Genomic DNA, 71,427 nt, shown 5'->3' on the forward strand with positions numbered 1-71,427 from the left:
CACTTTGCCTCTCCTTGTTCCAAAATCACAGGATCTTAATTACTATATCTTACAATTGATATAAAGCAATATAAGATCTCTAGCTTCATTTTTCTTCAAGATCATCTTGACTATTATTGACTCTTTGAATTTACATATATATTTTAGAAAATTGCTTTTTCAAAGTTTTTTCCCCTAGATTTGTCCCCAAAGTTTTTTTTTAATTTTTGAAGTTGGAGAAAATCTAACTTACTTACTTTTACTCATTTGAAGAATTAATTTAGGGGGCAGCTTGTTCAGAAACCTTTCTATCTCTCCCACCACAAATTGCTTACGTTCCAATTTTATAGGCACTTATAATTCCCAGGGCACACTTTTCTCCAAATATCTTTTTGGGAATGATAACTATTATTTATGTGCTATAATTATTTTTATCCAATATCTTCCACAATCCTAGTCAGTACATATTATTATCCCATTTAATAGATTAGATAACTGAGCCCTGGCTGCTCTGGCTCAGTGGACTGAGTGGTAGCCTGTGAACCAAAGGGTCGCTGGTCCAATTCCCAGTCAGGGCACATGCTTTGGTTGTGGGCTGGGTCCCCAGTGTGGGGCACGCAAGAGGCAACCACACACTGATGTTTCTCTCTCCCTTTTTCTCCCTCACTTCCCCTCTCTAAAATTAAATAAATAAAATCTTTTTTTAAAAAAATACATGTCTGTCTGATTCCAAAGCCTGATTTTTTTCCCACTACTTACTCCTCTTCTAATGACATAATCCTTAATCACAAAATTTAAATTTAATGTGCTGGGGAGTTGATATTTACTTTTTAAAACCTAATGGATTATTAACTTTATAGCAAATAACATTTAACATCTGTAAATAGGGCTCAAGATAAACTTTAATTTTTAAGTACCATATCTACATTTTTTATTCTAAATTTTAAAATGTTGCTTGTGTTTGAATTATTTATTGCTGAGTGAGTAACAAATCGCCCCAGAATGAATTGGCATAAAAACAACTAGCATTTTATGGTATGTGTGAACGATGTGGTCGGGGCACAGCAGGAAGGGCTGGTCTCTGCTCCACAGTGTCTGGGGCCTCAGCTGGGAGACCGGGATGGCTGGAGGCTCCTTCATTTGCATGCCTGGTGCGTGATCCAGAATGACTGAAAGGCTGGGCTCAAGTCTGTCAGCCAGAGGGTCTACGTGGGGCCCTCCATGTGCCAGCTGTGGTCCAAGGGAGGGAGCATGTCAGAAGAGCAAACATTCCAAGAGAACAAGGAAAATGTTGCAGAGCATTTTCTGATCTGGTCTCAGAAATCACATAGGGGCACAGCCACCGTACTCTGTTGGTCAAGGCAGTCGCGAGCTAGCTCAGATTTAAGGGGTGGGGTGTGGAGCCTGCCTCTCAGTGGTAGGGGTGTCAGTGCTTTTGGGGCCATAACTGAAAACCACCAAAGAAAACAATCTTTAGTCATGTTTGATGTCTTCATCCTTGTTTCTCTCTTTACGGTTAGTACTGGATCTAAAAGCAACGCCTTCACAGTATCCAAGTTGTGCAGCAGAGATGTGACATTTCAACAGGAGTTCCCATCACCCTTCACATCAAGAGAATTTAGGCGTGGTATTAGACCTAAATTCTAAATCTTCCATTTCTCTCCATTTTTGCACTGTCATGTGATTGTCTCACATCACTGTTGAAGAGACTGGACTGTGTCACGTGGTACCCAAGAGATGTGACAGGGACTGTTTCCCCCATATATGTAATTTTCTTTTAAGTTATGATAATGAGTAATTTGTGGGGAGAAATTTAAATGAAGATAAGTGAACATTTTAACATTTTATTTGAATAGTAACAGTGCCTTTATTGGGCACTTGACTTCCATTTGTCAGCACTCTGCTTGGCACTTATGTTTGACCTTTTAACGCTCTATGCCAGGGGCATCAAACTCATTTTCACCGGGGGCCACATCAGCTTCACGGTTGCCTTCAAAGGGCTGAATATAATTTTAGGACTGTATACATGTAACTTCTCCTTAATGAGTAGGCAAGGAGCTCGGCTCTGCCACTGGGTAGAAACAAGGTGCCAGGCCAGATAAAACCAGGTGGAGGGCCGGGTGAGGCCCACAGGCCTTGTGTTTGCCACCTGTGTTCTATGCCCTTGTTGCTCTAAGTCTGGTCCTCGGGACTAACAGCATCCATACCACCTGGGAGCCTGCGAAAAATGTGGAATTTTGGGCTCCAGCCCAGGCCTCTTGAATCAGAACCTGCATTTTAACATGATCCCCAAACAATTTGTATGCACATTAAAGTTTTAGATATTCTGCATTATGAAGTCAACACTATTACTCTCTGCCTAAAGAAACTTGCTGAAGCGTGCACAGTTTGCAAGTTAGCAGAACCAGAATCCGAATCCAGGTCTGACTGGCTCCAAAAGCTACTTTCCTAACAAATACTCTGAAATGCCTCTTAGTAAATTTCATCATCACATTAACAAGGCTCTTGCTATGTGGACAACTGTCATTTGTTTAAAGGGATGTTGGGCAAGTCTTCTGTGATTCTGAAAAAGAGGTTTCTCCACCAAAGCAGCATTGGGCATCACGCGGCACATTTCTTAGCCCTATTTCCTCTGCTGGATTGAGAGTTCCTTAAGAGCTGGGACTATCATCCTGTTTGGTTTTAGCTCTCCAGAAATTAGCACAGAAGCTGGCACATAACATAGGATCTGTTTCTGACGCACTCATTAATGAATCAACAATGGACCTATTTGTTCAAGTGAGCGGTAGAGATTGTGGACTGTTCGCTGGGAGCTGACGTTATTTTGGAATAGAAGAAGGTGCTGGGGTTCTCTCTGAGGTTTGCTACAAGCTCAGGATTTCAGCTGCAGGAAACCAACAAAGGAGGCTGCACTTGGCTTGTCAGTGCAGCTTATCTCTCCCTCCAGGCAGCCCCCACCCCAGCCTAGCGAGGAAACTTCCTGAGAAAGGGCCTCCTCTCTTTCCCAGGTCTGGAGCACAGCTCCTTGAGGTTATATTATGTTGGCCAAAAAGTTTGTTCTTTTCCATAAACTGGCTCTAGTAGTGCTTAGGTGTTTTTCGCTGCTTTCAAAATAATTTTCTTAGATTGTATGGTGACAGCTGTCCAATTAGCATGCATTAAAAAAACATCAAAATTGGTGAATTTTTGTGTAGCCATTTTAATATTGAAGATGAAAGAAAATATACAACACTTTCAGCATATTATGCTTTATTGTTTCAAGAAAGGTAAAAATGCAACTGAAATGCAAAAAAGATTTTGTGCAGTACATGGAGACAGTGCTGTGACTGAATATATCAAAAGTGGTTTGCAAAGTCTCATGCTTGAGATTTCCTGTTTGATGGTGTTCCATGGTTGGGTAGACCACTTGAAGTTGATAGTGATCAAATCAAAACATTGATTGAGAACAATCAACATTATACCACACTGGAGATAGCCAACATACTCAATAAAAGTTATTGGTGAAAATGAAAATGTGTCTTTTATTTTACGGAAAAAACTAAATGGACTTTTTGGCCAACCCAATAGTTACCTACCATTTGATTTATGAAAAACAGGACCTGCGGAATGAAGGCAAGTTTGATCACAATCCCTTGATTTCTATAGTCCATCAATTTTGAAAACTCCTTTTTTTTTTTTTATCTACTACATCTCATCTCTTCTTATGGATAAATCTGGGAAGAGGGAAGTATGGACATCCAAGTGACTGGAGAAAACAGACACTGATTTTCTGGGGACACACTTCATTTATGCCTGCTGCTCTGGCATAGTTATTAACAATGTGCTCTTTTGCTGTCATCCCTGTTGGGATGATACACTACATGCTCACTCAGTCACTGGGGCCTAGTAATGGTCCTAAAGTCACCTTGGGAGCCAGAATGTGGCCAGTGCCTGACACAGCTATCTGCTTTCTGGACTGGTGATCATCCGTGGTTGATTGGTTCTTCAGGCCAACTGCTTCAGGAGGCTGTGGGGCTGGCTGCCCTGAAGGTGCCCAGGCACAACCTCCGTCCACTTGGTCAGAACCAGGAGCTTCCGTTCCCTCAGAACCTTAGTTTGATATGCTCTGCTGTAACTTAGCTCATCTGCAAGGCCCTGAGTAACCCTCTCTTCCCCAAAACGCACATCCTCCCAACCCTGGGCACCTAGAAACGGTAGTTTTCAGTTGCAAGGCCCCTAGCTTCCCACTGCCCTTCAGCAGTGGCCTGAATGCACACCACGGCACTATTATTAGGTGGTAGCATCAGAAACTAGAACAGCAATCCCTGACGGCCCTTTGATCCCCAGAGCGGAGGAGAGAATCGCCGGAAGGGACAGCCCAGCCTGAGGTTAGATAGTCCAGCTCGCTTTCCTCTGGGCTCCGGAGGACTGCAGACCAGCAGGAAGGAGCTGAGCTATTCATAGCCAAGGTGTGGGAGCCTGGCAGGAGCCACAGGCACTGCCCCAAGGGTCAGAGACAGGAATTAGCCACCCACTCTGGCTGCTTCCCCTCTCTCCCTTGGCTGCCCCTCACATGAGGAAATGACCACCACATGCCCCTCACCCTCAGACATGGACCACCCCTTAAGGCTCAGACATGGACCGCCCCTTTGGTCCCCTCAGCAGTAAACATGGCTCAGCCTCCTTCCTAGAGGTCTGTTTGTGGGTATAGTTTGAGTTTCAGGGCACTTGAGCAACCATGTCTTAGAACACTGTCACTCTGCAGATACCAAGAGTGAGCTCCAGAGAGGGGCAGTGATTTGTGCAGGTCCAACTGGATGTTGAGAGTCTGACGCAGAACTCTAACCAGGGTTACATGGGGATAAAAGTTGTAGGAATGCCCTGGCCAGTGGCTCATTTGGTTGGAGCACCATCTGTACACCAAAAAGATCTTGGTTCAATTTTCAGTCAGGGCACATACCTAGGTGTCCAGTTCGACCACCAGTTGGGGCATGTACTGGAGGCAATACATCAATGTTTCTCTCTCTCTCTCTCTCTCTCTCTCTCTCTCTCTCTCTCTCTCTTTCAAATGTTTGTCAGAAGACATAGGCTACCTGTGACAACAAAGTAGGATAAGATTACCAACTGTGCTTTTATAGAAAAGACTTTCTTTTGAGCTTATGCTGTTCTTATCTGGATGTAGTAAAAATAAACTTGTGTTTATTAAATGACTGTAATAGTATACGATAGTATACTGATGTGTGAAAAAAAAAGAACCAGTAGAGTGGAGAATACTCAAAAGTAAATTTAGACAACCTTCATTCATTTACTCATTCATTCACTAAATATTCAGAGTGTACATAAGGCACAGAATACAAAGGTTTCTGCTGTTGTGTTTCTCACAGTCACATGGGGATGACAAGTAACAGACAAGTAAACATACAACTGTAAAATGTGATTCACACCATGAATAAGCTTTTACCAGGGGATGCTATGAGAAAAAATAGAGGGGACTGGTATGGGAACTTATTTTCGATTAGGTGGTTAGGGAAGACCACAGGATGAGGAGCCAGTTTATAAAATGTAAGCAAGGAAGAGGAGGAATCATGCAAAGGGACAGCTTGGTAAAGACCTGAGGTTGGCAGAGACCTTGGGAATGTTTGTGGAACCAAAAACAGCCAGCATGGTGGAAAGACTGGGCAAGGAGGTGAGTCTAGAAAAGAGAGGTTAAAAGGCAAGTTGGGATCCAGCCCCTTCAGGTCACATTGGCCATGAGGAACAGTTTGGATTTTATTTTAGAGCAAAGTGAAGCTATTGAAGTGTTTTCAGCAAGGGAATGAGTTTAATTTTGAACACATCATCTCTGCCTCTCTTTGAAGAATGAAAAGGAGAAGCTCAAGAGTAGGCACAGGAGCCATTGATATTTCGGGTGAGAAATGCAGGAGCAATGGAGATGTAGAGAAGTAGTAGACTCAAGACCTCCCTAGGGAAGACTGTGTTCTACTTGTCAAGGAAACATACACATGGGACACAGATACACAAAAATATATGCAGGCATGCATGTGTACACACATGCATGCATGGACACGCACACACACATTCATGCACACACATGCACACACAAAAATGTGTTTGGTTATCTGGCAGATGTAAAGTTGTATGTTTCTTGGGGCACACATTTTTGGAGAAAAGAGCTGAGAACACTCCAGACCCTCTCACTCCCCTCTCCAGTTCTAATCCTTTGACTCTAGCATGGGGTCTCCAGCTGACTGCTGTGTTTCCCCTCTTAGGTCAATATATGCTCAGAGGAATCTCTCTGGTCCTGTCCTCACTGTCCCCAACCAATCCTTCCAGAGCTCCTTAGATTAGACATGAGCATCTCTGGAGAAAGCACACATCTGGGAAGCAGCTGCCTGGCCACTCTCACAAAATCATCTCCATCTAATTCAGTTGAAGTTGGAATGGAGAGGAGGAGTGGAAAACTAAGGGAAAACATGAAGCCTATCCAAGATGGGATCTGGGTAGAGTGTCAGGGGCACCACCCCAAATCTTTGGAGACATGCCTCCAGGGTGGCCATTAGGATTTCTACTGGCTTTTGTGCCTTCTTCTGATCCCTGCAAGACCAGATGTATCTCACAGCTGTGTACCATCTGCTACCCTCTAGCACAGAGAAAACTACAGTTTGAATGTTAAAGAAGTGAGGAGGAAGACAGACTCTTCCTCGGCTCTAGAGGGTGAGTTGTGCATATAAAGAGTCTCGACTTCCCATGAAGTAGCCCAATGGCCTGGCATTTGTCTGCAAAGTGAATGCCTCCCCCCAAACCATTCTGGCATGGAAAGAATTTTCAAAGAAAACTCAATGTTCTGAAGCTTCCAAAGTCCTTCCCTACTAAATGTTTCACAGACTAGCTTAGAAACTTCATCTTTCTTATTTACTCCACTCCCTGCTCCTCTCCCTCCCTCCACACCCCAAACACTTGCACCCTGAGTTCCCAACGTGGGTCATCATGAGTCTGACAGCATCTAGTCAAGCTGACATATAATCTTCCCCAAAGGAAAAGAGCTGTACTCCCATCCAGAAGATGATGTTATCAGCCGCTTCCCTCAGCTCAGAAGTTTGGTGCAGCCCAGACATATGGATCTTTTTAGAGACTCATGCAATTTGGCAGCCTTGTTTCACACCCTCCAAATCCTGCTGCTCTGACACTGCTTTGCTGGGAGTGCACCAGGAACGGGTCGGAGTGGGTCCGTGTGGGCTCTTTTCTTCTCTTCTTTCCTTGTCATGTCTCCTGGCAACTTTTTACTCAATCTGGAAAACAAAAATCATTTCTCTCCAGGCCCAGTCTTTGGCTGTAAACAGAGAGAAAGAAGGAGAGAGAGAGAGAGAGACAGAGAGACAGAGAGAGAGAGAGAGAGAGAGAGAGAGAGAGAGAGAGAGAGAGGTGAGAGAGAGACGTGAGTAAGAAGGAACACAGAACTATTCTGGTCAGTATTCCAAGACAAAGATGGGAGATCCTCAACCAACTGCACACTGTTGTCTTGCTCCTCCTTTTCCACCTCCAGCCATTCAAGGGGGAGCCACTGACAAGCCCAACATCTGTGTGAATCTGCTGCTGAATCTGTGCAGTGCACAGCCTGAATGCTATCTGCTGCAACCCTGTCTCCTCCTTCAGGTAATCCATCCTGAGCCTCTGCAGGATAAATTCAGTCTTGCTCTCTGAGCTCAGTAATGATAGGAAATGCTTCCGCTGAGACAAAAAAAGATGCCTCTGAAACATTGCAGGCTCACACTTGCCCCCCTTTCCCCAGTCAGGCACTCGGGAAGCCGGTATGTCTTAGAGGAAAGGAACTTTCTTGCTGCCTCTGGAGAAAGAATGACTGCTCAGAGACCAGACACCAGAGCTGCCAAGGGAAGTGTCTGGAACTCAGACATCCTATTGTCCTGGAACAAGGCCTCTGGTGACCCTTAATATGGGAGTCTACAAAATTTAAACCCTAAAGGGTGGTGCCACCTTGGATGAAGATGCTGAACTAGGAAGGGTTCAAAAAATTCATAGGCATTGGCTGTCCTTGAGCCATTCCCTCACCCCCAAGGCGGTCTCTCCCAGGCCATAGGTCCAAGTCAGAAGATAAGAAGTGGGAAACACAAAAAGCAAGGAACACTGTTTTTTCTTCCAGAACCAGGCCTGGACCAACCATGTTATTTTATTTTTGATGGTTTCAAGACAGAGAAGACCTCTATACAAAGCTCAAGAATCAATAGTTTGGGACAGATGTTTCCTTTCTAGCCACTTTTTCCTGCCCCAAGTTAAAAATAACTGTCTTCTTTGCTGTGACTTCCATAAAACGTATGCCATTAAAGGTCTACATTTGGATTTCCAGAGACAAAGACTGATAAGTTCCTGGATTTTATAGCCTTTTAGTCCATGAATTAGGTGCAGTATCAGGTACAAGATGACCCAGTCCCTTGAGGCAGATTCCTGGACCAGTGAGGGAAATTCCTTCCCTACACCTACCTTCAGGTAGCACCAAAGAAAGAATTTCAAAGTGAGGAAAGACAGTTTGTCAAGTAGATCTACTTTTGTTTCTCTGAGTAAATCCTTCATCTGGAAATTTTCTTGAATTAATTATTCCCCCAGCCCCAGGGCAAGCTGGGCCCCCTTTGATACTCTGGCTTTCATGGAAACATAAATGCTGTCTGGTAGTACTCATGAGCAATGGTGAGACAGGCCTGCACCATCAGGAAGATTTACTGAAAGCCTAGAGCAGACACCAGGGGAATGAGAAGGGACAATACCAGAACTACAGACACACTCCCATCCACAAACAATGGATTTCAGACCCATTCTCAGAGCTGATTCTCGAAGCTTAAGGGCTCTTAACCCAAGTTGCCCTCATTGCTGACTTCTTCATCTGTTAGCCAAGTTGTTCTCAGTTATCATACCACTGCTCCCACAGACAGCCCAGATTTTCACAAATAGAAAAAAAAGGAACTACAATAACGAATAATCATCACACCTTTTTCCTTTTAAAATAAAAACAGCATTATTTATTGGTTTTGTTTGTAAAAGTAACGCAGTTACTGTAAAAAAAATTGACATGCTGCATACAGAAATGAAGAAGGGAAATATACCTGTAACCACCCCCCAGAGATAACTGTGTGTGTGATGCTTGTTATCATGTCACACCCTGGCCTCTTCCCTCTCCCCACAACAAAACAGCATCACACTGTGCTGCCCTTTTCCCCTACTCATTTGTCATATCACCAGTTCTTTTTCTTCAAAGATTTTATTTATGTTGTTTTTAGAAAGAGGGGAAGGGAGGGAGAAAGAGAGGAAGAGAAACATTGATGTGAGAAAGAAACATTGACTGGTTGCCTCTCTTCCATGACCCATGCCCTGACCAAGGTCTGAACACACAACCCAGGCATGTACCCCAACCACAAACTGAGTCAGTGACCTTTCAATTTGGGGGATGACACCCAACCAATTGGGCCACACTGGTCAGGGCAATATCACAAGTTCTTAATAGCTGTGCACAGAAAAGTGGTGGACTGTGTGCAAGTCTAGCTGAAATACCATATCTTTCTGTCTCACTCAGACACTTGTTCCCTAGGATGCAAAACTGGGATGGTAGATCTGGGCCAATGCTTAAGGGGAAGGTTGAATGAGGCATTGCATTTTCTGCTTCTTTTCTGAACATCATTACATTTTTATCTTTAATAATATCCCAAGGGGCCTATGAAAGATGCCAGCAGATTATCTTGGGCGCCTGCACTGATGATCAGTCCAAGCTCACTCCCTTCTAAGAAACAGCCCCATCTGCCAAGGGCAAAATAGGGATGTTATCCTAGCATAAGAATAATAATCTCCAACACAGTTGGTATTGTTTTCAAATATATATATATATATATTTGAATATATATATATATATTTGAAAACTTTTGTAACTTAAATATTAGTGACAAATTATTCACAGACAACTACAGTCATGGATGAAAAAGAGAACAGACTAGATAAAATACAGGTTGAGATAAAAAGAATTTTATCAACAATTTGAAAACTTTGATAAACACATCATTTCCTAGAAAAATAACAAAGTTTACCCAAGAGTAAATTTTTTAAAACTGAGAAGTCTCAGAACAATTACAAAAATGAAAACAATCTTTTAAAATAGTCCCACATAAACACCACTTGCTAACAAAACTTTAAGGAAGTGATCATCCAAATCTTATAAAAACCCTTCCTAAGAATAGAATAAAAGTGAAATACTCTTCAAACAGTTTATAAGGACTTCATAACCCAATACCAAGATCAGATAATGACATGATGATGAAGGAAAAAATACAGTCCCATTTCATTTATGAATATAGAAGCAATAATCATAGCTAGAAGATTGTATTAACAAATTAAACCCTACAGTGTATAAAATGATAATAAATCATGACAAATTTAGGTTTAATGCAAAGTTGGTTTAATTTTAGCAAAATCGATCATTGCAATTCACTACACTACCATATTAAAAGTGAAAGACCATATATCATTTCAACAGATAGAGATAAGACCTTTAAAATTATATTTATTATTAAAGAAAGAAATCTGGTAAATTAGGAGTAGAAGAGAATCTCTTCAGGATGATAAAAAGCACATATAAAAATTAAGCAAATGTAGTCTTAAGTAGGGAAACATTAGAATATTAACCTTTAAAAACCTTTAAAATCTGGAATGAGGCAAGGATGTATAGATCACATCTTTTATCCTTGTAGTGGATGTTCTTGCCAGCACATTAACTTTAAAGCAATTATAATTCAAAGGGAAATGGACTAGAAAGAAAAAATAAAATCATCACTATTTGCAGTTGCTATGATATTTACATATAAAACCCCAAAGAATTTATAAATACTTAGAAATAATAAAATTCAACAAGGTAGCTCAATGAGATTAAATAAAACAATAACCTACACTGTCATACACCACCAACAAAAATAATTAAGAAGATATTACTTACAATAGCATTAGAGGACATTGATTACCTAGAAATAAATCTAACAAAAAATAAATAAATAAATAAAACCACTACAGGGACAGTCATAAACTGCAAAGAAGACCCAAACAGTAGAGACCTATGCCAAGTTGGTGAGTGAAAGACTCAGTTCTCTCCAAATTAATCTACAGAGAAATTTTTTTAAATTCTTTTTTAAAAAGATTTAATTAATTTATTTATTTTTGGAAAGAGGGGAAGGGAGGGAGAAAGAGAGGGAAACATCAATGTGTGGTCACCTCTTGCATGTCCCCTACTAGGGACCTGGTCCGCAACCCAGTCATGTGCCCTGGCTGGGAATTGAACCAGTGACCCTCTGGTTCGCAGGCTGGCACTCAGTCCACTGAGCCACACCAGTAAGGGCTACAGAGAAATTTTTGTAAATCAAAACACAAAAGGGTATTTTTGGGAGGAACCTGATAAGCAGATTCTAACACACATGAAGGAAGAAGAGCCAAGAATAGCCGAGCCACTTTCCTGAAGAAAATGAGAGCCTTCACTTGCCCTGCCCACATTGGGACTGATTTGAAGCTGCAGTAATTAAGACAATGATGAAAGCACTGGGGTACACATGGTGATCAATGGAATGAGAGCCCAGAAACAGTCACATATAGGTACGATGTGGCATGAGTCAACAATGGCATTTCAGATCAGTAGAGAAAAGACAGACTACTGATACACAGAGTCAGAAAAGTGGTTAAATCTGTATGAAAATGTATGAAACTGGATCAAGTCCAATTATAAATCTAGTGTCTCTCATTCTCAACCCCGAGCTTCTATACTCTTCTCTATCATGCTGGCTGTACTGTGTGTTTGCTCTATTATGTGAGAATATTCAATTCTGCTACAGAGGACAAGAAAAGTAAACAGGATAGATGAAATTCATCAGATATGCTAACTTTAGATTATAAATAAACAAGTCATATGTCAGACACGGGCAGAATTCAGATGTGCTAAAAATACGTCGTAAGTGTGTAATCTGTAAAACACAGAAGAATAGAGTAAATGGAATATATTGTGAAAAGAATGGAGTGAACAAGAGTGCTCCTTGCAGGTAGAAAAGGATGGAAAAATCAAGTTATAATGTACAGTGTGTGCCACCTTGGGGCTGACAGCCAGGTCCTCCTTAAGTTCTCTACTAATTGGTGATGCCATTCTGGCCTCTGTGCACTCTGTCCCAGAAATGCTACAAAAGGGAAGGATGCCCAGAACACTGATGAGCTATGTGAGCAGACCTGTGGCCAGGCCTACATGCCCTTGAGCGTCCCAACAGAGCAAGTTTACATTTGTTCCAAGCATCTTCCACCTACTGAACCTTTATTTAACCTCAACTCTGTCCTCATGACTACACTATTAGAGCATAACACAAGATTTAGATAGTGTGGTCCTTTCACCCTGCTTGCCTCCTTCCCAAGTAGGTTAACCTACCTAAATCTTTCCTCTTGATTCTGGCTGTGTGTTTTAAATAGACTCAAAAACTTTTGTGCCTTCACCAGTATGGTTTGATCTGGCCTTCTTGGTCTGCGGTCTCTCCAACTTGCTTATAGTGTACATAGAGGCTACCACTGCCTGGAGCTAATTTCCCACAAGACATTGGGGCTGGAAACCTACATGCCACATTTCCCAGACTCCCTTGTTAGCTGGTTTCTGGTTAAGTACTGGCAAGAGAGAGACACTGGAAGGCAGGAAGAGGAAAGAAGGGACTCACTTCTAACTTCAAGTTCTCTTTGCTTCTCTCTAGTGTCTGAACATCTCTGTAGCCAAAGACCCTCTCTGCCAAACTGGGATCCACACCCTGAGAGCTTTCAAAGACACAAAATAAGTTTACACCATGGGAAAAAAGTTTTGGTTCCAAGATGTAAACTTGAAATTTCAAAATGAACAAAAGTTTTATTAAATGCTTATAAATGGTAAACTTAGCCAACTTGTAAACTGCAACTCAACTTTTAACAGTTCTGTATAAGTGTAATAAAATTTGAATTACAAAAACAAAATGAAGAATATATCTTAAAACTAAAAAAAATTTTAAATAATTTCACTTAATTTTTTTACATCAAAGAAGTTATATTTAACATGGGATAAGGATCTGTTTTAACTTGATCCATATGATGTATGTGTATTTTTGGGCTGAGGTGGGGGGATGTTCAATGGTAAGGGTGGTCATGACCTGCAGATCCATAAAGAACCTGACAGAGCCCCTCACTCTATACATTTCTATTGCACCCTCCACTATGTGCAGTGTAGTTAATATCATATTCTGGCAACAGCTTATGTAATGAAGTAGGAAAGCAGAGACTCTGAGGATCAGCCAAGAAAGGCTAGAGCTTTGAAGAGACTTGCTAATTGAGCACTATATGGCCCATGAGGAAACATAGGGCTGGGGTCCCAGGATGGACTTATATCCAGTGGCCAAAAGCTGAGTTCATGGGTGGTTGTATTACTGGTGATGTTGGCTCTCAGTTACTGAGTTCAGCAAAGAAAGAATTCAGAGCCAAGAACTCTAGTGCAAGGGGAAGTTTATTCAGCATGCAAAATGAAAGTACACTTGAAGAGAAGATTTGAGCAGGCTGCTCAGAGAGAGAAAGTCACAGAGGCAGAAGAAGTGAGCCATCTGGGCTGTGTGGACTCAGGAAACAAGCTATAGAGGAAAAAAAAAAAGGTGGGGGCTAAGAGTTTAGGAGAAAGAAAACAAAGATATACACCTAAGGAAGAAAGGTGTGGGAGAGCTTCAGAGAGAGGCCATGCATTGGGTCCTTTGTCTCAAGAGTTTTTATCTGTTTTCTAAAGGCAGAAATTTTATGGAAGGATCTCAGTAGAATATTCATCAGCTTTCCAGGTGTATCCTTTCAGCGCAGTGGTCTCTACTGATTGTTCGGCACTAAGGTAGGGGGTCATTGGTCATTGCATCTGGTTCTGATGATAGCCATGCATTCATTTCATCTGATTTTGCTGTTTTTCTGGGGCTAGAGCTGAAATACAACCAAGACCTAGATGTTATCTCTAGTTTGCCCAAAACTCTGTCTCTGTGGTCAACAGACCTGAGGCTTTTTTGCTAGGACTCTTTGATGCTGATCAGAACCTCATTGTCTTGAGGGCTTAATGCTTAAAGGAGTGGTTGTGCAGGGGAGAAAGAGGCAGATGAGTCAGGGCAGATAAAGCCAGTTTGAATCAGCTGTCTGTCTCAGTTTCCCCATTTCACTTGCCAAGGAATTTTCCTGACTTCTTACTATCCTGTCTCAGTTGGAGATAGGTTGTGTATGCTTGGAGAGATGAGTCTCGGGGACTCTAGAAAATAGGCAGTATAGCCAGTTATCACCCAATGTCATAGTTCTGGTGCCATAGCACTGCAGGCCAGAAAAGAATAGCTCTAGGTCTTGAAGGAAGAGACCTGTAAGCTTCCCCATCCCCCCACTCCTGTTTTCCCTCCTTGATGTCTGACCTCCACTTTGTACCTAGCATGTCTTCTTTACATGCCAGGGCTTCTGAAACTTTAGTATGCATAAGAATCATGGAGCACCCCTATTAAAAGTGAAGATTCCCAGATCGTCCCCTTGATTCTGCAAACGCCATGCTTTGAGAAGCTCTGCTCGGTAGGACCCTTCTTTCTGTCCTCTGTTCCCAAAGCTAGTTAAGAAATTTGGGAGCTAGATACAAGTCCTTTCCTGCTTCAAATGGTCCAGCTGAGGGAGACAAATGGCATTTGAAGTAACCAGAAAAAAATCACGGAGAATGAAGGAAGAGCCACGTGGACCGAACAGGTTTTCAGTGCAAAGCAGACCCAGCTCCTGGTGGTGAGTTGAGTTGTGTGTATGTATTTGAGGGGGTGGGGAGCTAAATTGGGAGTCCCAAGGACAAAGGCCTGATTTAAAAATGTATTTTGCAGCTCTTTCTGCCCCTCGCTGCCGAGCCTCGAGATCACAATATGGTCAAATTGGAATCACCATTTGCACTTTGAAACAGATTCATACCATACCATTGTGTTTTATCAAATTCACATCTTAAGCCCGTGGTTTTATTGTGTAAAATTGTGTCCTTGTTTCCTATCTAAAGGAAAGCTGAGGAACAAGAGCAGAATAGAGAGTTTGGGGGGTTGTTTTTGGACCTGGACACCCTTCTCCTATGCAAACCAAGTAGGTCTGAGGAGGACCAGGAAAGTAAAAGTAAACCTACTTTCGGAATGCAAAAGGGTCTGCAGAGAAGTACATCGGAAAAGATCAGGGGGTGCTGGTCTGGCTTCCTTTCTCCCCCCTTGGGCTATGTGGTGCAGACACCATGAAAGAGATTGGACTGGGTGTTTATAATTCTGTGGTTCCACTCAGGATCTCAGCACATTTCTCCCAGACTTGCTGCTTATCTTGTCCCCTCCCTGCTGCCGTCATCGGCTCCTCCCGGCTCCTCCCGGCTCCTGTCTCCTCCAGTCTCTACTTCCCCAGTCCAATCTGTGATGAGGCTGCCTTCCCAGCTCGTTTTCTGCAGTTCAGCTTACCAACGCCTTGAACCACTAGTGAGAAATAGAGCTCCAGGATCAACCAGGTAGTAGAGGAGGGAGTCAGAGAAAGTTCTATTTCTGATGGGAAAGCAGAATGAAGTCCCTAGAGCCTGGGACCCAGGGCTGGGCGGAGGATGCCTGGAGAAAAGCATCCAGGTGCTAAAGGAGTCCTTTGTTTTCATGAAGATAGTGACACTTAGAATGTAACCATGTGGGAAAATAGGGCTGGTCTCAGGAAAAACCACTCAAACGAACACAAATAGACCTTGCAGGAAAAATTTGAAAAGAAAAATTGACAAGGATAGTGTGGATGGGAAAAAAGGCGTAATTACAGTCATTTATGTGTCCTTCTCACTCATTATGCTTCATTACCATACAGCGCTGTCTCCAGATGACTATCATTAAATGCATCCAACTGGACGTGTGTTTTCACCTGATTAGCAAAATGTTCACACTTGTAAACTCATGTCCTCACAGCAGATTCCTTCTGCAAGACTGTTCTCAGCTTAAAACTTTAAAATAAACATATATATAAATGGACCCTGCCCTGGCCACCCTCGGGGCTGACACGAAGGGGTTAAAAGTGAAGTGGCTGTTGCGCTTGAAAAAGTAATATGCGGCCTGTACATAAAGTTGAACAAGGCATCTGGGGCCCCCACAAACCACCACCTTTTTTGGCCTCCAAGGCGGCAACCCTAGCCTCCCTCCCAATGTCCTCCGCCTTTGGGACTAAGCAGGGAAGCTCACGTTAGTGGCAGCCAAGGAGAGGGGCCGGCCTTGCCAGGACTAAAGAGGGAGGGGAGGGGAAAAGCAAGAATCGCCCACCCCGATCCCAGGCGGAGGGGCGGGAGCAGCGGGTCCCCGACGGAGCAAGCAGTGTCTTGGGCTCTGTGCATCTCTCTGGAGCGGCGGGAAGGATGCTGGGCCGCAGGAACGCGCGCGCGGAACGCGGGATGCCGCGGGGCTGGACTGCGCTCTGCTTGCTGAGCCTGCTGCGTGAGTACCCGCCGCGCGCGCGCGGGCGCAGCTCGCCCGGCTGGGCCGGGAGGGTCGCGGCTCCTCCGGAGGCCGAGCGAGCTCTGCCAGCTTCACCGAGGAAAGGGACCCCTGCCTCAACCCACGCCCCCACGCCCATGCCTGCTCCAGGCTTTGGTGGGACGAGGGCCGTGTGAATGGCCCGACCCCCTCACCTGTGAATCGGCGGGGGTAGGAGGGAAAGAGAAGGCGACGGCGCGGCGAATGTGAACTAACCCAGGTGTTAACCCGCCGCTAGCCCTAGGCGTTCTGGAATCGGACAACGCGACTCGCTGGAGTTGTCTCTAATATAAAGCGCTTTGAAGGTGCCAGTGTCTCTTCGCGTTACCACAGGAGCGGAGCGCAGAGTTGGAGAGGGGAGGAGAGAAGCAGCAAAGTTTTGTGGCTGGTGGTTGACTCAGAAAACCGGGGCGTTGTGGGGAAGGGGGCCAGGCGTCCACAGACCACCCGGATGGGGGGAAGCCAGAGTTGGACATTTAAGGAAAGGGAGCAAAGCCAAACTGGGACGAGGCCCAGGAGGCAGGCTGAGTTAGGTGACCAGGGGAGTTCGGAATGGAGAACAATCCGTGCAAAAATCTTTGCATTTAGTATCGCAAAGCTAAGTCACTACTCGCTCTTCCAACACCCAAACCCCTTCCACTGGAGAGAAGGTGGTGGTGAATGGAGTTTGTTCTCTGCGCTGCTCCCTCTCCACCACAACTCCTCTGCCTGGCACCAACTCAAGAGTGTTAGGTTTGGGGGTTTTCTTTCCCTGTCACCTCCAAGTTCTAAAAGTAATAGACAGGTCAGAAGACTAGTGGATGCTCCTCCTCATCCACAATCATCTTAACTTCCTAAGTTCTTGCTCTCACTTTGGCTTAAGAAAAAAAAAAAGGCACTCAATAAATATTTATTCCCTATTGCTTTCATTTGGGACAAAATTCTCGAACTCATTTCATTGCACTTAGAAGGTTTTAAGCATTGTAAGTTGTTCTCTCTTTTGCTCAAGATTCTGCTTCCAGCCCTCTAGGGCTCCCAGTTCCCTTCTCTTACTGAAGGCCACCCAGCATGGGCCCGCAGAGGAGTCTGGGCCAGCCAGCTAGGCCTCTTTGCTCTCACCCTCCTCTGCTGTCCTTCTTTGGGTCCACCCAGTTGGAGAGCGACTCATTCCTGGCTGGGGGAAGCTCTAAGTTGGGCTCTGGCTTGACCTGTTTGGCAGGGAAAAAGCTATCACTGAGGTGTTGAAGCCCTGGAAATGGGGGAACAGCCCTGGGTGCTAGACTGCACCCTCATAAGAGGGGTGAGTTGATCAGAGGCTCTGATGTCGATCCGATGCTCCTCTCTGCTTTGACTACACAGCTTGGGATGGTGACCTGGTCCTGGGCCCAGCGAGGCCCACCCTTCCCTTATTTCCTCAGCTGGCTGGTCTCAGCCTCCCTGCAGCAGTGGGAGTGGGGGGAGCAACTTAACCTCTTCACAACCTCAGGTTGATGTGTTGAGAATTTCAGTATCTCAGCTGGGGGTGGGGGATGAGGGAGGGATGGATCCTTACTCTTAATCTTGCCAGACTGTGTGGTCCAGTTTGTCAGCTCTATGCCTTCCTTGAGAAGTTCCTAGGGTGTGTGTTTTTTCAATACCAGCAGTCTTTTTCTGTCCTGGGGTATATTGTGGAGTAAATGAAATGAGTGACTGTGTCTTGAAATGTTAACCAAGGGACATTACAGAAATTCCGCGCTGTTATTACTGTGAAATTTAGGGCAGAAAGGGGTTCTGTGGTTCTTCTTGTCACTTACCCCGACACAGAGCTTTGTTCTGGGAAGTTCTTTTTTTCTGTCCCTGTGAGAAGTTGGCATGAGGAGGGGCATAGCAGCCAACCAAAAGTAGACTTTTTTAGTTAGCAGTGGGTGGTGACCAGAGCCAGGGTGGCAATGAGAGGCCATCAAATGGGAAGAGGAGACTTTGAGGTCATTAAGGAACCTCGTATGTCATACTCAAGGTTTCCTCCAAGCCCTCCGTGGCCTGTCCTTCTGGTCTCCCCAGTGACACCCCCCCAACCCCACCCCTTCACATTCCTCTTCTTCCTTTTGGTCCTTTTGTGCATGCAGACCCCACACCCATATCCTGTCTGGGGCTCCATGTAAGAGGGGAAAAAGAAAAGGAAAGAGAATTTTATCAGATATTTTCCAGAGGACTCCACCCTTTGAATCTCTGCCACATGGCGACTGAGGAGGAGCAGCCTTGGGGACCTCTGACTAACACAGAGGCCCCCAGTCCTCTGGCTTGTAGGGCCAACCCTGTTGGCACAACCTTCACAAGCACAAGTCTTCTGCAGCATTCCCCTTTGACTGATAAAACGAGCCATGTGGCCTCTTTTTCTTACCTTGTTGGCTCCTCCTCCCAGGAGCCTCATTCACTTGTCCTCATCTTCATCCCCTGAGTCTTTGTCTTCAAACACTCAGGGCAGAGAGTGCCAAACTGCAGCAGATAAACTCCTGCACGGTCTTACAAAAACAAATAAATGGGAGGAACAAATTCCACTTCTTACGGTCTCACTGCCTGATTTCCTTTAGACCCTGGACAGACAATCCCGGGCTGACTTTCAGGACTGGATGGTGACCGAGCTCCACCCTCAGGGTGCCTGGGCCTCCCTCTCTCACTGACTTTGCTTGATCTAACTAAATGGCCCGGTGTGGGGAACTGAAAATGTGAAGGTATGGAAACAGAACAAAAACACCACCTTCTGGAAGAAAATGCTCAGAGTCGCCAGGATAGTATTTCCACATTTTCCTGGGCTTTGACTTTTCTAATGAGAACATTTTCTTCCCTCCTCAGCAAAGAAATAAAAACACATTATCTACGACTTTTAGTCCCAAGGGCCCCGACATTGCTGAAGAGAAGGATGCATGCATCTTGGGAGGAGGAGAGACAGATGAGTAGGGATGCATCCTGGAACCTCCAGCCAGAGAATGAGCCTGGGAATGAACCACTCCCCTTCAGGTGCAAATAAAGGAAAGCTTCTTCTGGCTTAATTAGAAAGTCTGCTCTTTGTTGATTTGGGGTGAGGGATCCCTAAAGAACCCATAACTGATGCCTCCCCAGGAGTAGCATCTCTAGGGAGACAGTTCCAATGTGTAAGAAAATTCCTTAAATAGTCTTTGGATGAGAAAACCTAGACCCTTGGACAAACTTTGGATGTGCCATTCAATAAGAGGTTGAATTGCCGAGCATGATAAAAGTGGAACTTGGTCTTTGATGGGCCCAGGAGGCCAAAGGCTGAAGGACTCCGGAGCCCAAGAAGATAGAGGAAGGGAGGTTCCTGGAACAGCAGAGGGACAGTGGTGAGTGGAAGGTGGAAAAGACCTGGCTAGGAGAAAGTCCTTATGGCATGGATGTTTAACACAGTAGTGTCTAGGATTCCAAAATTATGTCATCTTTTCTGGTCTGTGCTGTGTGATCTGGCTTCAGGCTCTCCAACCTTCAGTAAGCACATGCTAGCCCTGTGCTAGCAGTCCTCTGGAAGGATAAAGGAATGGGTGCTTGGCTAGCCCACAAGGAAGACCACGAGGAAGAACTGCTGCAGCCTGAGGATGGGGAGGCCCAGAGTTCCATCCAGGAGTCAGGGGCAACCAGGAAAGTGGAGGGAGAGGTGACTGGGAGAAATGCAGAACCCAGAGAAAACTCAGGATATTGGGGTTCCACAGTAAGTGGATGGGGTCCGAGACACACTATTTGAATAGTGAAGGGAAGTCTAAGTATACTGGGCACACTCAGGCCACAGACAGTTGGTTTACACTCACACTTCAGCTTAACCTCTGACACACAGGAAGGCATCAGGCCAGTTCTTTGTTCTGATTCAACCAGGCCCAAACTCCCGGTAACAAGGATGCTTCCCGGATGCTCCCAGGAAAGATGGCGGCTCACTGTCTCCCAGAGTAGTTCATTCCAATTTTAAAAAACTACCCCATTATTTTAAGCTTTTCTTTGTCCTGCAGTAAAATTAGCTTTCTTATAACTTCTAGTCATTAATTCCAATTCTATTCTTTCTATTAATTCACAGAATTGTTCTTATGTTTCTTCATGACAATCCTTAAGGAACTTTCTAGTCACTGCACTAGATTATAAACTCCTTGAGGATGGAATTTATTCACTTACTTAATCCTCACTCTAGGATATGTTTATTGATTTTAGAGAGAGAGGAAGAGAGGGGGGAGAGAGAGAGAGAGAGAGAGAGAGAAGGAGAATCATCTACATGAGAGAGAAGCATTGATCAGTTATCTTCTGTATGCACCCAAACCAGGGATTGAACCCACATCCTAGGGATGTGCACTGACTAGGAATCGAACCCTAACCTTTCAGTGTACCAGATGGCACTCCAACCAACTGAGCCACCTGGCCAGATTGAGGACAGGGATGTGTTTATATTCTAATGACACCCACACCTAATAATAGGAAGGCATCTTCTCTTAGTTTGTACTTCCCACAGCACTGAGCGTGGTCCTTTGCACATCACTGGTACTTATGATAATAAGAATGAATAAACAAGTGAAATGTACCTTGAACAAGTTATTTATTCTCTCTCCCCAAATTCTTCTTTTCTAGATCAGTGGTCAGCAATCTTTTATCATAAAGGGCCAGATAGTAAATATTTTAGACTCTCAAGGCATGGTGGTCTCTGATGCATATCCTGCTTTATTTTATGTTGCAACACTCTCGACATATAAAAGTCATTTTTATAGTTCACTGGCCCTACAATAAACAGCCTGCAGGTGGGATTTGGTTCGCCATCTGTAGCTGCCGACCCCTGATCTAGATGAAATAACACTAAGGCTCTTTACCATATGACTTGGTTCCTGGAGCTCTCCTAATTCTGGTTATCTTCCCATGGATGCTCCCTAATTTAATGTCCCTAAATGTCCTCCTAAAATACAGCCTCGAGTGGTGAGACCCCTCTACCTCGAGGTAGTTGGTATGAATACGCCTGAGGCAGCCACCACTCAGTCCAAGTGTTTATTCTGAACTCAGAGGACCGTGCTAAGCCCCCTGAGTAGAACAAATGAGTGGAAGAGATGGCCCTGGCACTGAAGAAATTTATAATGGAACTGAAGTGACAAGCTCTACACGCAGGAAACAGCATACATGATTTGTGCCAGATAAGTGATGCAGGGACACGTCTTAAGGTCTTGGGGAAGCAGACGGAAAGGGGCCTGCACTACAGATAACCGCTGTTTCTTGAGTGTTTACCAGACAAACTGCTTTACGCCCCTTATCTTTTTCATTCCTCAACACAACTGGGAAGTAGGGACTATTTTTATCCCTGTTTTACAGGTGAGGTTTAAACCGTGAAAGAGGACTCCCAAGGCCATGCTGCTAGAGCGTGGTGGGGAAGGAACCCTTCCCTCCATTGTGGCTAAATAGCGGGGCCTGAGCTCTTGTTTCCAGGCTCTGCCATCTCGTCAGCACAAGCCGGGGGTTCCAGAGAGGCCGAAATGTTTCTCCTTCCTAGTACTGCATCTTTATGGGCTAAGACACCTAGGAATTCCTCCAAGAAACTCCTCTTGGACTGAGTGCTAGAATTAGAAAGGATAGGTAGAATGGGGCTGACTGGCTAGGAGATCAAAAAACAACACCAGTAAAAAAAATAAAACTAAGGGTCTATGAAAAAAGCAAGACCAACTACAGGAACATGCAGTCTCTGAAAGTACAGAAATGGAGTTATTCAGGTAGCAGACCTTTCTGGATTGCTGAGGATTTGTAACCTCCCCCACCCCCACTTCAAAGAGTAACAGTGTCTTCAGTGTGCTAGCTGTAGGTAGGAATCTTATAAGAACCTATTTAATGAGCCTCTGCTTCCTTAAGTGTACCAAAAAAAAGGGACTTTAACCTTTGTGGCTCAGATGTTTCATGAAAATAATTTGGTCATTGTGACATCGAATACTTACTGAGGTGTGCATATTTGTTTACTCCTACCATAAATGATTCCAGACTTGCGTGGGTTTTCATACTCATGTATGTTTTTCATTTATTTCTGTTCCTTCGTTTTTAGCTGCTGCTTTTCCTTCTTGTTTGTTCCTAAGAGATTCTTTCTCATTTTTAGCTTCAGCTAGTATATCAGATAACCAAGCTTGATAGCACTATGTGTAACACAAGAATAATTGCTTCTGCGTAAGTACCTGCAAGTTAAATGGAAGATGTTTACCGCATAAATTGTGTGCATCTACTTTGGCTTCTTAGGCTCCTCATTTTGCTAACTTCCTGAGACCTTGTCTTCTCCCCTTGCTCCAAGTTCAAGAGTTGAGATCAAATTGGGTACCTAGGGTTAAATTGGGTTCTTAGGGAGCCACGGTTAATACAGATGCAATGAAAAGAAAACAAGAGAAGAGAGCCTTTCCTTCTGTTTTAAGTTGTACTGCCATGTGGTCTGCTGCGTTTACCATAAGGGCTGTGCCGTCGGTCTAGAATGGAATGGAGTTCAGGTGCCATCAGTCACGTTTTAGAATCTGACTGGGGGTCGCTGTTCCTGCCCTGCAGAGGCGGGGATCAGAAGGTCAGAAAAAGAAAGGTCAGGTTTGAACGTTTAATGCCATGGATGTGTGTGGGAAGTAGTATTAAAAAGACATCTGTGGCCCATCTTGATTCGTAATAAAGGTCATTTCTTCAAGACTCCAGTCTGTCCATGGGAATGAACTCTTTAAAGGGAACCCTAGAGGCTGTGAAACTAAGAGACTCCCTCACGGATAGTCCCTATACTGCAGCAACTAGGCCAGGACTGTCTCCCAGGGCCCTGTCATAGTGTCTTCTATCCCTGCACCAGCTTACACAAGCCCCACACTCAGCCTTGCCTTTCTGCCCTCCTCCTCTGTCCAGTTTCTCTAGCCTCAGAAGCTTCCTTATTCACCCTAAGCCCAGGGACATGGATCTGAGGTTGGGGTCCCCTTGTCATTTGCAGATGGACCCTGCTCCAAGTTCCTCAGTGCTTGGCTGGATGGTGGGTGGGAGGAGGCTGCTGCAGCTGGGAGCCCGACCCTGGTGGGTTGGTACCTGGCCTCGGCCCAGGGTTGCTTCACTCATCTGGCACAGGCACCTCTGTCCTCAGAACTAGCATCAGGTCTCTCTCCACATCTGGAAAAGTTCAAAACTCGTTGTCTGGGTGAAGGAGGCCCTGAGGGAGGGGGTTCAAAAGCATGACATCACATCAGCGAGGCCCAGCTTCCTCTGGGAAGCGAAAAGGGCTGGGCCAGGCTGGGCCAGATGGGATTCCCAGGAATTGATGTATTAAGGGAAAGAAGAGGAAAGGGTAGGCAGGAAGAGTGATGTCAAGAGGGAGTTCCAGTGGTACCTTGGAATGGTACCTTGAGACGATGACCCTTCAGTTCATTTCCTACCACCTGCCCCCTAAAGGGAATCCAAACCTTCAGACCAGATTGCTGAGAGGGCCCTATTTAAGGGCAGAAGACAGAATGTACTTCCCTATCTATCTTATTTTGTTAAATTTACCCCCTGCCTAAGGCAGACAGGAGTGCCTCCTTTTGTCTCCAGAGTGTCTACTGGTCCTTAGCAGTTTAACCTCCCCAAGCCTCTACTTAAGAGTCAGCTAAGCCTCTGTGGCCCTGCTGCCCCTCCCCCACGTTAACTGTGGCCTTTCCTCTCTGCCAGACCCTGGTGATTCAGGCTCTCAACTCTGACACGGAGATAGCAATACTACTTGTCCTCCTGCTCACCTGCTTCATAATACTGACATGGATTGTTGTCCTCACCCTTAATGTCAATCTTGCAGCAGGTTGGGGGGCATATATGGGACAGTGAGACTTGTTACCACCTAGGGGAGACATTCTTGGCCCAGGTTAACTGCTTTGAAACTGAAGACTCCCCTCTTGTTGCTGAGGGAAAGGGTAGGTGTCATTTTACATTGCTTTTTACCTGGAAACCTCTGAAAAAGAAACACCTTGCTCTCAGTCAGGAAAACTTAGAGACAAGCCTTAGGGATCCCCAAGAGCTTTTTCTGGAGGCTGGTACTGCTGAGTGTGAGCTGTGGATACCAAGTCCATCTCTAACACTTACAGGATTCAAGCCAAGAGAACAGTGGAGGCCCACATACTATATGTCTAAATACTTCAAAATTATAAATCAGGCCAATTAACTGATAGATAAAGTATCTTCTATTCTCAGACCTTGAAAAACATATCTTCACAGCCCCCTGAAAGGCCAGGTTTGAACTGGAGACTCTCGCGGTCCTGGAATTCAGTTCCACAATATGGCTGAGCAGGAAGAGACGGCCCATGGCCCCCACCCACCCCTCTTTCCTTCTTCTTCACCACGACTCTGGCCCACAACTGTAAGGGATCCTGCATGCATGTAAGGGACACCCCACCCACACACTTAATGCTCTAACCTTTCTCCCTGCAAAGAGACACTTCTTGGCTGTCCTTGGGCCTTGGAGGTGTACACTCTAGTGCTACAGTTCACCCTTGGAAGGATGGGCTCGGGGGAAAGGCCCATGCCGGTCCTCAAGTAAGTGAGACATTTGAGGTCTTCTGGTCCCCAGCATATTCTTCTGGAAGAGAGGATACTTCCCTGTTGGTTCCATGGACTCCTCATGGTTTGGGGAAGGGCAGGCAGGAGGAGAAACAGAGTGTGGGCTCTAAAGATCAGGGTCCAGGCAGAAAAGTTCTCCTTCTTGAGTCTAAGGATGTTTCCCCAGGAGACACGGAAGGTCAAGGACCCTCATGAAGATCTGCCAAGAACAGCTAGATCCAGGAATACCTATATTATAGCAATTTAACATTTATCTCATTGATTCTCCCCAGAATCTATATAAGGAAAACCCCTCATTTTAGACATTCATAAATGGAGACACACACACGCACACATATAATTGCAGAGTTACTGGCAAAACTGAAATTTAGCTCTTTCTCCTCTTAATACATCTGATGAGAAATTGGGCCTGATGTTGTCCAGGTCATCAGCTGGGTTTCCAGGGCAGAGCCCCCTGAAAGAAATCTTGGGGTTGCTTGCTGCAGTTCTTCAGCTGGAGGAAAGCAGACTAGGTTTAAAGGCCAGGCAGGGAAGAATGAGGGGAGTTTGGGAATGGGAAAACGTAGGAAGAATGGAAGATTTTTAAGGGGATTGCAAACAGAATGGTGTGAACCTAGTGATTATTCGAAGAATTAACATGGTGGGTGGAGAGTGACAAAAGGGAGGATACGTTAAAAAGGAAAAAGAGCTACATTTTAGATCTCTGCAATATTGTTCCAGGTATAATTTGGTATTTTAATATTTTACTTAACATGTTGTGAACAAAGGCTCATATACTCAGGCTGCTATAGTTTTTCTGTAATTTGTTATTTGTAATGATTATGGCATCTTGGGTGCATATGCCATTTATCCTACTGTAATTCATTTAGTTGCTTGCAATTTCTCCCTCCTGTAGACAATGCTCCTTTAGATAATACCACCCCAGACACTTGGCGCATACATGCTTTTCCTTACCCATTTCCTTAAGAAAAATCTAGTAGTGGGAAGTTACAGTAGTTGCCTGTCCAGGAGGATGTTCTTGTTGCTGTCGCCTTGCCAGGGGAGGGAGGCAGGGGATGTTCTGACGCTTCACGACTTTGGGTGTCATCCTTGTGCAGGGGCCGTGCTAATCTCTGTCATTCCAATTTTTATATATGTGCTGCCGAAGTGAGCGAGAGATCTTCTAGATGGATTCTACTTGAAGTCAAGAAATTGAATCAGGTGATGTCATGAAGCTCCAGGACAATTTAGGTTCTGACTTTTCCTCCTTGTTTCCCCACAGCCTCTGGATTCACAAATACAGATAACTCGACGACTATTGCCACAGAGTCACCTACTACAAAAATATTGTCAGCTGTTCCTACAAATGTGTCCAGGAACAACCAGGAAACTGTAACACCAAGTACTGTGGAAAGTACCACCTTGTACACTGTCTCTCAGAACAGCAGTGGGACCACAGCAGCCATCTCAGGTAGAAGGTGTTTGTGTTGGGCCCCGGAAGGATGCTGCTGGTGCCTGGTGCATTAGGACATTTGCAGACCACCCTTCTTGCCCCTGCCTGCCCCCATAGATGGAAACATAAAAGTCTCTTATAATAATGGCTTGGGCATCATGTTTAGGGCTCCATGAAGTAAGTTCTAGATGATTCTTCCTACAGAGTTTTCTCAGGCCAATGCCTTGGCAGCTGATACTAATCAGTAATGAGTTCAGCTTAGTGGTAAAATAAGGATTAGATGAGAACTCCTTAGATCTCTGATCTCTTCTAAGTGAAGGTATGTACAGATTCAAATTGAGGGTCTTTGACTTCTCTAGGGTGAACCAGCATCCAGTTAAGTTTCAGAACCCCAAGGGCCTCTCTAGCACATTCTAGATGAAGGCTATGGCTCTAATAGCTGGCTTAAAATGAGTTTGGTAAGGGTTAGGACATACAGTAACTCTTAAATCCCCAAACTCCCTTTTCTGGGTTGAAGTCCATGCCCATGTCGTTATCTATAAAGTCTTCACTCAAGACAGTGAACTGAAATGTGTGTGCATGTGTGTTTATGCAAATGTGCCCAAATGCACACTGGTGTTTTGGTCTTTTTCAGAGACTACAGTCAACTTCACATCTACCTCTGGGACCACCCCAGTTCTTACAACCACGAACTCCTCTGTCCAGACACAGACCTCTTCAGTCATCACAATGTCTTCCACCCCAGCCAACCTTTCAACTTCAGCAATGACCTTGGAGCCAAGCACGTCACCTGGAAATATTTCAGACTCCCTAAACAGTAGCACCAGTCCTGTGACATTTCCCACTAAGCCTTATACATCATTTTCTACTACCCAAAGTACCAAAATACCAAGTATCAAGGTGGGTGAATTAGGCCAAAATGCCAGATTGCTCCTTTGCTTCATATGTATACAAGCTCTCTGCTTCCTTAACTTCTCCTCATTCCAATTAATGAGGTTTGAGTGGTTAAGAACTAGCACAAAAAACATGCAGATTAAATATTGTTGGAAGGAGTAGAAAGGGGAACACAGGGATGGAGTAAGGTGGTGAAGCTGACCTATGCCGTGGAAACTGCATTTCTAGGGAGTAAAGAATAAAGAGAATTCTCTGAGATCCATCCAATCCTCAGTGATTTTTTCTAGTACCCCCTGATCTGAGCTTTGACCAGGGTACCATTCCCCTTTGGCTATATTTGGAAACCATCTTCCATTTAATGGGGCTGTTTTTCCCAAAATGTTTAGGACAAATACCATTTCCTCTGTGTGAGAGGGCCTGGTGGTTGTACCAGGCATAAAGCGGCAGAGAGGAACTGAGTAGACCAGGGATAGTGCGATCCCATGGAACCGGGGAGCAGGCATTTAGGGGTCTGCCTGGTTTCTGTTTTTTAAAGGAGCCAGAAAAGGAATCTGTAGAGTCCTAGGGGCCAGGAGGAAAATGAACGTCACCTGGATCTGCCCAGCCACCCCATTATCTGTATGCCTATACGTGTGGTGGTATTGCAGGTAAATAATTCACTGGAGGAAAAGCAGCCCCAACAGGATAAGATCCTGTCCTCTACCATCTCTGCACCACCCAAGCCAATGTTTACCAAGTTTGCAAATAGCTACTTGCCTGCAAGCCCAGGCTAGTAACAAAGGTTTTAATTATCTGCTGGGGATAGGAGGTAAGGTGGAGGAAGAGAGTATGACTATTATAAAGCGCTAGTCCCCTAACAAATTAAAAAATTTCCTTTTCTCTAAAATCTCTTGGAAAAGAACTTCACAGAAATCAAACTGGAAAAAGAGGTGGGGAACAAATGAGAGCCAGAAATGCTGGCTTATTTATTTTGCTTATGTTTTAATACAGAAAGAAATCAAATGTTCTGGAGTCAAAGAAGTGAAATTGACCCAAGCTATCTGCCTGGAACTGAATGAGACCTCCAGCTGTGTAAGTCAAACTCCAGCCCTCCCCCTCCCCCCCCCCTGCCCCCACTCCCATTCCTTCCCCGTCTCTCTCCTCCCACAATCCCCTTAAGCCATTTTGGACTATAAGATTCTGTTGGGGTTTCGGGGAGCTTAGCAGGGTCAGGCTACTTAAAACACCCAGCTTTAGGTTTAGGGAGTCAGAGGCCCCATCTGGCGGACAAAGAAGGCAAAGACAATTTTATTTAAATTTAGTAGTCACTTTTTAGCTCCTCTGTAATACATTTAATATACATAGTCATATTTCAGTTTGTTTTTATGTTAAGAAAGTCCTTCATGAAATATAAAAGTCACCTAAAATATTAATTCCTTTATTATATTTATTTACATACAACTTTAATCCTTACAGAATTTTTTCCGTAAAGCTCTATTTTCCACATAACCATTTTTCCTAACATTATTTCTTTCTGTGTTGACAGGATGCTTCTTTTAACTTATATTGTCCTGATATTTCACAGGACATATTCTTGACATAGTTTATTTGTTCAGTTCATCTTTTTTGCCTATTTAAAAAGTTTTTAAAGATTTTGGTTTTTAATTTGCTTTTTATTGTGTTTTTTCCCATTACCATTTATCTCCCTTATGTACCCCTCCCCATCAATCACCACACTGTTGTCCGTGTCCATGAGTCCTTTTTCCTTTTTGCTCAATCTCGCCACCTGCTAGCCACGCCTCCAGAGCTGTCAGCCTGTTCCCTATGAGATGAGTCTGTCTCTATTTTGCTTGGTAGTTCAGTGTGTTCATTAGATTCCACATAGGAGTTAAATCATATGGTATTTGTCTTTCTCTGACTGGCTTATTTCACTTAGCATAATGTTCTCCAGGTCCATCCATGCTGTTGCAAAGGGTAAAATTTTCTTCTTTTTTACTGCCCAGTTGTATTCCATTGTGTAAATGTCCCATAGTTGTTTTATCCGCTCATCTACTGATGGACACTTGGGCTGCTTCCTCATTTTGGCAATTGTAGATAATGCTGCAATGAACATAGGTGTGCTTAAATGGAACACTTTTGCACTGTTGGTGGGAATGCACGTTGGTGCAACCACTGTGGACAACAGCATGGAGATAACTCAAAAAATTAAACATGGAATGCTTTATGATCCAGTGATTCCATTTCTGGGGATGTGTCCAAAGAAACCCAAAATACTAAGCCTATTTTAAATTTTTAAAAATTATTGTACTTTTACATTACAATACTTTTAATATCTAGCCAGGTAGGTCTTTGCTCATTACACTATGCAAAATGAAAAGTATTTTTTATCTGTCACTTTAGAAAAACTTTAGGAACATCTTGTCAAGATAAAAAAACAGTAAAATTTTCATTGAAGCTGGTCTAAAATTCCTTCATTTTTTTCTGGTCTTCTCTTGTATTGTTCAGCATATTGATTTTTTAGTTTTAAAAAATTTTTAATCAGCTTTATAGATTTCTTAAGGTTGTTTATAATATATACTTTTCATCATTCATTCCAATTGATTATTGATATATTAAAAACCTGAGTTTTGAATATTGAGGTTAGTCATTTTGTTTTACTTGCTTATTAATTCCAGGAGCTTTTTAGTTGATTCTTTTCTGTTTTTAAGGTATGTTATTATGTTATCTGCCACAAGATGTTGTTTTTCTCCTCCTTTTTGGTAGTTATGCCTCTTGTTTTAGTTTCATGTCTTATTGCATTGGGAAGACCATCCAGCATGGTGTTAATTTTTAATGACGATGACAGACCTCCTTGCTTTATTTCAGTAAACCCAGTTTCCTGACAGTAATAAGGTTCTGAATGAAAGATGGAATGGCAGGAAGAATGGTATTTACTCACACCCAAAAATACCATTTTCCTACAAGTTGAGAATTCACTTAAGGGAGCCATATATGTGATGAGTGGCATATGTAGACTGGAAGAAGGCTAGAAAAACTGTTCTGTAGAGGGCACTAAGTTACTTATTTTGTCATTCTGACTACTGATATCTACCTGTGATCATCAGCTGAGGGACTCTGACTCACAGATCTTTTAAAATTATTCCTATGAGAATTATTTAACTTGGAACTTTCAAAAACAAAAGAAGTTGTGAAGACATAAGTTCACACAATGGAACAAATAAGTGCAACTTGTAGAATAGTTAACTTAGATGTGAATATAAAACACACAAGTAATATTCCATGTGTTTCTGATGCTGACTTTCAATCCTACTCATTTTTTTTAATGCCAAGCACTTTGCTAATTATAGGTGAGGGGACAAAAATCTCTGTCTCTCTTTTTTCCCTGTCATCTTGGTTCAGCACTTATTTCCCTGTGTATTACATGGATGTCTGCCAGAATGCTCATTCTTTGTACCAAAGATTTAGAGCTAGTTGCACAGTCTTCTAGGTGTCTGGCCATTGCTCTTCAAAGTACACATTTAACGAAGATCGTCATACAAGACAAGTTCCAGAAACTTACTGCTACCCCAGAAATAACTCCTCTTACATTGCCATTGGCCTCTTTCACCCTGTGGTCTTCACTGTCCAATCCATTTTGTGGCACAGCTGAGAAGGTCTGCACTCTCCTCTGAGACTCAGGGGAGATTTGGGAGATCTACACTGGGAGTGTCGATGTGGAAAGAGAGCAGCTCCCCTGATATAAAGAAGGCTTCTGCTCTGCCTGCAATGAATCAACTGTATGGCAGCACCTGTGTGGTGCTATTGTTTCCCTGGTCATTCTACTGCTATTGATCCCCCTTTCTTCTTGAGATCCCCTCTTCCCCAGATCCCAAGCAGCAGTGCCTCCTATGACTCTGCAAGGTCATTCTTCCTCAGTCAGCCATCCATGGTCCAGACTTTTTGGCCAAGGTCTTGATTGTGTCCCAGGTTCCCTTTTCTTGAGTCCTATGTGATTGTCTGATGATCGGTCTGCTCCAAAGGTGGAGTGATGCAGCATTAATTTTCCTGAGGTTGTATATGTACTTTTGGTGTCAGGAGGCGCTAAGGTACTGGTTCTAACTGTGGGAAACTTAGGCCCTACTCACAGCCTAATGAGAAGCATGAGGGTTTGCATTCCCCTAACATCACGTCCGGAGCACTTATGTAATGTTGGCATGCATCTGTATTCCCAAAAGAGAAATACTCATGCATTGTTCTCAGCTAACCAGACACTCATTCTGCACCGGTACACTGAGTATCCAACAAGTTAGCTCTTGCTATGTGGACTCTTTAGACCTGTCATCCGTACATGCATTCTGTAGGCATTTGTATCCCAGCCACTCTTCACTTGCTCCCCATCCTTCGTCTCTAGGCAGACATCACCTATATCATCCCGGGAGAAGTAAGGCAATTGCACAGTCTTCTCAGGCACCTGGTACCCCATCTCAGAACCCTCATGAACAGAACATGTCACTCCAATTCTGACTTTGATTTTTCTCTGCTGCCATATCAGGTTAAGTTTTTGTGGCTGTGGTTTCTCAAATTGTTTCCAAAATGTGAGATTACTTTATTCTCTTATGGCATACCCATTTGTCCAAAGGAATCCACTGAAGAAAATTTAATGGCAGTAGAATACATATACTTGACCATCTTTAAATATATAGTTCAGTAGTGTTAAGTAGATTCACATTGTTGAGAAGCCAGTCTTCAGAACTCTTTTCATCTTCGAGAACTAAAACTCTACTCCCATTAAACAATTCCCCATTCTCTCCCGCTCCTAGCCCCTGGCAACCACTATTCTACTTTCTGTCACTATGAATTTGATTACTCTAGGCATGTCACATGTGTAGAATCATACATTATTTATCTTTTTATGACTGGCTTATATAAATTAGCATAATGCCCTCAAGTTTCATCCATGTTGTAACATGTGTAAGAATTTCCTCCCTTTTTAAGACTGAATAATTTTCCATTGCATGTATATACTACATTTTGTTTACCCATTCATCCACTGATGGACACCTGGGTTGCTTCCACATTTTGGCTATCTTGAATAATGCTGTTATGAACATGAGTTCACAAATATCTCTTCAATACCCTGATTTCATTTCTTTTGATTATATACCCAGAAGTGGAATTGCTGGGTCGTATGATTATATTTTCTATAATAGCTGCACCATTTTACATTCCCATCAACAGTGCAGAAGGGTTCCCATTTCATCATACCCTTGTTATTTTCTGTTGTTTTTTTTTATAGTAGCCATCTAATGGGCATGAAGCAGTATCTGATTGCAGTTTTGGTTCACATTTCTTAATGATTAAATATGTTGAATATCTTTTCATGTGTTTATTGGCCATTCATATACCTTATCGGAGAAATGTCCATTTAAGTTCTTTACCCACCAATATGGTTTTTAGAACTACCGTTCTTTAGAGTCACATCTGTTTATATGCAGAGGTTTTTTTTTATTTGGCCAGCTCACATCAGCCTTATTCTGTCACACTGACTTCATCTGAGGCAGACTGCCTCCAGTCTCCACATCGTAGCCCCCAGCCCACGCCTTCCTTGCCCTATGCCCAAGCACCAAATGTCAGTTTTTATGCAGGAAAAAAAATAGCTTACAGATGGAGGACTGATGAAGACAGCGTGTGTCTTGGAAAGAGCCTGAAATCTGGAGACAGCCTAACTTCTCTCCCTTGGTCCACTGCCCACTTGTTATGGGACTTTTAGCAGGTCCTTTAATTAGGTTAGAAGCTATTTGAGCATAGAGGTTTACCTATGTTGTCAAACTCACAGCAAAGTAGAGAAGGTTATTTAAAAAGAGAGAGGGAGGGAGGGAGGAAGAGAGAGATTAAGAGATTGAGCATTGGGAAATATCTTAAAGATCATTTCATTTAGAAAAATACCTGTCCTTTCCCCCATTTTAATGCTTAACATGCTTCTTCAACATGTTAAGAGTCTTTGCAAAGTTTGAAGGTGCCACTCTAGAAAGGTTGGATGGTTTTATTATTGTGGTTATTATTTTTGCAAGTAACTTGTGTGAGCAGGTATAGTGAGGGGCTCACAAACCTGATTCTCATGAGCAAAACAGCAACGCTGTGGCTTCCTCCTGCCCACTCTCCCGTGATGTCTGCCCACAGCCTCTCTTGGGGGAGGATGTTTATTTCAAGCATCCGGAGAAGCATTGTGCTTTGTTCAGGATCCACCTGCTCCTCCCCAGGCCCAAACACAATTCACTGATGCTGCTGGAATCCAGAGTGGGAGGCTGGCCGCTATTATTCCCTTGAATTTAGTCCAAGAACTAAGCAAGGAGCGGAGGGACTCCATGTGAAGGCCAAACCAGTCGGGATGTTAGATTGAACAATGCACTGAGTTCTTTTGTTTGTTTGCTGCTATGCTTAGTTGAGTCTGGGTTCCAAATTATGTAATATGCACCTGCTGTCAACATTAAAGAGTCTTACAGTCTACTCAGAGAGAGATGGCGATAGCAGTAGGGCAAAATAGGATTGAACATCAACATGTGGATTCTAGATGTTATTGTGTATTAGGTATGGATTACTATTATTAATAGTAATAATAATTACTATTTTTAGTGCCATTTTTCCAGTGCCCATGGGGTTTCAAACACCTTGCTGGGCACTCTTCACACAGCACCTCCTTACTCACCTCAACAGCTCGGTCTTCAGTGTTTTCAGTGTTTTAAGGAACCTGATACTCAGACAAGCTGCACGACCTGCAAAGAATCTAGTAAAGAGCAGAGCGAAGGTTGATGCCCATTCTGATGCAGGGGGTAGGACCAGCTTCATGGAAGAGCTGGGATTTGAGTGGATTCTTGAGGGATGGGAATCCAAGGGAGAAGGCAGTGTTCCCCATTCTCCTGCGACTAGGGTTGTGACAGTCACAGGCTCTCATGCCCCCGAGCTTCCTCATGGTGGTGCCTCCAATCAGAGGCCTCTCCCTACCAGTCTCTCCTGTACACTTTCTTCAAGGCCTATACTGAGATGCTTCTGATAATCCCAAACCAGCTGTGTGCTCCCTCCTTCGAATGTCATAGCATCTTGTTTTGTTTTTAGAGAGAGGGGGAGGGAGGGAGAAAGAAAGGGAGAGAAACACTGATTGGTTGCCTCCCCTATGTGCCCCACTGGGGGACCAAACCCACAACCCAGGCATGTGCCCTGACAGGGAATCGAATTGGCAACCTTTCTCTTTGCGGGATGATGCCCAACCCACTGAGCCACGCTGGTCAGGGCAATGTCATAGCATCTCAGTTGTACCTTTCTTTGATAAACTAGCTCGTGACCTTTTGGTCTCTTTGCGCCTCAACTTCTTCATCTATAAAATGGGGAGGATGATAGTACCCACTCATAGGGTTATGTGAGATGTAAGTTAATTAATATGTGTAAAACACTTAAGACAGTACCTGAGACATAGTAAACGTTTACTTTCATTGCCATGCACACAAACTGAGAGCTTGGACATGAAGAATTCATGCCACCCCCCCCCCACACACACACGAGACACACACAGAGAAGTTTTCACACCGTGTTTTATACTTAGGGCTTGATAAACCACAGAACAGCTGCCTCTGATTGAGCTGCAGCTTCTTAGGACTCAGTGGGTTGAAGACGGTGCCATTTTGTTCAGCTTGGTTTGATGTGCAGGAGCCCTGCTCCTCTGCCCCTCTCAGGAAGGAGACATATTCCAGTCAGAGGCATGTTGGAAGCCTGGTCATCCAGGCAGGGCTTCCCTCCTCTTCACTCAGGAGGCATGCGCCAGGGTGGATGGAGTAGTGCTCAGGCGAAAGCCACGTACAGCTCTCAGAAGCGAAATAGGCCTAGAGAGGAAGGAGGGTGCTGATTGTATCCAGTATGGAGTCCAGATACCTATAGCAAATGCTGTTTTAAAAAGCCAGATTTTTCCAGAAGCAGAGCCTCTATCCAAGGACTTAATAAGGGACACCTGCAGAATTAATCCATTTCCTGAGGGGTAAAACAGCAGTGGCCTAAGAATTCATTTCTCAGAGACCTCAGCTCCTGGCAGCCTTCCAAGGCTACCATTGAACTCACTCACCTCTCTGTGACTTGGAGCTTAGCTAGCCCTGCTCTTGTGGCCTCATCCAAGCCCAGTGAGTTCCACTCAGCTCCCAACAATTCCAGCTGATGGAAGAAACCTGGGGCCTGAGGCCAATCTTGACCTTGCTGTGTGCAAGAGCAAAGGAGCCTGGGTTTTCCTGCCTTGGGCCACAGCGGTAGGAAAATACCCAGGCTGCTTTCCAAGCTGGGAGGGCCCTTTGGCCTTGCCACAGAAGCAGTCCTGCCTGCAAACAGGAAGCTTTCTCCTCCACGTAGGCCCAGTTCTGATGGCCCTCACATGCCCCAGCAGTTTTCCCCCAACGGGAAAGTTGTCAGAGCTATTCAGGCATTTCCTCCTCAACCATCTGCCATCCGGACAGAGGCGAGAGTTGGTTTCTGTTCCTTGCCTGCGCAGGGGAGGCCACTCTGACTGGAGGCTGCTGGAATAAATCCTGCAAGGTTTGAGAACAGGGTGTTGGAAGGGCACAACCAGTGCCCTTTCCTGGAACTCAGTGTTGAAGAGCTACTAGAATTTGTCTTCTGTGTCTGAGTTCCCAAGCAGGACCCAGTTCTTGAGTATAGGCCAGTCAGCAACCTGGAGGGAGATCTGTGAACCCCAAAAGCATAGGTCAATGCTTTTAATGGGAAAAGGGGATGGAAGACTATGAAAAAAGACCATTTCTGTTTGAGCCATGATCTTCGTGAGAGCCCTTGGAGAGTAAGAGGGAAGGGACCCAGGATCTTGTGGAGTCTACAGTCATAAATTTGGTCTCCACTCCTCACCACTTTGCTTTTCTCTTAACATTTGGGGCTGTTGTAACCTAGAAACAAAGCATTTTCTCCTCAGCATTCTTTTTTTGTTATTGGTAATCTCTTTTGAATTTAATTTGAATAGTATATGTGGGCATGGACAATCCTTAGATAAGATGGTATAGTATTTCATAAATTTGTTCTCTGGCATCTTACACCTAAGACACTAATGGATACACGTTTTGGTACTGAGAAATTTTTAAGTGTTTTTTTCTTATTGTGTGCTTGCATACATATAGTTCACAGTATTTTTTTTTCCAGCTGGAATTTTAGAAAAAAGAAACCTTCTCATGGAGGATTTAACCAGAATCATTGTTGAGACTCTAGATGCATCTCTTGCTTGTCATTTTTTATCTCTTGCTTATCATTTTTCTCTATCTTCCCAGGAGGACTTTAAGAAGGAAAATGGAGAGGAACTAATCCAAGTCCTATGCGGGAAGGATCAGGCTGAGGCTGGGGACAAGGCATGCTCCTTGCTCCTTGCACAGTCTGAGGTGAGGCCTCACTGCCTGCTGCTGGTCTTGGCCAACAAAACAGGTAAGGGGCACATCTGTCTTGGGGGCTAGGAAAGGAGTGGGGCTGAGGGTAGAGGATGCTGGGTGGAAATCAGGCATCTTAGCTCAGAGAGTGAAGGTGCTGGGAAGCAGGGCTGGGCTGACTTTGGGGGAGGCCTTCCTGAGATGAGCCATTTGGCCATAGGAGCATCTTCTGAAACAGCTTAGGAGAATAGAGCAGGATGAGCTTGTTCAGCCTCTAGATTCAGCACCCCCTGTTTCTAATTCTAGAACTTTTCAGCAAGCTCCAACTTCTGAAAAATCACCAGTCTGACCTGAAAAAGGTAAGTTCTCTAAGATGAGGGGTCAGGGGTACTCACTGGAGTAGGGGAGAAAAGGATGACCTTCTCCAGACCTGACCTTCCTTCCTCTCCAACCTTCTCCAACAATCTTTACCTTTCTATGCTTGAACCCAAATTTTACAGTGCAGCTTAATTAAGAGATGTCGATCTTAAATCCTGTTTTAGAAAATCCCTGAGGTCAATGTCTTCTTGTGTCTATTCATTGTTTGGTCGCACACAGAAGTCTGGTGTGGGTTGGACTCCTCCTTTCTAGAACCCACATTCTACAAGTGACTAGGTTGTCTCTTCTGTGTCTTCTCTTCAAGCTGGGGATCCAAGGCTTCACTGAACAAAATGTCGGGAGCCACCAGAGTCACTCCCGCAAGACCCTGATTGCTCTGGTCACCTCCGGGATCCTGCTGGCTGTCTTGGGTACCACGGGCTATTTCCTGATGAACCGCCGCAGTTGGAGCCCCACAGGAGAAAGGCTGGTTAGTTCTGGGGCCCAGGCCAAAGGAAATGAGGGAGAGAGTGGTTTTCTGGGGAGGTCCAGGAATGTCATGTTGGCGGGGGGGGGGGGGGGCAGGGGGGGGTGAGAATCCCGGAAAAGGCTGTTCTGTGCCTTTACACAGAGATATGCACGTGTGCACATACCAAGTCCTTGGACGAGTCAAAACAATATATAGGGTGGGGCAAAAGTAGGCTTACAGTTGTTTGTATGGAAAATAATACCATAATTAATACATGATAATACAAAAATAAACTCTGTGTTTTGTGTACTTACAAATGTCACCCTACTTTGCCCCACCTTATATAGCAGATTGGGGAGGGGACACTAACTGAGACTGGCCCACCTTACAGTGGTAACAGATAATTCATGTCACAGGGTTATTATTTTCACTGGGATAGCTCATCTGGGTACAACCAGAACAGGCTGCTAAAGCAGCCACTTGTTTGCAAACATTAAATGGCCACCGGTACCACTTGGCTCACAAGGGGGCATGTGGAGGGAAAACCAATGTTTGAAGTGTTCTGGATGAGGAAGGGTGAGGCTGGGGCTTGACTCGTGGTCTCTGGTCTGGGGAGGTTATATGCCCTGGGACTGCCTGGTTTCCCATGGGAGATGGCTGTTCAGCTGCGGTGGCATGGTGTGGTGCCTCTCCTCTGTCCTTTCTCCTCTAGGAGCTGGAACCCTGACTGCTCTTCGGAAAGAAGGAGTCTGTCTGCACATGCAGCTACATGCCCCTCCTCCCTTTCTTCCCCCACCAGTGTCTCACTCCCCTGCTTACCAGATAATGCTCCTTTATTTATACACTGTCTAGGGCGAAGACCCTTATTACACGGAGAACGGTGGAGGCCAGGGCTATAGCTCAGGCCCTGGGGCCTCCCCCGAGGCTCAGGGAAAGGCCAGTGTCAACCGAGGGGCTCAGGAGAACGGGACCGGCCAGGCCACGTCCAGAAACGGCCATTCAGCGAGACAACACATGGTGGCTGATACCGAATTGTGACTCAGCTGGGTGGGACAAAGCTGGGCAATATCCGGGAAGGGGGCCCTCCCTGCATCTGGCCGCAGGTGGCCTCCCTGCTGGAGGTGCCATCCCTTGCCTTCTACCCTTTGCCACTGCACATCCCCCCACCCCCCAGGCCATTCCTGGGGCCCAGCACTGCACCATAGAGGGGTTCTCTCCACCTTGGGGAGAGGCAGGTAACCCTGCCCTTCACACATTCAGCTTCCTGAACCCAGACTCTGGTCTTCCAAAGGACCCTCACCACAAGCCACCTCTTTTGTGGGTGACCCAGGTCCTCCTTTTTGTTTTTTTTTCCAGAGGGGTGAGCAGGGATCCTGATTTCAATGACGGTTGGAAATAGAAATTTCCAGAGATAGGAAGATTGGGTGGATTTTTTTTTCTGAATAAAAAATGGTGTGTAAATAATGTAATTAAAGTGATAGTGAAACACATTTTTTCTGTGGCTGTGACCCAGATGGGTGTGTCTGAATGCCAGAGCGGTCTGTGTCTCCATCAGATCTGACTGGACTGTGCAGTGGTGTAGCAGGGAGGGCCCAGCCAGGGAAGAGCTGGGACCATCTCAGGGAACACAGGGAGCCACCAGGATGCTGCCCCTGGGGATAAGCCTACCAACGACTCCCCTCTCTGCAGGGAGACCGGAAGGGTCACAGGGAGGCTGGCCATCTCCAGTCATAGACAGGCAGACCCAAACGCAGCAGGGGCCTTCAGGATGGGGACTGGTGTGCTGAGGGCGAAGGAGCCATACCCTTCGTGAATACCTTTCTGAGAAGAGGTGCATTTTGGTGACTGTGTGCAAAATATGCAAAACAATGTGAAGGAGCCCCACCTGTGCACCTCTGGAGAGAAGCTCCAGCCTTCTATTACCCCACCCTGCCCTGCCCCTAGCTGGCAGTGGAATGGAACCGTGGGGAGCTTCTGCTTCAGAGAGTAGGCAGCCAGTGCAGGACTCCAGGACGGGCGGTCTCCACCGTCAGCATGAGACAGCAGCCTAACTGCGAAATCTGTGGGCACACCATCGCCTCTCTTGCCCAGACATCCCACCCCCACCTCAGACCATAGGAAGTGGGGGAGGCTGAGCTGCCGGACACAACTGAGTAGCTTCAGGAAACACTCCCAAGTGTGTCAACAGTGGCAGAGGCAGTTGGGGCCAAACAAAGGATCCTTCCATTCTTATCTGACCAGAGCCAGACCTTTCCCTTGAGCACTGCCCCACCCCCACTTCCCCCTTGCTTTCCCCAGCTGCCCTAACCAGAGGTTCCTCCCCAGGAGAAGAGGGGGCAGACCTAGAGCCTTACCCAGAAGGTGATGGCTGAGTGGACCTTGGAGAAGGGAAAATGGTAATCTGAAAAGAGGAGTCAGGTTGGCCTTCATCTGTCTAGTCACACGTCCTGTCGTGAGAGTGGCCAGATGAGGGCCTGGCCAGTTAGGCAGGGTGAGGGGGTGGGTACAGGTACAGGCTCCCAGGAAATGTGAGAGGAGGAGAAAAGGCAACTGCGTCTTTGAAAGGCCTCCAGCCTCAGGCCCAGCCACCTAAACGGTTTTTTATCCTGAGTTTGTCAGAGTGCACAAGGTTTGGGAAGAAGAGGTGTGTTTGTGTGTATTTAAGGGGTGGGGTAGGGTGGAGGCTAGTTCTCTTTCACCGCCTGACTGCTTGCACTGAAGGGTCTTGCGGCTTTCCAAACTTCCCCCTTTGGCCTAAACGTCCTGGTGCAGCAATGGCTCCACCTGCTGGCCCTGTTGGGCTCCTACCGCTCAGCTTCAGCTCAGCTGCCTCCATGTTGGGTTTCTGTCCCCTGCCACCACACCCTTGAGCAGCCTAGTCCAGTTGATCTCATATGTGAAGCTCACTTACAGAAAATCACTGCTAGAGAGGACTTCAAATATCATTCGACTCAACTCCCTTATAGTACAGGTAAAGATGACATAAGGCTCCTAGAGGGCATGTGGCTTCCCCAGATCACCTGGATTCCGGTGTCCTGAATCCAAAGCTCTCCCTTCATTATCTCACCCCATGCTTCTGCCAGGCCTCTGGGTTCCTCCAGCTGGATGTCATGAAGCTACCAAGGGCAGATACTTTTGGGGCTTCACCTCTGGAGCATTTCATCAACGTGCACCCTTCCAGGCCTGGCCAGCCTAGCAGGACCCGAGGCCTTGGGACAAAGGAGAAGCTCAAGATGCCGGGCAGCTGGGAGGCTCAGCTACCTGTGCTGTGCCTGCAGCCAACCCCATAGAATTAACTCCAGAGCACCACATAGCTCTTTATGGGATGCATACCTGGGAGTACCTCCTGCCAGGTTTTCATCTAAGTGGATAAATAGGAATGTCCTCTAAGGCTGGATAAATGGGTCTTCCCTATCCCATCCCCTTCACCCCACTGTTCCTCTTCACAAAGACCCAGGGCAGGTGAACAATTGTGTGCGACAGAATGCTGTTTCTGTTCCTGAAGTCCCCATCTGAAGAGCTCACAGCCAGCACTCAGCCACTCAGCAAGTCTGACTGAGGGAACACCTAGTGTGTGTCACACACTGTTCTGGAGGTGGGGGACAGAGCAGTGGACAAATCCTCACGGAGCTTACAATTCTAGTGGAAGAGAAAGACAATAAACCAACACATTTTTCTAAGTAAATATACATGTATTAAGAGCTATGAAAAATATAAAAAATTTTGAGAGTAATGATTGGTATTTGACACATAGTAGTTACTTTCAAGGAGGTAAGAACTGAGAGCATAGCTCACTTGAAATGAGGGGAGGAAGTAGCAAGTTCAAAGCCCTGTGATGCAAAGCCTGGCAAGTGCAAGAAGCACAGTTGATGAAGGCAGCAACAAGGCCCTTGCAGCTGCATCAGAATGTGTGAAGGCGTGAATGATGCAGGCCAGTTACATTAGACCTTTGGGCCCTGGTAAGAAGTTTGGATTTTATTAGTAGACCAGGAAACCATCGCAGGATTTTGAGCAGGAAAGTAATATAATCTGCTTTATTGTTTTAAAAGATCATGCTGATTGCTTAGTGGAGAATAGAGGTTGGGAGGCAAGAGTGGAAGGAAGGCGAGCAGATAGTCTACAGTGGTGATAGCAAGAGCAACGTTTATGGCTGGGGGCAGAGTGATAATAATGGCAGTGGGGAGATGATACAGAATGTAAAAGATGTTTAAAAGGTAGAATTTGAAAGACTTGCTTAGTCCATTTAATTTTCCAGATAATCATCATAATCATCATAATAGCTAACACTTATTGAGTACTTACTGTATCAAAATTGAGATGCTATACCAAAATTTAAATAGTGTGCCTTACTGAATATTCACAGAAACCTTATGAAGTAGGTACTGTTATCTCAGAATAAAAAACTGAAACTCAGAGAGTAAGAAGGGGCTATGCTAGAGGCTCAGTGGCAGAGGCAAAAATCAGTAAGATAAGAATTTATCTGAATCTAGAATACTACAAGTGCACTAATGCAAACAAACAAACAAAAACAGATGCAAAGTGGAAAGTGAGAAATAACACAAGACTTACTGTGCTTTATATGCAGAGGAGGGCAGGACCCCTCCTAGCCGGGAAGATCTGGGGCTGGGTCATCTGAGTGGGGCTGCAAAAATGGATAAGATTTGGGTGATAAAAATGGCGAGAACATTTGAGGCTGTTAGAAGAGCATACATGATATGTTGAGATGGGAAGCATAAGGCACTTTTGAAAAACGATGTGTTTCCAGTATGGCTGAGAAGAGGGTTGTTGTGAAGGGAATCTGAGTACCAAACACATGTGTCAGTTTGTGTAGGGCATTTAATGGCAGGCCACAAGGTTTAATTTTATTCAACAGGAAAGAGAGAGCCACGGAAGAGTTTCCATTTATTCATTGATTTACTCATTTTTTCAACAATTTTTTTTTGAGTGCTTATTAATAGCCAGGCACCTGGGATAAGACATAATCCCTTCAGTCAAGACCTTACACTAGCGGTGGGAGGGACAGGTGACCAGACAAGTAGCACTGAGTGTAAGTACTGTGGTTTGGGAGCTCCTAGGTGGGAAAGGCATGTAAGCAAAGGAAGTCTTCCCAGAAGATGTGACATCTCAGCTGACCCTAAGGGACAAGCAGGATTTAAAAGGGAAAAGAGGACAGAGATGGGTGTTCTAGAGAGAGAAAGGAGCCTTGGTCCAGGAGCAACGGGAGGGCCGTCTTTCCAGAAATGTGAGTGGTTCGTTTAAGGTCCAAGCAGAAAACATGACTCTTCTTATATCTCCTATTTTTGTGCTGAGATTTTCTATTTGTTCTTTTATTTCAAGCATGTTATAATTGCCCATGGAAGCATTTGTATGATAGCTGTTTTAAAAGCCTTGTCAGGCAATTTCAAAATCTCTGCCATCTCAAGTGTGGTGTCTGTTAATTATCTTTCTTCACTCAAGGTGAAATTTTTCTGGTTCTTGGTAGAACAAGTGATTTTCAATTGTATCTTGGACATTTGGAGTTTGATGTTATGAGACTCTGGAGCTTATTCCAGCCTCCTGTTTTAGCAGTGTCACTTTGAGACTGCATTGGTGGAGCACCATCTGGTTACCACCAGGTTGGGGAGAAGGCCAGGCTCCCCCACTCAGCAGTCGGCACCTGTTGGGGGGTGGGTGTCTCATAGTTTTTGGGCCGGAGTAAAAGTTGAGGCTCCCCACTAGGTGTCTGCTGGTGCTACCCTGGTGCCCTGTAATGCCTTGAGTCCAGAGGTCCCTAACCACCTTCTTTTTACCTCTCAGTGTCTTCTTATATTTGCTTTATAGAAAATCCCCAGGGTTTTTAGAAGTACTTAGCCAGGGAAATAGGGAGAAATGCATCTGCTTCATCTTGTCTGAAACTGGAAGTTCATGCAAAAAATATGAGGGGTGTGGGGTGGGGGAATTATTAGCCATGAGGTTGGAGAGTTAAGCAGGCTTTAGACCAGCTGTTCTCAAAGCCTTCTTACACCATTAAAAGTTATTGAAGACTTCAGAGAGCTTTTGATTTTGAAAGTTATATCTATTAATAATTACTGTCTCTGAAATTAAAACTAAGAAAAATTTAAATTATTCATTAAAACTAATATTCATTAAAAATAATATTATCTCGTTATGTGAGTATAGAAGTAACACATATTTTCGTTTAAAAAACAGCTTTTCCAAAGTCAAATCAATTAGGGAGAAGAGCGGCATTGTTTTACATTTTGGCAAATCTCTGCAATATCTGGCCGAGTAGAAAACTGCTGATTCTCTCATATGTTTCTGTGTTCAGTGTGTTGTCTGTCATACTGCGTGTCAGGTGGCCTCCAGTGAAAGAATGACAGTGAAACAAGCGAATGACATTTCCATGTTACTATGAAGATAGTTTGACCTTACAGACCCCCTGGAAATGTCTAGGGGTCCTGGGGGGGCCCTGGACCACACCTCGAGAAGCTCTCTGGAATCGCCCTCCTTCAGTAGCCCGGAGTCACGCATGACTACTGAGCATTTGAAACGTGGCTAGTGTGAAAGGAAAACAGAACTTTCCATTTGGTTTAATTTTAATTAATTCAAACTTTAAAACGGGAGCAGTACAAAAAACTTTTTGTTAAATACAACTTGATTGTTTGGTAAAAATACATTTCACTTTTGTCCCTGAAAATTTAGCATCTGGATTGATGTACGCTGTACATGTTTACTATAGACCAGATTTAGAGGACTTAGAAAAAAGAATGTAACTAATAATTTTTATTATATGTAGTTTATGTTGCTATGATAATATTTTAAATGTATTGGACTTAATAAAATGTATTTAAAAAATTATTTTCACCTTTTTTTCTACCTTTCACAATGGGGCTACTATAAATTTAAAATTACATTTGTAGCTCATGTTATATCTCTAGGGAGTGGCGCTGCTCTAGATGGTTCTAGATGAGGAGAGCTTCATAGACCAGGTGAAGTGTGTTTTTTTTATAAAGGTAATAAACAGAAATGTGGACCACTCTAAAGTCTGACATAGGGAAGTGTCATAACCAGATACCCATTTTGGAAAGTTCACTGTGGCAGGAGGTGGGGCCCGGACTGAAATAGGAACCAGCCGGAAGGTGACTGCACTATGGAAGAAAAGGGAAGCTTAGGTCCTGAAGAAAAGTGGCTAAATCAGAGACACAGGGAGAAGATATAAGCAAATGGCCTTGGTCCTTAGGTGTAATAATGGCATTGTGGTTACAGAGGGAAATATCCTTATTCTTAGGAGATATGCTCGGAGGTGCTCAGGGATCAAGTGTCATAATCTGCACAATACAGCATATTGACATACAAACTACACACACACACACACACACACACACACACACACACGTTGTAACATCCATGAGAAAATGAGAGTGAAAAAGCAAGCAGCATCTCAGTGTTATTAGGAAAGAAGCACGTATGTGGAGAGAGGGAAAGGGAAAAGAAAGCAAAGGTGACACCAAAAATTCAGCACCTGGGAATCTACATGAAGTCATCTAGCCAGTTGGGGATCAGTTTACTCTCCTTTTAACCTTTCTGTAGGTTTGAAAATTTTCAAAAGAAAAAGATAGAGAAAACAATGAAAAAAAAAAACAAAGAAGCTTACCACACTGGTTGGATATGGAAGAAAGGAAAAAAGGATAGTGAAGAATGATCTTCTGACCTCTTGCTTGACAACAGAGTGGACAGTGTCGCTATTGGAGAGATGGAAACACAGGAGGAGGAACAGGATCAGAAGAATGAGGACAAGTGCAGTATGGTGTGCCTGAGCTTTGAGGTGCTGTTGGGCTACAACGGGCAGTGCACAAGCTGAAGTTTCCAAAAGGGAACTGTGCTGGAGATGGGGACTAGGTGTCTTTAGAATCTAGCAATAGTAGTTGAAGGTCCCGGAGAGCTCTGTGGTATCAAGAATGTGTGTGGAAAATAAGAAGGGAGGAGATGTGAGGATGGAACCCTGGAGAACACTGACTTTTAAGAGTCAACAAAGAAGGATGCCATGGTGACAGCCTCCAGGATGGCCCCTAGTACTGCCCTCTTGTATTGGCAGCCTTGTATAAACCTCTCTCACATTGTAGCATCATTGGTCTGTGTGACAAGGGCAGAAGTGATACTACGTCACTCCCAAGATTAGGTTGTAAAAACACTGTGGTTTTCATCGAGGCCACATACACTCATTTTTTTTGGATCACTCACTTTGGGGGAAGCTATTAGTCATGTCCTGAGAAGTCCTGTGGAGAGCTCCATGTGGTGAAGAACTGAAACCTCCTGCCAACAGCCACATGAGGGAGTTTGCGAGAGCTTGGATGGAGACCTTCATAAGTGAATGAATGAATGAGACTATAATCTCATGAGTGATTCAGAGCAAAACAACCCAGCTGAGACGCTCTACCCAAGTAAACTGCTCCTAAATACCTGACTGTAGGAAACCACCTGAGGTAATCAATACTGTTTCAGGCTGCTGCATTTGGGGGTAATTTGTTATGCAGCAGCAGCTAAGTAATAAAGATGTCTCAGTGGAGACTTAGAACAGTCATGGAGATATGCAAACACTGAAATGGGGTCATGAGAAACCAGTGAAGAGACCATGTCATGGAGGAATGCCTGGCATACACTGTGAAATGCTGCCAAGCAGTAGGGGAAAGGAATGTTCAAAACAGGAGTGAGGCCCTGACTGGGTAGCTCAGTTGGTTAGAGCATCATTGCAATACACCAAGGTTGTGGGTTCAATCTTCAATCAGGGTGCATACAAGAAGCAACCAAAGAGTGCATAATTATGGACAAAATATTGAGAGGTCTCTGAAATCAATTAATAATTTTTTTAAAGGGGCTGGTTGGAAACTTTGGTGAAAGCAATCATCCGAGTGTGAGAGGGCAGAAACCAGATTATAGTAGACTGAAGAAGTAATAATAAAAGTCATTATGGTACATTTCCATTACCATACTCAACTGGGGGAAAACCATGTGATAAGGTCATAATCCCCATTTTAGAGATGAGATAACCAAGGTCACACTGCGATGTTATGGTAAATTATGCCCCTCCCCCTCCATTTTGGTGACCTCACCTTTCCCAGGGAAGTTCTTGCATCCCTGATAATTTTGGTATCTCAGCCATCTGCCCAGCTGGGAAGGATGCACCTTCATCTGGTGCTGCCTAACTCACCCCTCTTGCCTTAGGTTCTGGGGAGAAAACTGACAAAGTGGGTGAAGAGCCATTCTTTCGTTTATTCCACAGCTATTTACTGAGCTCTTTGTAAGACCCTCAGCTACCAGGCCAGTCTTCTTAATTAAACATGGATGGACAACCAACGTGATATTTTACATATGAAGTCAGCAGTCTACAAGCCAAAGGAAATCAGCTTTATTTTTCTAGAGAGGAGACCCCTACCCAAGGTTGAGTAAAGGGCAACAAAAACCAGCAACTGCAGCACCAACAAATGAGACAGGCAGAGTAATCACCCAGTCATGATTAATAGCACAACTCCTTGGGTGTCTACATGAAGCTATAGGTACGTGGCTATTTCTAGCTCTAACTCTGTTTTAATGTCTTTGGCTTTCAGTCAATCAATTCACTTTCCCATGACCCACAACACCTTCCCCACAGAAAAATTTCCTAAGAAAGCTTTGCCTTGTGAGTAAAATCTACCTCAGACCCTCTTGAGCTGCATTAAGTGACCACATGGTGTCATGGTCATTCTCTCTGGCTTTGGGATCGGAGAGGCCTGTATTGAGAACCCAGCTCTGAAATGAGCCATGTAATTCTGAGTAGATTATTTAAAAAATAAAATAAAATAAACCTTTTACAATTCTCAGTCTCCTCATCAGGATAAAAAGTGGGAATATGATAATGTCTACCTCATAGCATTACCACAAGTGTAACAGAAAGAAAAATTGGTGTAAAAATATGACCCACCATATTTCCTCATTCTAGGCTGGGACAGAACTCATCTCAGAGGTGTTGGCTCCTTTGTGGAGGAAAACACTCTGGTAAACTTTGTGGCTAAGAAAAGCAGCTGAGCACCCTCACATTTATCCATCTCCTTAGCTCCTTCTCTGACCCTGGAGGGAAAAGAGCCCAGGATGGAGACATTGGTTCCAAAGAGCTACATTGTTATGTGTTATAAAGTAATAGCAATCTGCTGTTTTCAGGGAGAGGTGGGGGACAGCAGAAGGATGGAGGAGAAGAACATTGGGAGGGAAAATGACTATAGGAAGGGCTCTGAGTAGTGGAACAGCCAGGAGAGCAGACACGGGGACAAGGGAGGTGGGGCATTGCGGTGGGGGGATTTCCAGCTATCACTCACTCTAAGTGATGCTGTAACTATCCCTTATAGCCTCGGATCTTCAGTAAACGTCTCCCACACAAAATGGCCCTGTGTTCTGGGGGCTTTGGGGGTAGAAGGAAGGACCAAAGGAAGGTGCTCAGCTTGCAATGAGTGACATTAATGGGACGGAAGGGTGGCATTGTCAGGAGGCATGTGAAAGAACTGGAATTCAGAAAAAGAATTCATAAAGGAAAGTGATCATGAAAATGTCAGCCCACCCCCCAAGAGTCCTTGGAAATCCTAGGGTTAAGACAGACATCTCTAAAAATTTGGTGTGGGAATTGGGGCTATTTAAGTAAAACATGATCCAAGAAGGCTGGTAAAAATCAGATTATAGAAGGACTAAATGAGAGAATAGCCATTAGCTCAGAGCCTAGCCCAGGATAAGCACTCAACTAAAGGTAGCTTCTTATGATTTAGGGAGGAATTTCCTGCCTTCTTTACCTATTTGAACTTTAAGGGCTCACAATCTACTTGAAAATGATGATATAATCATTCACTTATTCTACTAACATTTATCAAGTTCCTTCTATGCATTACGTAAGTTAAATGATTTCAGGCAGTAGTGATTATCATAGCCAATGTTATTGAGGGTTTACTATATGCCAGGTGCTGTGCTAACTGCTTTACTGGTCTTGTTTCATTCAATCTTCACAACAATCTTGGGAAGGAACAATTATATTTCCACATTACTGATGAGGAACCTGCGGCAAAGTGAGGTTAGGTGACTTGCTCAGACCACATAGTTAGCCAGTGGGAGAGCTAAGGTTTGAACCTAGGTAGTCAGTTTCGGTGCATGCTTTTAAGCTCCACCCCTGGCTGTGTTTGAATGTAACTGACATGCGTGTGAACTACGGCAACAGGGAGGAATCTAGAGAGGAGGGCCATGGGGAGATAAGTCAACAATATGGGTAGGATTGTCCTGCCTTCTTTTTTCTGATACCTCCTATTCCCTTTCTAGCTATGGGCTCTCAAGATGGAGTGGCATCAGAATCCCAACACTTATTTCTGTGCAGAGCCCCTTGTCAGCTGGTCCGAGTTCTCCCATAATGCCCGTGCCGACCATTAGCAAGGGGAAGGAGGGAAAGGAAGAGAGGAAAAGTCCCACTGAACCAACCAATAGATAAATAGAAGCTGACTATTGTGCTATAATGAAACACAACAGCAATAAATAAATCAATCACTTGGGGGGTAGGGAATGGATTTCCTATAATCAGCTATTAAAGGCTTGTATCACTAATTAGTCTATTAATTAAAACTGTTCTCATCCTTCCACAAGTTATCAGCCTGCTAAGGCAGAGAAAACTCAGCCCCCAGGGCAGAAGATAAGAGAAATAAGAAGTAGCAGATTCAAACAGCTGGGCCTGTGTATGTTTTAAAAGCACAGCTCTTAGTGCCTGGGGCAAATCCACCTGCTACTAGGAAAGCGACGTTTATCAAAAACCGAAGGGCTGTTGTCTTTGTTGAGCAGAAAAGGGAAAAAATGATTTAATCTTTAAAGAGAAGCACCATCATAACCACACACAGGGGACCTGTGAAGGGCAGTTCCACTGGGTGTTCCCTGGGGCACTGGACACAGCGAGAACCAAACATGCTTTGTGCAAAGACAGCGTTACCAGAAGACCCAGGATCACGGGGACTCTGTGCCCTGATGCTGAAGAGTGCACATCTTAGGTGAGTAAATACATACTGAGTTCCTACTATGTGCCAGGCACCACCTTCATCCTTTTTATGTTGCTAATATCCTGTTTGATGATTTCATTGACATTCTTAGAGTGCCCTAGTGTTATTACGGGGAGATCCCCAAAAGGAGCCTCATATGAGCCCTCACAGCAGGGATCAGCAAAAAAACGGCTGCTCTGCTCTTCCCCTCCTTCCTGGCTCTCCATGGTCCAAGCCCCCTGCCCACCAAGAGCTTGGAATAGCTTCTCATCACGGGCTAACTGTGTCATACAAACTCAAAGGGCCCAGAAACTCACAAGTCATTCTTGAACAGTTCAGATAGGCTCTGAGCCTCACAGCTCTCCACGTCCCTGGGAGGGCACAGTAGGGATGTCTGTGGCCTTTGTAGTCTCTTCCTCTCTTTTCTGGCCCCTCAGCTATTCTCCATCCTCCCCCAGTTACCAAACGGACATTCCCATGTACTCAGATGAAAACTAGCAGACACAAGGTGGGGTGTTGGAGGCAGGTGTCTCCACTACCAACGGCCCACTGGCAGCTGTTCTGTTATTTTGTTTAATCCGCACAGCAGCCATGTGGTTATTGACCCTATTTTGCAGAATGGGGAAACTGTGGCTCAGAGGGGTTAAGTCATTTGGTCAGGATTCCACAGGCAGTGACAAAGCACCTAGCAAGAGCTCAGGAAATATCTGCTGACAGGCAGTATCAGAAATATGGAGGTAATAGAAGGTGTCCAGCTTCTGGGAACCTCAGAGGCAGCAAAGGTCCAATTACATAGTGGAAAAGGGCTATCAGTCAAGGTAACCCCTCCAGGGTGGGAGAAAGGGAAGAGATGAGGAGTAGAGAGTCAGTCCCAAGGTCAATTGCTTCTGGCCCCACTCCTTTCTGCCCTAAAGCTGTTGCTATTACTTTATACCAACAAACCATCACCACCCCTCCCCCCCAAAAAACCCTTCAGAAATGGTAAGCAGTGACATTTGCAAGCTGCATGATCCACAGGATGTCAATATGCATGTGTCACAACATTGCTTCTTAGTTTGGCGATGAAGGGAGGGGCAGTGGTGATGTGTGGAGAGAGCCTGGGCTTGGGACCCAGTGACAAGCCTCTGTTCCCTGGCAACTAGCTAAGTGATCTTATGTAAATTGCTTTACATTGTCCTCCTTCAGTTTCCTCATATGCAAAGTGGGAAAATGACAGTTGCCTACCTCAAAATGTATTGTGAGGATCAAGTGAAGTAATAGAACACTGCTATTATATATAATATATATGACATATAATAATATAATACTGCTATCTATAATATATAATACATATATGTGACAGAGAGAACTTCAAAATTACAAGTGCTTCCACATATATCTCTGGCAACTTTCAGAGGAAAACTGAGTATTATTATTCCCATTTTTCAGTTGAGAAAAACCACTGCGTTTGCCTCAGCATTCTCATCTGAGTCTGTGTCATGTTCAAAGCTTTCCTTCACTCAATAATTACTTGCTGTGCTCCTACCTGGCACCTGGTATTTTGCTAGGGATTGAGGATACTATTGCAGAGCTCCTAGTGTGACAGGGAAAGTAGACATTACATAAGGGAGGCATAATACTGTGCAATGAATGTTATAGCAGGAAAAGACAGGGTAGTGTAAGAGGAGACAGTGGGGAAACCTGAAGAATGAGTAGTACATAGCTGCATTAAAAGTCAGGGAAGGGCTGTCACCTCAAGGTGGGAAAGAACATGATGTTTTGGATGAGGGAAGCATAAAAAGTAAGAGAGAAAGGGCAAGACAGGAGGCTGGAGGGTTAGCTGAGGGTCAGAGCTTGGAGGCCTAGTGAGCTGGGTGAACGAGTTTGGACCTCATCTTTAGTAAATGTGGAGGTACCTAAGGGTTTTAAGCAGGGAAGTGATCAATATTTTTGGAAGATCTTTCTGGATGGGATATGCAGATTGGATCTGAGCTGGCAACACTGGAGCTAGGTAGGTAAGCCAGTTAGGATAGAGTCAGATGCAGAAATTCAGGCAAGAAATAGTGATGGTCTGAGCTCAGGGTGGGACCATGGGGCTAGAAAGAATTTGAAATAGATTAAACTCATAAAATCAGGCTGTGGCTATTGATGGGAATGTGTGTAGAGAGAGGGAAATGAGACGGAGGAGTCAAGGGTGATATCCAACTTGTTTCTGGCATGTGCAACTGGTGGGTTTATTGCACTCGAGGACACTGGGTGTAGAACATCTGGTATCTGGCAGGTGTATCCTGCATGAACTTGTAGCCCAACTTCATCCAGGGACCTCTAAATTATGGCTGTCTTGCCCAGAAGAGGAGGAATGCATAAAAAGATGCTACCAACTTGAGACTTCTGTTTGGCAGTTGCCGCGGTGTGCCTGTGGTGGGTAGATGGTGGTGGTGGTAGAGCATCGAGGCAGAGGAGGGGTGTTGGGTTCCTCTAAAATAAAGGCATTTATCTCCCTGGGCCTCCCGTGGACCTCCTGTTTTTGCACCCCAACTTTCTTTGAGTATTTAAGAGCTTTTTGTCAAGGGTATACCATGTAATGCATGTTAGTAGCTGCAGAGGGGGAAACTGACCTTAAAAGAGTTTATAATCTAGAAGAAGCAATAAGAAAACCAACCACAAAAATAGCTATAGGTCCTCGTGTACAGCGTTAATAGACTTAAATGGCATAAAGAACATGCTCCCAGAAAACCAGGTCATAGATGGCCTCCTGAGTGGGAAAATCAGGGAGGAAAAGGCTGAGAGCTGGTCTTAAAGGAGAGGTGGGGTTTCTATAGGCAGAAATGCAGGATTGGGGTATGGAGGAGAAGTTCCTGAAGGAGGAAACAGCATGAGCAAAGATGGCAGCAGATTCAGGTAATCACCAGCTTAGTCTCCTGCCATTTTAGGGTACCTGCACAGGAGGAGTTCTTAGGCTGGGGGCCATGGAGCTTTGAGCTGTGAGAATTCTGACTTTGCAAAATTGTACTGATGTATGCACGTGCACTTTCCTGGAGAGCGGGCCCACAGCCCCTTTCCAGTTCTCGAAGGGTATACATCTGAAAAAAAAAAGTTTAAAAAACAATACTCTAAATCTCCCAAATTAGAATTTACAGGTGGGCTGGGACTTAAAAAGTAATGCTGTCCGGGGAAGTGACCTGTGCACACCTCATATTTCTAGACAGGACCAAGGAGGCCTTGGAATGTCAGCTTCCCCAGTTTCCTGACCTTTGCCACACCTGACCCCCACCCCAATTTTACAAGAGTAGTCACCACCCTCACGAAGTCTCCATTGCCCTGAGAGAGACATGGAAGCAAGGTCGAAGGAAGTGGTGGAGGGAATCAGGGAATCTCCTTCAGAGACAAGGTGGGTAGGAGACGTTCTGTCCTAAGGCTGGAGATGGTCAGAACGGCCAGTACGTCCTCCACCCCGCAGCAAACCAATGGTCAAGTTCTGGGAATGTCCAAATCAGTCGGCTAGGCTGCGTCAGATTTTCCCGGACGTCAGCGTGCCGTGCCCAACCGCGGCCGCTGGGTGGCGCGGCGTCGGGCGCCGAGCGTGGGAAGCGCGGGCGCGCGAGCGGGCTGAGCTCACACGCCGGGGCAGCGGCGGCGGTGGGGCTGGCGTCCGCAGCGGCTGCGCATCTCGCACCTCCCGCGGGGCGCTCGCGGGACGGCCGCGCGGGTGGCGCAGTACCCCAGGAAGGAAGCCGCTGCAGGAGGTGAGAGCAGAGCTTCAGTCAGGTGGATGGGTGCACCGCGGGCTGGGCCTGCAGGCGGGCTCGTAGAGCCCTGGGGCAGGGGTGGGCCCCAGGGGGCGATGCTCCTGGCCGGGCAGTGCTCTGGCCGTGCCCCACCCCCGCTGCGGCGCGGCGTCCGGGCGCGGCAGCCCTCGCCGCGTGGGGGATGTGGATCCGGGCCCGGGGAGCCTCGGGCGGTCCCCCGGCTCTGGGGCCGGGGCCAGCAGGGCGGGGGAGGTGGAGGGACAGCCCCCTGGGGCGGCCCGAGAGCCCCTACCCAGTCCCCACCTTGCGTTGCTCCGCTCCGCAGTGGGCGTGGTGCCCCTTTGCTGCAGAGGGGGCGCCCGGAGTTGTGGAAGGCTGTGGGGGATGGAGAGCGCAGAGACAGGTGGTTGAGGGGGCGAGGGATGGTGCGCAAAGCGCTCGTGATACTAATGCGTATTTCTCTCTCCCCCCTTCTTCAGGGGGCGCAGAGGTGCGTGTGGAAGAGGAGGCGGGAAGGCCAGAGGCTTAGCTCGGGAGAGGGCAAGCGCTGCGGGAAATGCCGTTTGGCTCTGTCTCTGTCCCGCACCCCCTCCCGCCCCCCAAAATAATAATAAAGTGGGTGTGGTGGCGAGGGTGGAGGAATTTGATTAAGATCTGTCCTAGAATTGCCCCGAATTGCCCAAGCCAGCTGCCTTGCTCCTGCGTGCATATCCGGGAGCCCTATACTCAGAGCACTGTACTGAGACTTGGGGTAGGGAGGCGGGAATGCCGTAGATTCAAGCTCTAGCAATAGAGCCAGCTCTGGAGATAGGGACTGAGGGAGAGGGAAGGGATAAGGGAGGCCAGGGGGAACCTCCAGGCCTACAGCCCCAAGTCCATAGGTGGTGGGTTGGTCAAGATATGGTGGGAGATGGGGGCTTATGGAAATTGGGTAATGTCCTTAAGTCCCACTCCTTTTAGCTTTATTTGTAGCCATAGACCAAAATTTGGGATTCATCATTTGCCAAATGTGTACAATTTTTTTTCTTTCCCTTTCGATTTGTTTTGTGTTTTAGAGGAACGGCAAATGACAGAACAGAGGGACAGAGGGACGGCTGGCCCAGCCAATCCTGGAGCTGCTGCAGCACTTTTCCCCAAACAAACCCATTCTAGTGCAAGGACAGAGAGGAGGGGGCTGCTGGCTCACACCCCCTCCCCTTCCTATGGCCCCTTTGCTGCTCCCCTGTGGGAAGGGCAGCCTGGCCGCCTTAGGCTGAATGGCTAGAGACTGCCATGGGCCAGGGTGGTGATGGTGCCACGGCCCCTCCCTGTTGCCCAGCGTGGGAAGAAGAATGCAGAGCCAGGCAAGTCTCTCTCTATGTCATCTGGGGTGGAAGGAGCAGGTATAGACAGGGCTGGGGCAGCCAGGGCCTGGCGTTGCTTTGGCATTGGTGATAAGAGGGCTGTTACTTCCAGCCCCTTGGGTTTGGTTCCACCCCTGGCCTGTCCCTGGCGCTATGTGCTTATTGGTGCCACCATGTTATATAACGCTTATATAATCTCCCAGGGCAAGTACTCTGTCTCCGCTCTCAGGTCACACAGACACCATGTCCATGGGGGAGGCAGGATCTGTGGAAGCTTGTGGGTGGATATACTCCCTCTGTTCTCAATCTGACCTGGCTTTTCTCCTGGTCTCGGGCATAGGAGGGGGAATGGAGCACAGGTGCCCACTCCACACCAGCTGCCTGGGGCTGAGGAAGAGGGGTTGGCTGGGCAGGCTTCCTCACCTTCTTGTTCTCCAGTTCCTGTTGCCCCAGGGACTGTCAGGTGGAATGGATGCCACTCTTGTGCTTTGAGGTCAGCTTTTTGTTCTTGGGCCCCCCTGGCGTGGCAGATGGGTGCGGTGACCCTCAGAATGTTGCAGAGGAAGAATATGTGGTTCATAGTGTTGGAGAAAGAGAGGCAGAAATTAGCTCTGCCTTTGAGGTTTTGAGCAAGAGTGACTAGAAGGATAGTGGTAGCATTATAAGAAATTTGGTGCAGGCCTTGGGGCTGGGGAAAAGTCAGGGAAGGGTGTACAGGGAAGTGGATCAGAAAGCAAAGATAAACATGGTGTTCTTTTACTGTACTCTCCACTGGGCTGTCCCTGGTTACCAGGGCAACAGAAGCAGTGATGAAAATCATGCCTTTCGTTCAGTGGAAAAATCTGGCTCCTCCTCCTGCCTCTGCCTTCTCTAATCGCCTGTGACCCATTGGGTGGGTGATGGCTCCAGAGATCAGAGACTTCAGCATATCCTCGTCATACCCTCTTTCCCCAATTTTTAAAAATGATCTCCCCACTTCCCGCATTCCCTGTCTCCCCCAGAGCTGGGCAGTTGTGTAGGAGTTGGAGTGGATGGAGGGGGAAGGGTGTGGACGTCATTGCAGAGCAGGCGAGCAGAGCGTGGGCAGAGATGTGGATGCAGGGATGACGGGCACATGAGGAGGGTCAGGCATCCATCAGCTGGATGGAGCTTGTTTCTGAGATGGTAGGAGCTGTGGCTGGGAAGGGTGGGTGGGATGATGGAGGCCTGCAGAGCCTGGCAGTCTGGGCTCACGGTAGTAGGAACAGGAAAGCCCTGAGGTTTCTGGTGTGGTCATGGCTCCTGATGAAAGCTAGGATTCAGTCATTCATCATTTGTTGGGTACCTGCCATGTTAGGTCAGGTTCTAGGAGCTGGGAAGACAGATCAAGGACTGGACCTTGACCTTGAAGAGGAGGATGGGAATATGGGGGAAGATCATTCTGGCCTTGTTTCAAGCTTAGACTCAGCCCCAGGCAGAAGACTGGCAGTATACCAGACTGGAATGATGGATGAGGTGGGGCCTATGGGGATGCAGAGGAAGAGGTAGTTCAGAGAGCCACTTAATGATTGAGAGAAATAGAAAAATCAGGGTTCAAACTTCTTTGGTGGAGTCATGTTTGTTTTGGTTTTAGACATGTTGCCTTCAAGACGATGGCAGGGTGTCTGGACAGATATGCTTATGGTCAGGCAAATAAAGTTTGCAAGGGAAGTCAGTTCTGGAAGGAGATTTGGAGGAAATCGTTGTGAAGCCTTGAAGGCGTAAGGTTGCTGAGAAGACATCTAGAGAGAGAGCCTACGGCCTGGGGCATCCGCCCGCATTGGGTGAGGCTGTGTGCCCTGTACTTGTTTGCCGTCCCAGGGCCCGCCCAGACTGCTGGACCCGTTTCTGCGCACCTACGCTTTCTACCAAGCCACACCCCCTTTTGAAGTTCAGGTTTCTGTTTAAGTTTTCTTTTCCTTAATAACTGTGACCAGGAGGATATGTCCTGGAAAGATACATAAAATTACCCGCTCCAGACTCTCTCCTTGACCTTTGCTCTACCGTTCACTTAGAAATCACGGAGAGTCCCCAGGATGTGGTGTAGAGACACGTCATAGGTCTCTGCACGTGGTCTCCACCAGCAAGGCTGTTGGTTCTGGTTCTTTTTCAGCCACCACTCTTGGGGTGCCACAAGAATTTTTAAAACATGTAACACCTGACTATTTAGTGAGGGGCACTGACCTCTTTTCCCTTAGATTGTCAAGTTTAAAGAAATGACAACAACCAACACAACAGTAGCTGTCCGGTGGGAATGCTCTGTCTTGAACCATACATCTATAGGTCATGTAATAGAGTTGTATCTTATTGGTCATGTTGCATAATAAAGTATCTGATTGGTTAATTCTCGATACCAGAAGTCCTTGTATATAAGTATAGGTACCTGATTTTTTTTAAGTGGAGCAAAAAGGGTAGGTAATTACTACTGATTTTTTTGTAAATAAAAATTATACCTAATTTTTGTCATATCAGTGAAAGTATATTTTTTTGGCATGCCACAGAATTTTAGCAATTAGTTTATGTGTTCCATGAGAAAAGACAGGTTGAAAGTCACTGCTCGAGAGGAGTAAGAGCACCCAACAGTCAGGAGGCCTTGGCCAGCTGCATGATCTTGGGCAAGTCACTTCCTTTTCCAAACCTTAGTGCCTGGTGTAGGAGGTCCAGTTATTTCCAGCTTTAAAACCTTTGGATTTGATGTCCAAAGCTTTTATTGTAACTCCTTAGCTCAGGTTTCTGGTGTAAGCCAGGCATTTCTTTTCCAGCAAGCAGCCCGAATTTCTTTGGTGTCTTGTGAGAGGGAGTAGCAGAAATGGAGGCCTGGTCCCCAGGTAAGGCCCCGTCTCCAGAGTGGGCGGGAGCCCTCCAGGTGGAAGGTGACCGCTATTCCTCTTGGGACTTGGAAATGGACAAACAAGATCAGGAGTTGGCAAACTACAACCTGTGGGCCAGATGCCTGGTTTTGCAAATAAAGTTTTATTGGGACACAGACATGCTGATGGTTTATTTGTCTGTGACTGCTTTCATGCTACTTTGGTGTAGTTGAGTATAGCAGGTCCTCTAGTAATGTTTTCTTCAATGTTGTTTCTATCATAACATCTTTGAGGATAAAAAAAATCAATTCTTAGCTGGGGCCACTGCCTGTGCGGAGTTTGCACATTCTCCCCCTGTCTGCGTGGGTTTTCTCGGTGCTCCGGTTTCCTCCCACCTCCCAGAGATGTGACCCTTAGATGGACTGGTGCATCTGAATTGTCCCACTCTGAGTGTGTGTGGGTGTGAGTGGCCCTGCAGTGGAAGGGCGTCCTGTCCAGGGTGGGGTCCCACCTTGCTCCCTGAGCTTCTGGGAGAGGCTCCTGTCACCCATGACCCTGAATGGGAATAAGCAGGTTGAAAAATAATGATCTTTCTTGTTTTTATTCCTCTTTCTTGAATGTATGCATACCTCACACTTACTTCAGTGTTTAATATTAGAAGTGTTTTGGGTCTTTAAAGTTTGGTAATGATATTGTGATCAAGTCTTAGGAATTAGCTCTTATTTATATCAATAAGCCTATTGTGAAATCGGTTTTGTTACACATCATTTTGGTTGAAGTCGTAGCTTCTAAGAACCTACCTGTGACTTTAAGTGAGGACTTACTGTAGTTGGAACAGAGACCATATGACCTGTAGGCCTAAACTATTTACTATCTTGCCCTTTAAGAAATGGTTGCTAGCCCTGCCATCCACCACCACGAAAGTGCTTGCATCTTCACTGGGGATACTTACTATGGCCGGTTCAGATTCCTAGAGTTCTTGAAGAGTCTGCCTTGGGTCTGCTTTGGGGATCCCATGAGGGGATGGTGTGACCGTTGAGACAGTAGGTTTCTGGAGTCTGCCCAAGGACAGTATCTGGGATCTGGGAAACCCCTTTCATTTTCAGTCCTATCTCTGGAACCCAGAAGGTGTCACCCCAACCTCCTCCCACACACACTTCTTTGGGCCTGGAGGCCTGAATTCCTCACAGGGGTGGGGTATGGCCTTAGCGTGACAAGGTGGCTTTTCTCTCTCATTTCCCAGGACCCTGCAGAGAATGGACCAACCCAAACCCAGTCTCTGGTAAGGAGAAGGAGAGGGTCGCTGGTTCTGCTGAGTCTGGCAGCATGTTTCTCTTGATGTCTTTGCTCTGTCACTTCCGGCCTCGTTGTCTCTTTAGTGCCAAGGCCCTGGAGGTGCAGCTGCAGTGAGGGCTTGCCACCCAGCCTGGTGTGTTGGCCTGAACCTGGCGCTTGTCCACTCTGGGAACGAGGCCCTGTGGCTTGGAGTTGGTGGGGTGTGTGTCTGTGTTGGCTTGGGGCCAGAATCTCTACTCACTATCCTTGTAACCAGCCTTTGTGGAGTCCCCTTGTGTCCTGGCTTCCACCTTTTTTGACTGGTCCTCAAGCTGGAGTCTTGGAGAAAGTCCTGGCAGGAACAGGACTGATTTAAAGCTCTTGCTTTTATAAAACAGCAGCACAACAATCTGCTTGCTTCTGTTCAGGGCTGAGCTGGGAAGTGAGGCCCTTTGGTGGCAAAGGGAAACCGTGCTGGGAGCAGCGGGCGTCGGGGGGGTGGGTGCCTGAGGTTTGCTACCATTGCAGTTGGAAGGGAGGAGGCTGACAGAGCGAGGAGGGAGCAGACAACCCAGAATAGCAAAGAACAGCAGCTAAGCACACTTGGAGTCGCTTTTAGCTGGTAACAGTAAGCCTCGTGCTAGGAGTCTTACTTAATGTGAACCTCCCCTACATTTCCCCAGAGTCCATCAGCCATCAAAGGAGGGTGGGGGAAGGCCCTCATCAAAACTGCTCTCTGAGTACCTTTCTTTGTAGAGTTTAGGGTGACCTCCTGTTGCACTGATGTGGAGACAAGGGTACTGACTTGGAGAATCAGTCATTTACCCAATATTGGTTAAGGGTCTGCTGTGTGTCCCATGCTGTGTGATGCAGGGAGGACAGAGTAAATAAAGGGTTCATAGGCTGGTCTGGAAGGTATAGGGGCAGTTGATCCAATTAGAAGACGATCTGCACTAGCCTAAGCTTCAAGCATGCATGTCTTCGACCGTCCTGTTCATTGCTGCCACCCAGCGTGGGTGCTGTGCTTGACACTGGGTAGTAGGCACACAGATGTTGAAGGACCACCCATCCCTGCTTGGTCTGCTCTGGAAACAAGCAGGAGGGGTCTGAGGAGGTGGGTGGAGGAAGAGAGGAGGTCACAGCAGTGTGTGTGACACATTTGAGGGGATGGGATACACCTGGACGTGCTGGTGATGCGAGTGCCATTAAAGAGAAAAGGGTAAGAAAGATTGACCCTAGGTGGGAGCGAGAGAATCCTTTGGCACAAGGACAATGAGGAGGAGGAGAATGAATGACCCAGAACAAAGAGGTGTGTTGGTGGCACCCATGTCATTGGGTAAAGCAGAGGGCTGGGGAAGACAGAAGAACCAGCCAGTGTCAGGGAAGGCAAGACTGGGGCGTGAGGGGAGACAGGCTGCCTCTGGTCATTTCATCGTCAACACCTCACCCCAAGCATGTTTGCCTGGAACGAATGCGCAGTTTCATTATAAAATATAAAAGAACAAAAGATAAAAGAGGGACATTTAAAAGGATATAATGCAACATGAACAAATTAATAACAAAATTCAGAAGATTTTATTGTGGAAAATGAAAATGTATTGTCTTCGAAGTTTTCCATTCATAGTATTTTACATTTTCTTGTTTTCCTTGTTGATTTGTCTCAAGGTGGCACTTTTTCTCTTTTCCACTAAAATTTCTTCCTCTTTCATTAAGAGAGGTGTCAAGTTTCTAACTAAAGAATCGATGATGAATGCTTGGGAAGACTGTTGTGAATTAGCAGCCGCCTCTTTCGTATTTGCATAACATGGCGAACTTTTGCTTTTGGTGGATGGGAGGGCTCGCTGGGCTGGCTGAAGGACTCACAAACTGATCTGTGGTCATTTTCTGGTGGAGTGTGCAGTCTGGCCTTACGCGGAGCTTCGAAGTCTGCTTTATGTGTAGTTATCGTCATCCGCTATTTCAAGACCACCACGCATCCTCATCGCTGTGCAGACTATTACGAGGGCTGAGGTTTTTATAATGTAAAAATTGGAGTAACTATGAGCACTTCGTCCATAGAGAAATAAAACCACATTGACAATTAGGTTAAGTACATGAAGTCTGCCAAATGTAAACTGAACTGTCAACCAGTTTTCTTATCTTTTGTGGTGAAATTGTCTTATGGCCAATTAGTACAGGGAAAAGATTTGTAGCAAAGATATTTCTGGTGGAACGACCTAGAACCCACAGAGGAGTCTCCAGGCTGCGAGTAAAAGCAGAACGGGGCAGGTGAGTCCCAGGTGAAGGCGATGGCAGTGACAAAGAAAAGACAGGACTCTCAGCTCTGTCCACAGGTCTCCTTGGAAATGACCGTGCCCTGCAGTGGGGCAGGTGCACGGGAATTAACTGCAGCTTGAGATTATGGTTATTTTAAAAAAAATAGTCCTACTGTGGGAAATTTCACATCTATATGAAGGTAGAAAGAGTTAGTATAAGAAACTTCAGTATTTCCATTCCTCAGCTTCAACGTATCAACACGTGGCTCTCTCGCTTCGCCTGTGTCCCCCCAACTTTATTTCTTACTCCCTTCTGAGAGCATTTTATAGCAAATCCCGGGCATTGTATTTCATCATAAATACTCCTTTGTGTGTCTCTAAAACGCAGTACCCTTTAATGACATAACCCCAGTAGTAGTGTTGCCCCTTGCAGAAACACTGTGTTTTCTAAATATCACCAGTCACCCAACAGTATTTAAATTTTCCTGCTTGTCTCAATTTTTTTAATAGTTGGTTTTGTTTGAATCAGGCTACACACAAGAATCACACGTTTCCTTTGGTTGATGATTAATCTCAGTCTCTGTCAATGAAGATTATGGTCGTTCTTAAAAGAATTTATGTTTTGCAGTTCTGCCTTTTATGTTTATACGGCTGCCACCTTCTCTCTCCGGTCAGCTGCCATCACCAGTTTTCCTGAGTCTCTCTGAACCATTTTGTGATTTTTGAGCACTCTTCATTATACCTTGTCTTTGTGGTTTAATGTAACTAGTCATTTTTTTCTTCCTTTAATACGTATTTCTTGAGAGTCTGCTCTGTGCCAGGCACTGGGCATGCGGCTTTGAAAAACCAGACAGGGCCCTGCAGTGCTGGAACTTCCAGTCTGGCCGTGTTAGAGCAGCTGTGGGTCTGCTGGTTGTCTCTTCCCCCAACACTGGGTGACCGTGACCGTCGTTGCTGTGCCGAAAGGTCTACCACATTCTAGGACTTCGTGTTCATGTTCTCTTGCTGTTGTTTTATGTGGTTGGTAAGGGGTGCCCCTGGAATGTTCAGGGTGGCTTCTGTGGCAGGCCTCCGTTTCCTGGCCGTGTGACCGGGATTTTAGCAGTGTCATTGACTGACTGTGTCTGTCCGTTTACGCAAGCTACTTTGGGTTGAGTCTTTATAGCTCAGCAAGTTAAAATGGAGAGCTTCCTTAACTGCCGGATTCTAGGGAAGCAGAACGAAAACATCTCAAAGGTGCCCTGAACTGTTACAGGGCTCAGCACACGCAAGTGGCGCTGACAGGCTCTCTGAGCAGCTTGGATGTTTCTGTGTCTCTGTGGACACTTTGGGTTGGTTTGGGGCTCTGCTGGCTCTGATTAGGCACTTTGCCTGGTGAGGCCCCCTTTCTCGATTTGCTGCTCTTTGCCGAGCAGAACGGTGTTGGGTAACTGCTCTCTCAGTAGCAGAATCTGATGGTGCAATTCAGGCCTCCCTTGCTAATAAAACTATTAAGTAATTTACATTTCTCTATGTAAATAAATAATCAGACTCATATTTGGTCCCTGTGACACTCTGAGTTTGATAATGGATCATGATTTCTGTTGTATTTTTTTTCGTTTGCAGTTCAAATGCAGCTGTATTGCAATTTCTGGATTATAGTGTCTGAATCTTTTTTTAAAGATTATTTATCTGTTTATTTCTTATCCTTACCAAAGGATATTTTCCCATTGCTTTTAGAGGGAGGAAGTGAGGGAGAAAGAAAATATCAGTGTGAGAGAAACATCAATCAGTTACCTCTTGTATGCACCCTGACCAAGGACTGAACCTACAACCCAGGCATGTGCCCTGACCAGGAAGTAAACCTATGACCTTTTGGCTTACAGGATGACACTCCCATCAACTGAGCCACACTGGCCGGGGCATCTTTTTTTTTTTTTTTTTAAGAGATTAATGTGAAAGACAAACATCAGTTGGTTGCCTCCCATATGTGCCCTGACTGGGGATTGAACCCACAACCTAGATGTGTGCCCTGACCAGGAATTGGTTAAAACTTTTGAGAAATCCCCTTATGTATGTGTGTGTATTTATAATTTATGCATAGCATAGCTCTGCCAACACATTATCTACATTATAAAAGCACACACACACAAAAGGTTGTGATATGGCATATTCTCTGCCTTTTCCCAGGTAAACATTAAAGTCCAGCCTGAGGGCAGCCCTGTCCTTCCCCACTCAGCAGCTGTTTGAGGGCTCCCCTCTCCTCCTCACATCACTAGTTTCCTCTTCTCTACTGGATTATTTCTGTACGCTACTGTTATCATCTGACAAAAGCCTTCTTTGACTTCAACCGCTGGCCATTTCTCTGTCCCTTAAAGAGTTTTTGTCCCTTGCTCTCTTCCCTGCCACTCTGGAGGAAAGTGCTCCAGACAAGGCTAGTAATCACTTCCATGGTGTTAAACCTGCTGGTCACCTCTTCCTCTTCCTCGTAGGAGCTTCCGCAGTATTGGACCCAGCTGGTCATACCCTTTCTTTGAAGCTTTTTCTTCACGTGGTTTCAGGACACCTGCTTCTGGTTTTCTGCCCATCTTATTGGCTGTTCCTTCTCAGCGTCTCATCTCTTTGACCTCTAAACATTAGAAGGCCCCAGGCCCCCCCCCCCCTTCATCTTCTCTCTCCCTTTTTGGGACTCTCTCCTGAGGCTTTACATACCACCTAGAATAGATGAATGATGTATAGAGTTTCTTTCAAAGTTGTCCTGGGAAATAACGAAGCTTGACCTTGTGTTGATAAGGGTTGAAGCTAGGTGATGGGTACCTGGGGATTAATTATACTACTTCTAAAATTTTATTTATATTTGAAATTTTCCAGAATGAAAAGTTAAAGGAATCTACATTTGATGACCCTCAGTTATTTGTACCAAGCCCAGCCTCTCGCCTGAACTGTAGACCAGACTGGTTTCCATCTTCCTGGTTAACATTTCACCTTGGACGTTAATAGACATTTCATACTTAACATGTCCCAAACTGAGTTACCCATGAGAGCCACATACATAATTTAACATTTTCTGGTAGCCAAATTAAAAAAGGAAAGAGAAACAGGTGGAATTTACTTGAATAATGTATTTACCCCAATATGTAAGAAATACGTAAAGTCTACAGGGAGTGCCCTGTAGGTGAAAACAGGTTCACAGCGCAGATGGAAAAAGACAAGCAGGTTATGATTGTTACGGAGGCTTTACAGCAGGAGTGTCCCAGGGCACAGCGCTCTTAGGTGCGGTCCTGTTTATGCTGTGTTTTCTGCCCTTCGTTGTTCACACGTTCTTGGGGTCTCCTCGCTGTGCTCCAGCACACTTTGGCACAGAGCCCTTCCTGACTTTCGCCCGTCCCTGTATTTTCATTTCTGATAAGTGTTACTTGGTTTTTGTTTTGACCTTACTGCCTTACACTCGTAGCACATCTCGTTTTGTGCTAGGTGCATTTCATGTGCTCATGTGCCTGCTGGCTACCACCTCGGAAATGCAGGCCTGCATGGTCTGGCCCCGCTTCACTTCTGTGTCTTTGTCTCCTGCTGCTCTTCCCTTTTTTCACTGCGCCCAGCCGGATTGGCCTCCTTGCTGTTCCCCAGATAAACTAGGCATTTCCTGTTTTAGGGCCTTTCTGCCTCCTGTTCCCTCTGTTTGGACTGAGTTCCCTGACACAGCCCCACAGCTGACTCCTACTTCCTCTGGGTCTGTGCTCAGACACTACCTTCTCAGTGCCCCACCCGTCCCCCACGCCTTGCCGCGGGCAGCATTTCCTGCACCCTTTCCCTACAGTGTTCCTTCTCCATAGCACCATCGTCACGTAACGTACTGTGTATTTCTGTTATGTCATGTATTTTCTCTTACCTCACTGGAAGGTGAGCTCCACGAGAGCAGGATTTTTTGTCATTTTTGTTTCCTGCTGTACTAAGAGGTAGGCAGATGTTGTTGAAGAGTTAAATGGAATGAACTGTTAAGAATTACTCTTTTTCAGGAAGAACATGCAATTGAATATACTTCATTTTTTCACAATACATTGGGGTCATATTTTGCAGTATAGCAGTTTGAAGGTCTGGTTCAAGTCAGGGTATGTTGAAAGAGACCTCTTTATAAAGATGTTATTATGGGTTCACTTCATAGTATAAATGGATTCATGACCTCAGAAACACTGCATTTTATTCATTTCATTGAGACTTTTTTTTAAGTTTGTATGCTGTCTCTTGTTTCTTTTTTTTTAGGATTTTATTTATTTTTAATTTTTTAAATTTTATTAATATATTTTATTGATTATGCTATTACAGTTGTCCCATTCCCCCCCTTCACTCCAGGATGCTGTCTTAAGTGTGTGCATAGATACAGGATTTTAGGGACGACGTCCTTGCACTGAATTGGAACTATCATCACATAGTGGTGGAAATGACTTCCAAGTGCCTGTTTCTGAAATGCTCTTTCTGTCACGTCTCTTTCAAAAACTAAAGGCTTTCTTACCCATTTTTAAAATGTCACCTTTACCTTAAAAGGATGGATTAAATATTTACTTATTTCTTTAAAAATATTCCTTAAGTAGCATCCTACTGACAGGCACTCATCACAGAAGAGGTCAGCAAATTTTGGAGCCCTGTTTTCTGGCTAAAAAGAAAATCTTTGAGTCAAGCAGCTCTTTGGGGAACTTCGCCACAGGGTCATCCGCGCCCGTGTGGTCAGGTGATTCGCTCGTCTCTCATTACTACGACTTATTTATTGTATCCATCAAAGATGCTATCTTAAATGTGCTGAACTGGCCATGTGTAAACACTACTACAGTCTGCAGACCCCTGGGGAGCCACTGTCTGTCCTGTGTGTTTTGGATCTCCTCCTCAGACACAAGGTGTCCCTTAAATGATGGAGGCTACCTGCCACAAACTGAAGCAGTGTGCCGTGTCAGTTCATATATTAAATAATACTAAAGCTTACTTCCTTATTTTTAAATAAAGATAAATAGACGTTCTAATTCTTCATCCTAATGGATCATGTACCTGTTACATCAGTGGTGGTTGCTCTAATCAATTCTTCCATATTAACCTTGCCTCCAAGGCCAGCCTTTCACCAATATTTGTCGACTGAAGACTATTGGGGAATAGATCCACTTTCTGACCTCAGTACTTTAAAGTTGTATTTGTTAGACAGTGAAGTCCAGCAGCTAGATTTCTGTAGTGGCTTCTAGAACCGTATCTTTAGTAGTATTGAAAGCACGGGTGACATTTGGGAAAACAGCATTGCAAACTTGGTGCCTCGTTCTGGATCTGACAGGTGGCAAAGATGGCATCTACTGCAGGCACTGCCATGTGATGTAGGAGGTGGGTGACTGCGCTCATCACTGCTCTGGAAGCGAGCTGGCAGTGGTTGCTGGGAGGGATGGCCCAGGCAGCTGCAGGAGCCACCTCTGTTTTAAAAGAGAGAGGTGATATGTCTTTGAAGCATTGTGGCATGTCTTCCATTAGCTCACCTGTGTGCTGAAAATGCTTGTGCAAATACACTTTTCATCTACCTTGACAGTCCAGGAGGCATGTCAGCTGAATACGTTCCCTTGGGGTTATTTTTCAGCTGCCGTGACCAGAAGCACAATTTAAAAGATGAACGTCTGGGATGACAGCCACAGGCTGTGGCTGGCTGGGCAGAGGCCCTGTGCATTTTCTGCTGCATAGAGGCCATCCTGCGGGTGCCCTGGATCCTGCTCGACGAGCAAGGCTTGTCTCCAGTGGGCCAGTCTTCACTACTTAGACCACTAGCTAACCAATCAGCATCTATTCGTTGAAGCACATTTGTACAGGGCCCCCTGTGTGCAAAGCTCTGTGTCTTTCTGGGTGGAGTGGGGATTGGGATGGGGAAGGAAGGAGCGTGCCAATGTGAACAAGATGTGGCCTCTGTCCTCAGGAAGCTATGGCTAGTGAGGGGGACAGACACCCATGCCAAAAGACAAAGCAGGAAAAAAAAGGATGCAGAGAGAGTGTAGAAAGTGTTGTATTAGCCACAAGGGACAGTTGGGAATTGGAGGGTGTCTTTTGGAATGCAAGAACATCTCGTCTACCTTGTTGTCACATCCTCAGAGGCCAGCATAGTCTCTGTCAGGTGCTCCGTAAACACATGTCTGCTAACAGTCGGGCGTGGAAAGAGTGGGACTTCTCCACTCGAAAGTGCAGTGCAGTGGCCCAGGGATGAAGGAAATGATTCGTTGGGAGAAGGTGGTCCGCATTCTCTTAGGGGGGTGTATGTGGCAGAGGGAGCCGTGTGTTGCAAACGTAGGGTGGTCTTGGGAGGGCCTTGACCAACTAAATTCCCGAGAATTAGATATTGGTGGTTCTTAACCTCTTTTTACGCCAGTTCTCATTTGAAATGGCAAGGAAACTATAGTCTTTTTCTCCAAGAAAAAAAGAATCACAACCGCACGGCTTGGCATCTACCATCAGAGTATTTACAGATCCCACTATAGGCTAGGGGAGCTGTCAGCTCTTAAAACGGGATCAGACAGTTGTTCTCCCCTGGAGTCTTTGGGGATTGACTCAGAGGAGTGTTCGCTGTGTAGGCTTTCCAGGTTTTAAGGGCACTGATGAATGGCAGGCACTATAGCAGCTCTGATGAGCTTGGGGAAGCCATGGAGAATGGGGAGTCTCTGTGCACTGGCGTGAATGGAGAGCTCCAGTGTTTGCTCTGCTTATCAGGGAACAAAAAAGTGTACCTGCGTCAAGATAGAGAACAATGAATCTGTAAAACTTTTACTAATTCAGAATATGGAATGCTATCTTCTTTCTGTGACCTGGTTTCCAACTGAGATACTCAGCCAAGCAGTAATTACAGAGGTAGGGAAGAAGTGTGTTGCATTTCTGGGAACAGTGCGTGTGCACAGGAGTCGTTCGAGTTTCACGTCACCACGTGAGACTGGTGTTGGGAGAACTGCTTAGCTGTCCTGATGCACGAGGGAGGGCTGCCTGCAGGAGGAGGTGGCTGGATCTCACGGGCTGCTTGGGAAAGTACAGTGACTAGGTTGAGGATAGTTTAAAATGGGATTGTTTTTGTTCCTGTCCTCACAAAAATTCCTATGAAGAGTTCTGTGTACCTTCATTTAAAAAAATTAATTAAGAAAGCAAACTTCCTATTCTCTAGGAGTTTGTCATGCGTCTGATACACAGATAGGCTGTTTGGAGATTTACAAGACCAGTGTGGCCAGCACAGCGCCGACACACCTGCCTTTGTGTGCTGTAGGCAAGTTCAACCAGTGGATGAATGAAGTGGAGAGGCGGTGATTGAAACTCCACCCTGCGCCTGGCTGAGTTTCTTGCTGGCCAACACCAGACGTACCACTGGAGGTGGAAGGGCAGAGCCCCTGAGCTCCTGCACCCCAAGCACAGTGGGGGACAAGTGTGGGGACTCCTGGGGGCAGGAAGACATCAGCTCTTCCTCCCCTTGCTATGGCTCCCAACTTGGCTGCCTCGTGGAGTTTTGCTTTGTGGGGAGGTTAGTCTGTGAGGGTGTTTTAAAAATTCTTTCAAGCAAAACTGTCCCCCACTACTCCCCAGACTGAGTTCAAACTGCAAGTCCAGATACCTTAATGGGGGGTGAAATCAATTTAGTGGGTTGAGACAAACATTAAAAAAACTTGTAATGGAAAATACTAGATTGCATTGTGTGTAGTAAAGATGAATATGATTTCAGGAAGCTTTATTTCAGTTATATACACATCTCCGTATACACAAGTGCTCATGTATGCGTGTACTGGGTGACCATATAAACTTTATTTCTTACTGTGGGCCAACATCCAAAGAGTTGAAGTAACTCTCCTGTAGGAATTTCTTTGCTCTTGGCGTAGACAGCAGGTTCCAACCACTTCCCCAGAGGCCATTTCTGTGGAGACAGATGTGGCGAGAGGGTTTTTTTTTTAAAAGAGCAGCAGAGTCAGGCTCTCCCAACGTGATCCAGGCTGGCATGCGGCTGCTCACCCACTCTCTCCCCTGTGCCTGGTATGTCCTGCTGCAGAGAGCTGGCGGGGAGAGGCAGGAGAACCTCCCCAGGGCCTAGAAGCAGAGGTCGCCTCCCCTTCTGTCACCAGGTGTGACTCTTGGAGTGCAGTGTATCTGGCGCCTCGCCTCTTCTCTCTCCCGTTTCCTGACTTTATTAGCTATTTCTGTACCCAGGTCAGGGCAGGGAAAGGAAGGCCATTCCGACTTATATCTTGTCGTGTTGTTCTGTGTCTCAGATTCATTGGGTGATACTTTAGTGTTCACGCAACCAGGGAGCATTTCCTGGTAGATCCCTCTCAGTGACCCCACTCCGACCTGTTACCTCCTGGCTCATCTTCCCCCAAAAGGAGAGGAGTCTTTCTTGGATCCGCACTGCTTCCCCTTCCACCAGCTGTGCCAACTGGTCTGTGAGCCCTGACCCGCTTGTCCTACCTCAAGTAGAGGTTTAAATTAGGACCTTTAATCTGTAAGAGGCTTACAGCCTGTTGGTGCCCAGCTGCTCTGGGCATCCACGTGGGCAACTTCGGCTTTGCCTGGCTGCTGCATTTGGGTTTAGGGAATCATGGGGGTTGGTGGCTTTGTGGCAGAAGCGACTAGACACGTGGCCTCACTCGTCGAGGCCTGGGAATAGCAGGGTGCTGGGAAGCAGAGTTGTCTGCCCAGCATTCCTTTTGCCCTGGAAGTGGGTGGGTGGGGTAGGTCTCTAGGGATGGAAAGGAGTGGTGATCTGTCTTTATAATGATGGGGTAGAGAGTCCAGAACTCCATGATCCTTGGTGCTGACCCTGCTTCTCCTGGGCACTGAACCTGGCTCCTTGCTGATGTGCAGTTAGCACTGCTGTCTCAACGTGTGTGTTTTCATTCCACAAAAAGTCTTCATTAATCAAGGCCTGTGTGTCCAGTAGGGTGCTGGGTGCCTCAGGGGACAAACAGAAGCATGAGAATTAGGGCCTTCCCCAAACTGCTCATTGTCTCTTTAAGGAGACCAGACTAGTACATAGCAAAGCATTCATCTGTCCCATAGGCAGGTACTTATTTAGCTGGTAGCTGTTCAGGATAGCAGATTCTATAGTTCCAATGTTATAGGCACACAGGAAGTGTTGTTGGAGACCCGAGAAGGGACTGGTTGCCCAGCGCTAGGCCCTGAGTGGTGGGATCTAGACGGATGGGGAGAGGGAAGGATGTTGAAGGTGGGAGGAACAGTGTGAACAGAGGAAGGGAGAATGGATGGTCCTTCTCCTAAGCAGAGGTGGTTCTGGAGCCTCTTTCCCCCTCCCACTTGTTGGAAAGGTTCCAGTTTCCATCTTGGTGACTCTTAGTCCATGAACAACACAGAGACAGCTCTTGGTTGCCGTTCTCCTCTCTTCCTCTTTATCATTATAACAACAGTGACAATGATTCCTAACTTGTAGTGACTCTTCCTACATATCACTGTTCTGTGTGCTTTATTGTCTCGCTCAGGGTGTCCAGCCTGTGGCCCACGGGCCTCTTGGGGCCCAGGGTGGCTAGGAATGTGGCCTGACACAAAGTCATAAATTTATGTAAAACATCATGAGATTTTTTTTGTGATTACATATCACAGTGTATTTAATGTGTGGCCCAAGACAACTTTTCTTCCAGTGAGGCCAGGGATGCTAAAAGTTTGGACACCCTCGCTTAGACCTTCGCTCTCAGGTGGGTGTTACATATTATCACGTGCATTTTATAGTTGTGCCGCTGAGGCATAGAAGGTTAAATAACTTGCCCAAGGTCACATAGCATTTGGGTCAGAAGTCCCCCCTCTGCCCCTCTCCCTCCTATGGCAGCCTGGTGGTAGAAGCCATGCTTTTCACCCACTACTTCCGAACTTGTCTCAACATTGGAGTTTCCAAAGCTGGGCCAATGATATCACACCCTCGACCATTCTCATCAGTCTTGGGAGATGGGACTTGGGCAGCAGTCTTTTTTTTTTTTAATTTTCAATTACGGTTTCCTTTTAGTATTATTTTGTATTGGTTTCAGGTGTACAGCATCGTGATTGGACAGTCATATACCTTTCAAAGTATTCCCCGCGGTATTCCCAGGACCCACCTGGCACCATACAGCATTTCACAATGCGGCAGTTGTGTTTGAAGCTTCCTGGGTGGTTTCAGTGTGCAACCAGGTTTAGAAGCCACTGTCTTCACCTCTGAATTTTAGTGCCTATAGCTATTTGATCAAACACATTTTTATCTCCTACCCAGACCTGTCCTGAGAGTGTGTCTCCATATCACCACTCCCAGCAGCATCTGTGACTCCCGGAGAGTGAAACCTAGTTGGAGTGGGGTGGGCCGAGTGAGGGTGTTCCCCTGGAACCTGCACCCCCTTTTCTCTCCGAGTGCCGCTGTGGGCCAGAGCCTGCTTGCAGAGCCCTGGAGACCTCTGACTGTGGTTTCTCACGTCTTCTGCTCCCCTGGGCCCCTGGCTTCAGTGGGGAAGGGAGAGGTCACA

At 45.6% G+C, this 71,427-nt stretch overlaps 1 protein-coding gene and 1 pseudogene across 2 annotated transcripts; one reads left to right on the plus strand and one right to left on the minus strand.

The window, feature by feature from the left end:
- Nucleotides 1-16,248: 16,248 nt before the first annotated feature.
- Nucleotides 16,249-38,998, plus strand: CD34 (CD34 molecule). 2 transcript variants are annotated; one of them, XM_045838571.1, is made up of 8 exons: nucleotides 16,249-16,463; nucleotides 26,275-26,463; nucleotides 27,080-27,345; nucleotides 28,330-28,410; nucleotides 36,606-36,756; nucleotides 37,005-37,057; nucleotides 37,381-37,545; nucleotides 38,377-38,998. In XM_045838571.1, the coding sequence occupies exons 1-8, from the start codon at nucleotides 16,385-16,387 to the stop codon at nucleotides 38,560-38,562; spliced, it is 1,170 nt and encodes a 389-aa protein (XP_045694527.1). In that variant the 5' UTR covers nucleotides 16,249-16,384; the 3' UTR covers nucleotides 38,563-38,998. The 2 variants fall into 2 exon arrangements, with proteins under 2 accessions (XP_045694527.1, XP_045694528.1); XM_045838572.1 differs by having other exon boundaries at nucleotides 38,237-38,519.
- LOC123818579 lies at nucleotides 26,066-26,165 on the minus strand (annotated as a pseudogene).
- Nucleotides 38,999-71,427: the final 32,429 nt, after the last annotated feature.

This window comes from Phyllostomus hastatus, unplaced genomic scaffold (genome assembly GCF_019186645.2).
Source record: "Phyllostomus hastatus isolate PE091 unplaced genomic scaffold, TTU_PhHast_1.1 phas_contig_283, whole genome shotgun sequence".
NCBI lineage: Eukaryota > Metazoa > Chordata > Mammalia > Chiroptera > Phyllostomidae > Phyllostomus > Phyllostomus hastatus.

What these genes read in the sequence shown, in the direction of transcription:
- CD34 (XM_045838571.1), top strand. Translation starts at nt 16,385, where the DNA reads ATGCTGGGCCGCAGGAACGCGCGCGCGGAACGCGGGATGCCGCGGGGC. An exon ending in CCAAAATACCAAGTATCAAG is followed by an intron (nt 27,346 to 28,329) that starts GTGGGTGAATTA and finishes GTTTTAATACAG; the next exon opens with AAAGAAATCAAATGTTCTGG. An exon ending in GCCCCACAGGAGAAAGGCTG is followed by an intron (nt 37,546 to 38,376) that starts GTTAGTTCTGGG and finishes TACACTGTCTAG; the next exon opens with GGCGAAGACCCTTATTACAC.